This window comes from Lissotriton helveticus, chromosome 6, assembly GCF_964261635.1.
Source record: "Lissotriton helveticus chromosome 6, aLisHel1.1, whole genome shotgun sequence".
NCBI lineage: Eukaryota > Metazoa > Chordata > Amphibia > Caudata > Salamandridae > Lissotriton > Lissotriton helveticus.
Genome location: NC_136067.1, coordinates 1,340,486,416 through 1,340,558,504, shown reverse-complemented (window position 1 = coordinate 1,340,558,504; position 72,089 = coordinate 1,340,486,416). Strand labels below are relative to the sequence as shown.

At 43.1% G+C, this 72,089-nt stretch overlaps 1 protein-coding gene across 1 annotated transcript; it reads left to right on the top strand.

Moving 5' to 3' along the window:
- The first annotated feature begins 39,966 nt into the window (after window positions 1-39,966).
- VSX1 (visual system homeobox 1) lies at window positions 39,967-53,481 on the top strand. Its single transcript, XM_078646983.1, has 5 exons — window positions 39,967-40,345; window positions 43,621-43,699; window positions 43,908-44,031; window positions 50,931-51,111; window positions 53,216-53,481. Exons 1-5 carry the CDS (start codon window positions 39,967-39,969, stop codon window positions 53,476-53,478), a joined length of 1,026 nt encoding a protein of 341 aa, XP_078503109.1. The 3' UTR covers window positions 53,479-53,481.
- Window positions 53,482-72,089: the final 18,608 nt, after the last annotated feature.

The following is a 72,089-nucleotide window of genomic DNA, read 5'->3' as shown; positions in this document are numbered from 1 at the left end:
ACACCTCTAAAGGGTTAAACCAAGGGTGTGTCTTAGCACCCTTTCTCTTTAATCTCTTGATGGCAGACCTACCGGGGGAGTTGGACAAAAGTATATCACATGCCCCGAAACTAGGAAAAATTCCCCTTTCCAACCTTTTGTACATGGACGACCTGGTCTTAATAACCAGTACACCAATCAATTTGCAGCACCTCCTGGACACCACTAACAACTTTTTGCAAGTCAACGCACTATGCATTAACATAACCAAAACAAAAACTATAGCGATAAATCATTCCAGGAATAAAAAGCTGAATTGGTATTTGGATGGGCAATGCCTAGAACTGGCTACTGAATATAAATATCTAGGAGTCTGACTGGACAGCAGAGGTTCATAAAAACCTCCGCTTGAGGCCCTGCGCCGGAAAGGCACCACAACTGCCTTAGCAATGAGACCTCTAGAGAAAGCCCTACCAGATTTTACCCTAGACCCCCTACTACAGATCATCCGGGCGAAGCTACAAGCAATGCTAACATATGGAGGTGAATCAATGCGAGGGAGAGATTAAATTGCCTTGGACATAATTATCACCAGCGCTTATAGAGTGATCTTTCATCTCCCGACCTACGTGTCTCCATCACAAATTCACCTAGGATTTGGCTTACAGAAGTAGTCAGTGGAAAGGAGGGGTACATACTTAAAAAGCAGACGTAAGATTAGATGAGCCGAGCTTGGATCATTAAATTCACACATCTGGACCGAACAGACACAACATGGACTCGCTATCAAAACTATAGCTAACTAGCCAGTGGGCCACATCTACAACCTATCAGAGCTTCGAGAAGGAAGTGACAAATGCAATAAAATTTGTATCCATAATCGAAGACAAAGAAACCCTGGCAAAAAGGACACATGGCTGGTCTGTGCTCAATGACTACAAAGTTCCTAAACCACAAACTTATTTAAGCAGAGGCTTCAAAATGAAGACAGAAGAAAAAATTTAAGACAAGGCCTAGGTATCTTGCCAATCCTCCCGCACCTACCACCCTGGAAAAGGATATCAGGAGAGCAAACCTGTCGCCTCTGTGGAACAGGAAAAGAGGACCTTGTGCATGTTATCTGTATTTGCCCAAGCCTAATAGATATTAGACACACTGAACTGTATTCAACCTTCAAAACAGTGCAGCATTAGGACCTGCAGGCAGGCAGTGAAGCTATGCTTCAACCCTACTGCCGCCTCACAAAGTTTTTAGTATAGCGGAAAAGAGATGTACTCAAACAATGCCCCATCACAAAGGCACAAGAGCAAATAAACAATCTACACAGGAGGCTACTGATTGCTAAATAGGAACAATCAGGATACTACAATAACACACAGTGGAGGAACTCTATGCCATTTTTAGATGAGCGCATTTCGACCCATCATAATATTGCGGGACGAGGAAAAGCTGGGAATTAACAAAAATATTATAAGATAAAAAATAGGGAAATCCAAGCACATGGAACTTCGAATATCCCTTCCCTCAAGGAAAGCATGACACATGAGAACTCACCAGAACAGAATTAGATTTATCGAAATTCCACCTCAGAAAGGAAGGAATTCGCTTGTGTGAACAGGTCACAATGTGCGTTCAAGGAGAAGATCTACTTAGACGAAAATTCTTGAAATTTACAACACTAGTAGAAAGAAAACTGACTATACACAAAACTGCAGTAACAGGACACAGACTTTACACATTTTGATACCCCCTTGAGCATTTTAACTTTCTGTGCTATTTAGTCTATAATTCAATTGGTTATCTAGCACAGCATCTGTTTTAGCTCCTGAGGCTAGACACTAGACTCAAGATAACATCACAATAGAACAGCCTGGAGTGGTTCACCAGAAACCGGACAATGGGCATGTTTTATGTTGATTTGCCCTACTCCGTGGCCATAACCGATGAGGGGATATAGTTGTTCAGCACTTTGTAATCTGTTTACTTACTGAGCACTTTAATTTAGCAAATCTTAAAGTGCGTATTAATTTGGCTAATTTGCACCAGTCATGTTTTCTCGCTAAGTGCTTTAATTAAGAAAGTCTTAAAGTATATATTGATTTGGAAAATTTGTACTGGTCATGTTTACATCTTGATGCACTGACACTTTAACTTGGCATATTTTTATGCTTTTAACAATGCCAAGCTAGGATCGTGACCTGGGTATGGTCTCCTTCCCACACCGCATTATTAGTGAACTCCCTGTTAGCCTACTGTACATTATGGTGCAAAAATCAAAAAACAGATGGATTTTATGTGGTTTTAATATAATGTTATAATCTTCAATTATGAGTTTTAATTAACTGAAAAATAAACGTAGTTACTTACACTCATGACATGGTCAGTGACATCACTGATGACATCTCAAATTAAATCACCGATGGCATCACTGATAACATCATCTGATCACTGTGAGTGTTTCTAAAAAAGTTTATCAGTGTTACATATGTACACACCAAGGTGTATTAATGAATCTGTGGGTGTATCAGTGCCTGTATGGATGATTTAGTGGCTGCGTGACTGACTGTATAAGTCAGTGATAACACGTGTCTCAGTGAATGTATGGCTGTGTGACTAATTTGGTGAATGTCTGTATCAGTCTGTCAGTTGGTGTGGAAGTGGCTGCAAGGGTTGGTGAGTACTAAAGTAGGTACATGAGTGGCTGTATGGGTTATTGATAGGTTGTCTGATTACCTGTATGGGTGTATGAGTGTCTGTGTGGGTTGGTGAGGGGGTGTGTGATTCTCTGCATGGATGAGTGAGTGGGTATATCACTGGCTGCATGAGTTCATGAGTGTATCTGAGAGGGGATGTATGGGTGAGCGAGTGTGTTTATGGCTGTCAGTGAGTGAATGGGTGTGTCAGTGGTATATGGGTGAGTAACTGCCTATGTGAAAGGTAGTATAGGTGAGTGTTGGATTATATAAGTGACTGTATGTGTGAGTGAGTGATTGTGACAGTGGCTGCATGGGTGAGTGTGTGCTTGTGTCAGTAACTGTATAGGTGAGTAAGTAGGTGTTAGTATCTGTATGAATAAGTGAGTTGGTGTATGTATAACTGTATAGGTGAATAAGTGGCTGTGTGATTGTGTAGGTGTGTTAGTAACTCTATGAGTGACAGAGTGTGTGAGTGGCAGAATGAGTAGACATATCAGTGGTTTATTAGTGAGTGAGTTTGTGTATGAGAGGCTGTATGGGTGACAGAGTGACTGTGTGTGTAGACCTATGAATCAGTGAGTGGCTATGTAAGTGCTGGAATTGGTGTGTCAATGGTTTTGAGAAAGGTAGTCTGAAAGTTGGAGTGGGTGTATGAAAGGTTATATGGTGATGTGAGTGGGTGTGTCAGAGACTCTATGGATGATGTCATCAGTAATGTCATTTGAGATGTCATCAGTGATGTCACTGGCCATGTCATGCATGAAGCAATATGTGAGGTCACAAGCAGTGCATTGCCGGGGCATTAGTTATAGTTACCTCAGCTAACTATAACTGCTGAATTTCTCTGGTTTTGTACGAGTGAAATCTGACCCTAACTGTAACGTCCCAGGAACCTTTGTTTTTTTCAGTGAATTTCTAAGTTTTTTTTAATGCTTATTCAGAACTATAATGTCCCTGTAAGCGTTGTTTTGTCAGTGAATATACATATGTATATGTATATGTATATATATATATATATATATATATGTATATATATATATTGTTGTTGTTGGAAATCTCCTTGGCAAACCATAACAACTTGCCCTTTTTGTACGAATAGTGATGAATCTATTTTCCATTTAATGTTTGTATGCCCCGCATATGCTAGTCCTCGTCGCAGATGGCTGAAACCGCTTTGCCTGAGGCTGGGCACCCGGTCATATCTGGAGGCCCTACATCTGCTAAGATCAGACCCCCACCCCTTGTTTGCTTGTGGCTTGGCGAAATACTTGGGGTGGGCTTGGAGGATAAGATCCGCGAGGATGATGATCCTCCAGTAAGGGCTCCAATTCACATTCCATCGGCCCCCTTACCTATTGTTGTGTCCCATTCCTTCCCCTAAGGATGATTAATTATGTGTCCGCATGAATGTTCCAAGATGGACGTTTTTTAGCATTGTTGTATATTTTATCCTTTTTAATGACTTTTTGTCTTGATGCCTAAATTGTATAACTGTTTTTATTCTTGTATCTGTTTTTACTGCAATGCTTTTATGAAATAAGCAAACTTAATTAAAAACAGAATGATAATAGAAAAAGGACTAGTTCACAGTCTTTTGAATAAATTAAAAATTGTCAATTCTTTAAAAATTAAGAAGCTCAAGACGCCCTCAAGTGGAAACAACTATGGACGTTAAGTACTATACTTTTGTAAACAGAACACACTAGTCCTTTTTCTATTATCATTCTGTTTTTAATTAAGTTTGCTTTGAAAAACTACATATCCCACAATGCCACTTTAAGGCTCATGTGGGCCAGTATAAAGAGAGAAAGCAAAAAGGGACTTGCTGACCGTGAGAAAAGCCGTGAGGCTGAAACGCGTCGGTGGAGTGTTGGTGTAATAAATAACTTTCAATAAGTATCCGGTTGTGCCGCCTTTATTGTACTCTAAAATTGAATTGGGGCTTTGATCCAGCCCTTGGGTCGAGCACACACTGCTGAGCGCGCTCATGCTTGGAAGGATCGTTTTGTTTCAAATATATATATATATATAGATATTCAACTTGAAATGCACACAAATCCGCGTGCTATCAGGAATACCAAACTCTGCAATTATATAAGTTCACCTCCGTGTTTATTCACAATGCGTTTCACTTCCCGAAGAAGCTTGATCACGTGATCAAGCTTCTTCGGGAAGTAAAACGCGCTGTGAATGAACACGGAGGTGAACTTATACAATTGCAGAGTTTCGTATTCCTGAAAGCGCGCGGATTTATGTGCATTTCAAGTGGAATTTCTACAGCCGGCGTGCTCTCCATGGGTCTATGAAGGAGTGGCTCTTTGTTTGGATATATATATATATATAGGCGCTGTACATGAAGCGGACTGCTGAGGATACACGTGATTGGTACTTACCTTTAGGGGCGGAGTAGCGCTTTACTAATCAGGATTGGGCTGGACACTGTGTCTTTGATATCCGCCCGTTACCTGGTGCACATACACCGCTGGCGCTGAGGAAGGCTAAAGAAACGCCGAAATGCATTCGCCGAAAGCGGGTGTTGGAGAATCTCTGTTACCTTTTGCTTCGGAATAAAGGTGTTCCCACTGTGCTCCCCTGTGTGGCCTCTTCACTTTCTTCCTTGGAGGAGGTGTTTCTTGGATATATATATATATATATATATATATATATTTTTTTTTTTTGTTTTTTTTTTTTTTCCAGTCTGTACACTTCCATCAGGCATGAGGATGGTTTACTGGCAATGAGGAGTTTTTTGGACAATAGACCGATCAAATTTCGAAGCCACAATAATATGCTGATTGAATTTACGAACTTCTGCTTACGTAACAATATTTTTTTGTTCGCAGGTAAATTGTATCTACAATTGCAGGGGACCGCGATGGGCACGTGCTTCGCCCCCAGCTACGCGAATTTATTCGTGGGGTGGTGGGAGAAGCACGTGGCCTGGGCGGGGGAAAATGAAAAGTGGATGAATAACATCGTTCTGTGGACCCGCTACATCGATGATCTCTTTTTGGTGTGGCGTGGTCCACAGTCGGAAGCTGAGAAATATATTGCTGACTTGAATAAGAACAGTTTAAACTTACAATTTACCAGCAATATTAGCAAGAGTGAGGTTTTCTACCTGGACCTTCGGGTCTATGTGGAGAATGAATCTATTCAGACAGCGGTATATAGAAAACCCACTGCGGGTAATTCTATATTACACTCACAGAGCTATCATCCGCGCAGTGTCATTAACAATATTCCCCTGGGGGAGTTCTTGCGTTTGAAACGCAACTGCTCCACTAAACAGGAGTTCGGGGCAGCAAAGGAACAGGCACGAGAGAGATTTACACAGAGAGGCTATGGGCAAGGGATCCTAGATAGAGCTGAAATGAAAAGCGACCAAATTGAGAGGAGCGACCTATTAAGAGACACGGTCAAACCCACAGATTCTAAGATCCGATTAATCACGGATTTCTCAGATAAATCCCCAGAAATTTTTAATATACTAAGGAAGAACTGGAGGATTCTGAAAGCAGACCCTGTAATTGGTAAATTGGTATCTGATTATCCCCTTGTCACCTATAGGAAGGGAAATTCCTTTAAAGATTTCCGGGTGAGTAGCCACTATGACAAAAAGAGGAAGAGAAAAAGTGCTGTTTCTGGCTTCTATCCCTGTATGAAGTGCAAGGCCTGTAAAAATTCTCAGAAAGTCAAGGAATATCACATCCCAGGCAAGAAAACTAAGAGTAAGATCACCAAACTACTCAACTGTAACTCTGACTACACAGTGTACTGCTTGATCTGTCCCTGCGGACTGAAATATATAGGCAGCACTATAAAAGCTACGAAATTGAGGGTCCTGGAACATATGAGGGCAATTACAACAAAAGACCCCAATTACCCTGTAGCACGTCACTTCGAGCAGAAACACAATAGCAACAGTAATCTACTGACATATTTCATACTGGATCAGTTGGTCAGAACAGAGAGAGGGGGCAATTGGGTGAAAAAATTGAGAACCTTGGAATCAAGATTCATTATTCAGCTTCAGACCAAGGCCCCGGGTGGGATGAATAATGAGGAAGAGATGTGGACACACATCTAATCACCCCACCCTACTCTAGGTGTTGTTTTCTTGAAATTTTGAATCCTGGATGTGGTATATATTAACTGAGGAATGCTTACGTCTCTCCATTACACTGTAAATGTATTTTTGTGAATGAATTCATTATGATTGCCCATTCAGGGCATGATAACGGTGCAGGGTACGCACGGAAAAACCTTATGTGTGAACCTTTCCTGAGTATACCGATGTATGTTCTTATATGAGTTGAGAAGGCACTTAAGGTGTAATCAGAATCTACTTATGTGATACACATAGTATAACTTATATTATGAGTTGAAATGTATCCAAAGAGAATGAATGAGTTTATAATACTTCTCGAATTGATTTGCAAATAGGTTGAATTTAACATATGAATAATTTGAATGTTATCTTTCATACAGGGTTATCTAAGGTATTATGGACATTGCCCTTTAATTTGGTTGCATACATTGCTTTGCGTTACCATTATAAGATGGCCGCCGTGAAAATTCCGGCGAACTTTGTGTGCCTTCTTTTGTGTTGTTGATTAATTAACACGTGATAGATGATCACTGCGGTGGTGTTTAAAAATGGTGGAATACCAAACGCGCGCTCACACTGACGAAGGCGGAAACGCCGAAACGCGTTTGTGAGCTTATTGTTTTTTGCAGAGAAATCCTAATAAATCTGGCTCAACCACGAGATACTGGCTCCGTGTGCTCTCGTTGAAGGTGTATCCCGAGGACTGAGGGATTCCGGTGTTCACAATATATCACGCACGCCACTGTGCGTTGAGAGGCACCCGTGGACGTGTGGAGCGGTGGTTGGTGGAACCTGTGTGCCATAAAATTGGATTACCGCTGGCCCCGCCGGGAAGGCGTGCAAGGAGCACAACTTGGAATGAGCGTCATTTCGCAACTCTACTCAGTGAAAGGCGACCGACCGTGAGGGAACCTGACGGCTGGGAAGCTTAGTAACGGGTGAGTGAGCGACGCTTTACTTTCTATGATTTACAGCCCGGCAGACCACGAGCAGCCACTTCGAAGGTATATGCCAAGTAGGAATTGCAATTATTATCTCTGCAACAGGAAATGTTCAGTGACAGTGAACGGGAGAAGGCGGCAGATACTCTGTTCATCCGTCAAACCGGAGCAAGGAAAAAAGACATTCCCTCACAGAGAGCGGAGACACCCGATACCATCACGAAACTTTTCTCGACATTAGAAAAAACGTACGAACGAGAAATTCGTAAGTGGTGGGAGGCCACCAGTCTTCAAAAATATTTGGATGTTGGGAGAGTCCCAAGGGGACTCAGGATCCTATTGGTCCCATCATATGAAAAGCCCAACAAAGAGCTACTACGTGAGTGGTCAGAATTTATGACTGATGTCATGCAGGGGATGTTAAAGCTCTTAGTGAAACATGCGTGGAATGATAGATTGAAATTACAAGAGGAGATCAAAGAATTAGAGGACAAGATCGGCAATGAGAAAGACACTAAGAAATGTGAGGAATTACGCGATCTGATGAGGAAACGATTGATCGATTATGAGAATACAATTAAATTGAGGAAGCAATCGAAATTTATTCGCGACGAGAAAGATTACTTGAATGGGAGAATCCTGACATTTGCGCGAAAATATGATGCCCCTAGGGGGGCTCAGGCAACGACCCGCGGCCACCACTCACCCACCAAGAACCCCAAAAGGAAAACGAGGAGGGGTAAGCGGGGGAGTACAAGGCAGATCTACCCCCGTAGTGACAAGGAGTGCCCGAGGCAAGAATTGGAAATGAACTCGATGCTTCCAAAAACCAATACCATCATTAACCTGTCAGATCGCAGATTAACGCCAAAGGAGGAGGATTTATTGCAATTGGGATTATCTTTTTGCCCGACCCCAATGTATGATTATACTCAGACACGGATTGACTTATTCAGGTTTATCAGGAAGATGAAGTTACAGAAGATACATACTTTAAACCCTAAGACTGACACCAGAGATGCAGTAGGTGCAGTTGGTGATAGTGACCCACTCGCAACAATAACTGGCAGAGATTTACAAGCCATAGCTGTGGCTCAAACTCTGATTGAAACTAGTCATTCCCAGGATTGGGAGATACAACCCACACAAACATTGCAAGAATGTGGAATAATTCAACAGGGTTGTAAGAGTGAGATGTTGATTAAATCGAAGATAAATCCAAGAACACCCCATGATGGAATAGATACTTTCCAAGAAATAGTTATTGAAGAACTAAAAGGTCTACAGTCTGAACCATTCAATTGGAAAAGGAGGAACCTGAGCAAGGAGGATTGGGCCACCATTCAGAATTTAAGGGAAGATGACAATATCATCTTCAAACCTAGTGACAAAGGTGGGAACATTGTTATTTTGAATCGCAACCAATATGAGGATGAGGCACTCTCCCAATTGAAAAAGAAAGAGCATTACATTGAGATCAAAAGAGAGAAATATACTGAGAGTATCAAGACCTTTCATGATATGATTGGAAAATGGAAAGATGAAGGAATCTTGGATTTAAAGGACTGGGAAAACCTTAAATGTGAACATCCACAGATTGCAACATTTTATCACCTACCGAAGGTTCACAAGAGCAAGATATGGCCTCCTGGTAGACCGATAGTGTCTGCGAAAGAGAGTTTGTTAGAAAAAACCTCTAGTTACATCGATACTTTCATTGCCCCATTTGTAAAAGATCTTAGCTCGTATCTGAAAGATACGAAAGACTTTTTAAGAATTATACAGGGTGTTGAATGGGAAGAGGACATGGTCTTAATAACATTGGACATTGCCAGTCTGTACACTTCCATCAGGCATGAGGATGGTTTACTGGCAATGAGGAGTTTTTTGGACAATAGACCGATCAAATTTCGAAGCCACAATAATATGCTGATTGAATTTACGAACTTCTGCTTACGTAACAATATTTTTTTGTTCGCAGGTAAATTGTATCTACAATTGCAGGGGACCGCGATGGGCACGTGCTTCGCCCCCAGCTACGCGAATTTATTCGTGGGGTGGTGGGAGAAGCACGTGGCCTGGGCGGGGGAAAATGAAAAGTGGATGAATAACATCGTTCTGTGGACCCGCTACATCGATGATCTCTTTTTGGTGTGGCGTGGTCCACAGTCGGAAGCTGAGAAATATATTGCTGACTTGAATAAGAACAGTTTAAACTTACAATTTACCAGCAATATTAGCAAGAGTGAGGTTTTCTACCTGGACCTTCGGGTCTATGTGGAGAATGAATCTATTCAGACAGCGGTATATAGAAAACCCACTGCGGGTAATTCTATATTACACTCACAGAGCTATCATCCGCGCAGTGTCATTAACAATATTCCCCTGGGGGAGTTCTTGCGTTTGAAACGCAACTGCTCCACTAAACAGGAGTTCGGGGCAGCAAAGGAACAGGCACAAGAGAGATTTACACAGAGAGGCTATGGGCAAGGGATCCTAGATAGAGCTGAAATGAAAAGCGACCAAATTGAGAGGAGCGACCTATTAAGAGACACGGTCAAACCCACAGATTCTAAGATCCGATTAATCACGGATTTCTCAGATAAATCCCCAGAAATTTTTAATATACTAAGGAAGAACTGGAGGATTCTGAAAGCAGACCCTGTAATTGGTAAATTGGTATCTGATTATCCCCTTGTCACCTATAGGAAGGGAAATTCCTTTAAAGATTTCCTGGTGAGTAGCCACTATGACAAAAAGAGGAAGAGAAAAAGTGCTGTTTCTGGCTTCTATCCCTGTATGAAGTGCAAGGCCTGTAAAAATTCTCAGAAAGTCAAGGAATATCACATCCCAGGCAAGAAAACTAAGAGTAAGATCACCAAACTACTCAACTGTAACTCTGACTACACAGTGTACTGCTTGATCTGTCCCTGCGGACTGAAATATATAGGCAGCACTATAAAAGCTACGAAATTGAGGGTCCTGGAACATATGAGGGCAATTACAACAAAAGACCCCAATTACCCTGTAGCACGTCACTTCGAGCAGAAACACAATAGCAACAGTAATCTACTGACATATTTCATACTGGATCAGTTGGTCAGAACAGAGAGAGGGGGCAATTGGGTGAAAAAATTGAGAACCTTGGAATCAAGATTCATTATTCAGCTTCAGACCAAGGCCCCGGGTGGGATGAATAATGAGGAAGAGATGTGGACACACATCTAATCACCCCACCCTACTCTAGGTGTTGTTTTCTTGAAATTTTGAATCCTGGATGTGGTATATATTAACTGAGGAATGCTTACGTCTCTCCATTACACTGTAAATGTATTTTTGTGAATGAATTCATTATGATTGCCCATTCAGGGCATGATAACGGTGCAGGGTACGCACGGAAAAACCTTATGTGTGAACCTTTCCTGAGTATACCGATGTATGTTCTTATATGAGTTGAGAAGGCACTTAAGGTGTAATCAGAATCTACTTATGTGATACACATAGTATAACTTATATTATGAGTTGAAATGTATCCAAAGAGAATGAATGAGTTTATAATACTTCTCGAATTGATTTGCAAATAGGTTGAATTTAACATATGAATAATTTGAATGTTATCTTTCATACAGGGTTATCTAAGGTATTATGGACATTGCCCTTTAATTTGGTTGCATACATTGCTTTGCGTTACCATTATAAGATGGCCGCCGTGAAAATTCCGGCGAACTTTGTGTGCCTTCTTTTGTGTTGTTGATTAATTAACACGTGATAGATGATCACTGCGGTGGTGTTTAAAAATGGTGGAATACCAAACGCGCGCTCACACTGACGAAGGCGGAAACGCCGAAACGTGTTTGTGAGCTTATTGTTTTTTGCAGAGAAATCCTAATAAATCTGGCTCAACCACGAGATACTGGCTCCGTGTGCTCTCGTTGAAGGTGTATCCCGAGGACTGAGGGATTCCGGTGTTCACAATATATATATATATATATATATATATATATATATATATTCCCTACTGGCGGTCGCTATTAGGTAGTTATAGTTAGGACCTTGTTTCTATTCAAAAGCGTTTTTTCTTTTGCCAATATCTTTGGCACCGTTGGCCAACTCCACCTGAAATTTTCAACAACTTAGCTCCCCTCCGGTCAGCTCTTATCTTGGAAGTTCGAGGTGATTCGTCAAGCGGGAGCCAAGAAAAAAGGGGGTCCCAAAACGTGTTTTCCCTATGTTCATTTCCATAGGAAACTTTAGACAAAGCTACTGCCCGAACTGCTGAACGTAATTACACCAATTTTGGCAAAAAGGTAGCACTTGGTTCAGAAAGCGATCTTTCTTTAAATGGTGTAAATCCGTTCAGTAGTTCCTGAGAAATTTAAAAAACCAGAAAACTTTGTATATCCGAGCACCGAGGAGGAGTCGTGACTCCTCCCGGGCATGAGCTGACTTCTGATTGGCTGCCAACACTCCAAACCAGGAAGTGTTGGCAGCCATCTTGTGACTCGGTAACCGAGTCACAAGACAACAGTGAAAACAACATTAAAAAACAAGAAAAGGTGGCAGGGTAGAAACATCCTGACCCCCTAGGCCTGCTCAGGGAGCCCCACAGGGACCCCCAGGACCGAAAAAGCATTTTTCTTTTTTAAAAACAGGACCTGATGTGACAAGTGTGCAATGCTAGCTTGCTTCACCTATAATAGGTACAGTCTAGCAGTAGCAGTGCAAGCTTCCTGCATCTAGAACAGGTACAGCCTGGCAGGAGCAGTGTAAGCTTCCTTCACCTAAAACACTGTTCTAGAACTACCTGACTGGATTCAGATAACAGGGCACTTTACACTTTGATAGCCAAGTACACCTGTTGTGGGTATTGGCACCAGCATGTGACATTTTATAGAATACCCTTAGAATCTGACCTCTTGCATCCATAACATGCTAGAAATGTCCATTCGCTTTTTATTACTTGTTTTGGATGCCTTTTCTTTTAACAGTAGGTTCACAAATGCAGTGTTTGCTTGTTATAACGATCTTTGCATCTGTGCATGATATCTTAGTGGAGTTTTGTTTCAATATAGAGGACTTCAGCATTTGCCTCCCAGGAGGACATTTTATGAAGTGAGGCACCAATAATCTGTTAAACAACAACAAACAACGGTAACAGTTACAAAGGAGCGCACAGCGTGTATAAGTAAGTCACTAATAAGAGTCCAGTTGGTGCTCAAAGTGGGCAAGAGCCAGTTACCACGACTCTCATGTGAAGCCAACAGGTGGCTTAAAACGTTACCAATAATTCCACCAAGCACTCAAAATGTTACATCAAAAGTCCACAATAGTAAAGTCAGTTTCTTCAAATTTTCTTCTCTTTATTCCTTCATCCAACGTAAATGTAATTCTCAAACACAGCCAACACGTGTTTCGTCCTGTCAGTCTTTGACAATAGACTTCTTCAGGGCTGTAAACAATTACAATATCCATTGTTTAGACCTTAATTCTATATTGAATGTGTACATCAACAGCATTATCACCAAATACAATAAAATTCAAAATAATCAAGAGTCACCGAATTTCCAATATGAAAAGGGAAAAGTAAATCGAAAGAAAGTACCTGTCACCAAGAGTAAACCTAAATCACCCAAGTGTGACAGAATAAAATTGCCAAGTAGGCAGAACCACAGTTTGAATCCCAGAATCAAGCAAAGTAGTCAATTTTAAACGGAGTAACAAACATACCCCTATAACTTCCAGTTCTTCTTAATAGCCACAGTCAAAGTAAATAATTCTCCAAGTATTTCTAAAAAGTAAAAACACCCCGATCACAAGCCACTCCTTCGAGATTGAATATATGCAAAGTCTCATATGTTAAATGAAACTCAGCTACATAAAAAGTCTATGAATCACATAGCACAAATCAAAGGGTTCCTTCGTCACTAAACCCACGTACCACTTCAAACACTCGGGATCACGTAATTATAGGCGAGTTGCAATTCACTCTGTAAATATAAAGTATTTCACTCTTAAGTACGAACAGTTCGCTAAAGTGACCAAGTTATCTTGACAATCTGCTGTACTCATAATCACAACCACTGTCTTACCTGCCAGTTTCAATAAGTGTATTTGCCCATATTCAGGTTATCAATTTTAAATCTTGGCCCGTTTGCTGAAAAATAGAAGAATAAATACATCTCAGTATTCGTATTCACTCTCTAGCTAACTCCGCTCCCATCTAATGCAAAGCTTACGCGTATCCAGCTTGGACCTGTCCTTAGTCATTCCGGGTGCTACGCGGGCGCCATCTTGTAATGGCATTATATAGTATTATTTCGGTGCGCCATCTTTAAATGACTAAATTTGTACCTTAAATATCGTACATTCTTAAGTGAATTTTAATATTATGGCCACTATTAGCAATAGCAGTGCCAAAGCAAACAATATCGATAAATTCGGAGCACAAGTACCTCGCCGGGTTTCAACAGTACACTAACGATTACGCCATATGTGTTCGGCTCATATCATAACTCTACTGCTGTTTACTGCTGCAGTAAAAGAACAACTTTTAACTTCTAATTATCTCCTATATGTCGACAAATAGTAAACATTATGTTTACCACATAAAATAATAATCTACACTACGTACTCAAAATTAAACAATACATCGAATTCTCCGTGAATTGCCCAATAAATCTGAAAGCGCGGACAGGCATCAGGGTGATTAACATCATTAATAGAAACAATTTACATCCTTAATAATAGTATCAGCAAGGCCAGGATAAGGGAAAAAGATAGGCAGAAGGATACAGGGTGAGGGAGAGAATAAAGGTATATCAGGCGAGGATTACATCTCTCATAAAAAAAAACACTTTCTTCTTACAGACTCATGTATCTCGTCTAAGGCAGATTACCTAACCACAGATGCAATAACAATATTTGTGATTTAATCATGTCCTAAATAAAATTCAAATTCATGGTCAATATTTAAACTTAGTTCAACAGCTTTCAATTTCAGCAACCACATTACCTCTCTGCGTCGCAATTGTAACAGTCTATTTCCACCTCTGGGATCACGTTTAACATGATCAATCCCGTGGTAACTGAACACATGTTTCTCTTTCTCTTCATGATTCTTGACAATGTGAGAGGGTATAGGATAGCGGGTATCTCCTGTTTTCAAAGCCCTAAAGTGCTCCACCATCCTTTTTTTTAATTTCCTGATAGTGCTGCCAACATATATCTGTTTACAAGAACACACTATAACATAAACTACAAAAGTAGTATCACAGTTAATAAACATGTCAATGCAATGATCTCCAGTATCATTGTAGTTAAAAGTCTTTGCTTTTGTTTTAGCCCACCTACATGAACTGCATTTACCACATTTGTAAAATCCTTTTGATCTGTCAGTAAACCAATTGGACTCTGTCTTTTTCACAGGGTAACTGGGACTAATAAAATTAGATAACGTGCAACCCTTCCTGAAGGTCAGTCCTGGTTTGTTTCCAATAAAGGGCAGTAAATCTTTATCCATGCTCAATAGATGCCAATGTCTCTTCATTATGTTATATAGTTTGGCACTATCAGTACTAAAGTTAGTAATTAACCGTATCGTCATGTCTCTAGTTGCATTCCCACGTGGTCTTTTGTCTAAAGTTTTACATCTCTTAAGTTTCTTTGCCCTTACCACGGCATTCTCAACCACTTTACTATGGTAACCACGCTTAATGAACCTCCGTGACAGGTCTGTAAGGTTGTATTCAAAGTCTCTGTCATTTGAACAATTGCGTCTCGCCCTCACCATTTCGCCATATGGTATTGCATTAATTTGACTCGTAGGATGACAGCTTTGGGCGTGTAGTACAGCATTACAACTGGTAGGCTTACGGTACATACGACTACGCAGTTTACCATCCTCAATAAACAGCTCAATATCCAAAAAAGTAATGCTATTGGTATCATAATGAGTTGTAAATTCTAGGTTCAGTCTATTATCATTCAAATAGTCGAAGAAACCTTTAGGTTCATCAACTGAACCAGTCCAAATTAGCAGGCAATCGTCTATGTACTGCCCCCAATAATAAATATGTTGCATCCATTTTTTACCCGACGGGCCCCAGATTCTCTTCGCCTCGAACCACCCCATAAAGAGGTTCGCAAAGGACGGAGCGAATCTGGAACCCATCGCAGTCCCAAGGCGTTGCCTGAACCATTGTCCATCAAAAAGAAACACATTGTTTTGGAGAACCATTTCTGTCATCTTTAGAATCATCTGGGTATGATCATAGAATTCTGCTGATCTATTATTCAGAAAAAGGTCTAGTGCACAGATTCCTAACTTGTGATCAATATTAGTATACAATGATACCACGTCTAACATTACTAATATCATCCTGTCATCCCATGCTAGGTCACACATCAGGTTAAGCACATGTTTCATATCCTCAATGAACGAAGGAAAATTCTTGACATACATCTGTAAAAACGTATCAACATACTGAGAGAGGCGTTCAGTAGGCCCTCCAATTCCTGCAATTATAGGTCTACCCGGTGGGTTGACTCTAGAGTTGTGAATTTTTGGCAGTGTATACATTCACGGTGCCTTTGGTGTCACAACCTGTAAATACAAATACTCATCATGATCTAAAAGCGTTAAGTCATACCAAATCTTAAGTTGGTCATTAATGGTCTTGGTCAAAGACAGCATGGGATTACTATGTAATTTTTCATAATACTTGATATCATTCAGTTGTGAATAAACCTCTTCATTGTATTCAGCAGTGTTAAGAATCGCTACATTTCCACCTTTGTCTGCTTTACGTATGGTTAGCTCCGAATTACTCATCAGTTCCTTCAGTGCCAACCTTTCTCCAGATGTTAAATTGTCCTTGTATCTCCTGGGCTTATCAGAGCATCTTGCGTCAATGATTCTATCTATATCTAGATTTACTGCTTTATAAAAGGCTTCAATAGTACTACCAGTTGAGATTTTTGGCGTCCACTTAGATCTTTCCTTCAAACCACTCCCCTCGCTCAAAAATCTATCAACCTCAAGATCATCCAACAACTTGTATAGAGTTATTGGGTCATCTTCTTTTTCAGTCAGGGAGAGCTATAATTGAGTCTCTTTAAGTTCCTGTATAGTAATATTGCTCAGTGGTTTTATTCTTTCGTGTTTACTTTTTTCAGGTACATTCACAAAGAATTTTTTCAATGTAAGTTTCCTGACAAATTTAAATAAATCAATTTTGGTCAAGTACCAATCAGACACAGTCACAGGACAAAATCCCATCCCTCTACTGAGTAAACTCCTCATATCATCAGACAATTCAATTGAAGACAGATTCACAATTTCAGTATCTTCAGTTTCTATAGCATCACTTTCAGCTAAGGTTTCCAGGATCTCAGTTTCATCCCTACCCTTCCTGCCTGTCCTCCTCCTACCTCTCCCCCCTCGCCTGGTTTTTTACATTTGTCTCCCGATTCCTTTCTATGTCCCTGTTCCCACGGCGCAGTCTGCGCACTTCCTCTAAAAAATTATTCTCAGGTGTAGGGAGGGCCAGTGACTCGGGAGTGTCTTCGTTTTCACTGCTAGATACGTTACTAGAGCCTGGATCACTATCGCTGGCGGATGGGGTGCCGCTCTTCTGCTTATTAGTGGAGGTCTTTTCAAGGTTCAGTCTATTATCATTCAAATAGTCGAAGAAATCTTTAAGTTCATCAACTGAACCAGTCCAAATTAGCAGGCAATTTGCTTGATTCTGGGATTCAAACGGTGGTTCTGCCTACTTGGCAATTGTATTCTGTCATACTTGGGTGATTTAGGTTTACTCTTGGTGACAGGTACTTTCTTTCGATTTACTTTTCCCTTTTCATATTGGAAATTCGGTGACTCTTGATTATTTTGAATTTTATTGTATTTGGTGATAATGCTGTTGATGTACACATTCAATATGGAATTAAGGTCTAAACAATGGATATTGTAATTGTTTACAGCCCGGAAGAAGTCTATTGTCAAAGACTGACAGGACGAAACACGTGTTGGCTGTGTTCCCTCAAACGTCCAGAACTTAATAAGTGGTGGGATGCGGCAACTTTGAAACAATACTTGAAACTTAACAGAATTCCGCGTGGGCTTAGATCCCAAATCATACCCACATATGAAGATCTCGAGCCTGATCTTTACCTAACTTGGGACAAGGAACTGAACACAAGTTCCAGGAATCTCATTAACATTCTGATTAAAAACGCTGAAAGGAAAATAGCGAAGTTACTGGCTGATATTCAAAAGGTAGAAGATGAGATGAAGGAAATGAACCTACCTGAGGCAACCATTAAAAACTATACTATTTTAGATGAGATACTAATTGATTTGCAAACAGACATAAGACAAAGGTAGGCTAGAAAGCTTAAGCGCGAGGAAAGGGATTATCGTTCAGACCGCGTATATACGTTTGCAAGAAAATTTGATTATTTGATTGAAAAGACCTCCACTAATAAGCAGAAGAGCGGCACCCCATCCGCCAGCGATAGTGATCCAGGCTCTAGTAACGTATCTAGCAGTGAAAACGAAGACACTCCCGAGTCACTGGCCCTCCCTACACCTGAGAATAATTTTTTTAGAGGAAGTGCGCAGACTGCGCCGTGGGAACAGGGACATAGAAAGGAATCGGGAGACAAATGTAAAAAAAACAGGAGAGGGGGAGAGGTAGGAGGAGGACAGGCAGGAAGGGTAGGGATGAAACTGAGATCCTGGAAACCGTAGCTGAAAGTGATGCTATAGGAACTGAAGATATTGAAATTGTGAATCTGTCTTCAATTGAATTGTCTGATGATATGAGGAGTTTACTAAGTAGAGGGATGGGATTTTGTCCTGTGACTGTGTCTTATTGGTACTTGACCAAAATTGATTTATTTAAATTTGTCAGGAAACTTAAATTGAAAAAATTCTTTGTGAATGTACCTGAAAAAAGTAAACACGAAAGAATAAAACCACTGAGCAATATTACTATACAGGAACTTAAAAAAACTCAATTATTGCTCTCCCTGACTGAAAAAGAAGATGACCCAATAACTCTATACAAGTTGTTGGATGATCTTGAGGTTGATAGATTTTTGAGCGAGGGGAGTGGTTTGAAGGAAAGATCTAAGTGGACGCCAAAAATCTCATCTGGTAGTACTATTGAAGCCTTTTACAAAGCAGTAAATCTAGATATAGATAGAATCATTGACGCAAGATGCTCTGATAAGCTCAGGAGATACAAGGACAATTTAACATCTGGAGAAAGGTTGGCACTGAAGGAACTAAAGAGTAATTCGGAGCTAACCATACGTAAAGCAGACAAAGGTGGAAATGTAGTGATTCTTAACACTGCTGAATACAATGAAGAGGTTTATTCACAATTGAATGATATCAAGTATTATGAAAAATTACATAGTAATCCCATGCTGTCTTTGACCAAGACCATTAATTACCAACTTAAGATTTGGTATGACTTAACGCTTTTAGATCATGATGAGTATTTGTATTTACAGGTTTTAGACACCAAAGGCACCGTGCATGTATACACTGCCAAAAGTTCAGAAGTCTAGAGTCAACCCACCGGGTAGACCTATAATTGCAGGAATTGGAGGGCCTACTGAACGCCTCTCTCAGTATGTTGATACGTTTTTACAGATGTATGCCAAGAATTTACCTTCGTTCATTGAGGATACGAAACATGTGCTTAACCTGATGTGTGACCTAGCATGGGATGACAGGATGATATTAGTAACGCTAGACGTGGTATCATTGTATACTAATATTGATCACAAGTTAGGAATCTGTGCACTAGACTTTTTTCTGAGTAATAGATCCGCAGAATTCTATGATCATACCCAGATGATTCTAAAGATGACAGAAATGGTTCTTCAAAACAATGTGTTTCTTTTTGATGGACAATGGTTCAGGCAACGCCTTGGGACTGCGATGGGTTCCAGATTCGCTCCGTTCTTTGCGAACCTCTTTATGAGGTGGTTCGAGGCGGAGAGAATCTGGGGCCCGTCGGGTAAAAAATGGATGCAACATATTTATTATTGGGGGCGGTACATAGACGATTGCCTGCTAATTTGGACTGGTTCAGTTGATGAACTTAAAGGTTTCTTCGACTATTTGAATGATAATAGACTGAACCTAGAATTTACAACTCATTATGATACCAATAGCATTACTTTTTTGGATATTGAGCTGTTTATTGAGGATGGTAAACTGCGTAGTCGTATGTACCGTAAGCCTACCAGTTGTAATGCTGTACTACACGCCCAAAGCTGTCATCCTACGAGTCAAATTAATGCAATACCATATGGCGAAATGGTGAGGGCGAGACGCAATTGTTCAAATGACAGAGACTTTGAATACAACCTTACAGACCTGTCACGGAGGTTCATTAAGCGTGGTTACCATAGTAAAGTGGTTGAGAATGCCGTGGTATCGTATCGTATCGTAAGGGGTGCTTATAAAGCGCACTGACACCATGGGTTTCCTGGCGCTGGTCAGAAGTGAGGGGGGACAGAAAGACTAACCAGGTTGGGGGAAGAGCCAAGTTCTTAAAGATTTACGAAAAAGAGTCAAAGAATTAGAAATTTTAAGAGAGAGAGGGAAAGAGTTCCAGAGCTTGGGGGCCAGGTAGGCAAATCTCCGGCCTCCAGATCTGCAGAGCTTATAAGAGGGGACAGTCAAGAAGTGGAGGTGAGAAGATCTCAAGTTGCGGGATGGACAGTAGGGTCTGATGAGGGATTTCACAAAGGCAGGGCAGGGGCCAGCTAATGACTTAAAGGTAAGGCAGCCGATCTTGAAGGCTGCCCTAGAGATGACAGGGAGCCAGTGGAGTTTGACAAGGAGGGGCCTGGCGGATTGCCACTTCGGAATCCCTAAGGCCAATCTCGCCGCCTGATTTTGGACCACTTGCAGTCTAGCCAACGATGTTTTAGGCAGACCATGGTAGATCGCATTGGAAAAATCTAGGCGGGAGAGGACGAGGGCCATGATAACCTGCAGGAGGGCATCAGGTGTAAGAAGATATGTCACTTTCCTGATCCTGCGCAGTTGGTAGATACAGGACGAGACCACGGTCCCCACCTGCGGCCCTAGGCATAAGGCGGAATCAATGGTGACCCCCAGACTCTTCACTGAAGCTACCGGGGTGGGAGAAGGGCCCAATTCCGCCGGCCAGAATTGTGGCCCCCAGAAGGTGGCGCTCCTACCGGGAAGGAGGAGCTCCGTCTTACCGGGGTTCAACTTTAACTGGTTGTGGCCCATCCACTGAAGAATGTGGGACATGACTGCCTGAAAGTTGGGGATAGCAGAGGGGGAGTTGAGAGAAAAGATGAGTTGCAGGTCGTCCGCGTAATTAAATACGGTAACGTCCCACTGCCTCAAAGAAAAGAGAAGGGGGCGAAGATAGAGGTTAAAGAGAAGAGGGGACAAAGAAGAACCCTGGGGGACCCCACAGAGCGAGTGCTCTCTAGGAGCCCTGAAGGCGCCCAGACTGAGGGCAAAGAAACTTAAGAGATGTAAAACTTTAGACAAAACACCATGTGGGAATGCAACTAGAGACATGACGATACGGTTAATTACTAACTTTAGTACTGATAGTGCCAAACTATATAACATAATGAAAAGACATTGGCATCTATTGAGCATGGATAAAGATTTACTGCCCTTTATTGGAAACAAACCAGGACTGACCTTCAGGAAGGGTCGCACGTTATCTAATTTTATTAGTTCCAGTTACCCTGTGAAAAAGACAGAGTCCAATTGGTTTACTGACAGATCAAAAGGATTTTACAAATGTGGTAAATGCAGTTCATGTAGGTGGGCTAAAACAAAAGCAAAGACTTTTAACTACAATGATACTGGAGATCATTGCATTGACATGTTTATTAACTGTGATGCTACTTTTGTAGTTTATGTTATAGTGTGTTCTTGTAAACAGATATATGTTGGGAGCACTATCAGGAAATTAAAAGAAAGGATGGTGGAGCACTTTAGGGCTTTGAAAACAGGAGATACCCGCTATCCTATAGCCTCTCACATTGTCAAGAATCATGAAGAGAAAGAGAAACATGTGTTCAGTTACCACGGGATTGATCATGTTAAACGTGATCCCAGAGGTGGAAATAGACTGTTACAATTGCGACGCAGAGAGGTAATGTGGTTGCTGAAATTGAAAGCTGTTGAACTAGGTTTAAATATTGACCATGAATTTGAATTTTATTTAGGACATGAATAAATCACAAATATTGTTATTGCATCTGTGGTTAGGTAATCTGCCTTAGACGTAATGTTATTATAGATACATGAGTCTGTAAGAAGAAAATGTTTTTTTTAATGAGAGATGTAATCCTCGCCTGATATACCTTTATTCTCTCCCTCACCCTGTATCCTTCTGCCTATCTTTTTCCCTTATCCTGGCCTTGCTGATACTATTATTAAGGATGTAAATCGTTTCTATTAATGATGTTAATCACCCTGATGCCTGTCCGCGCTTTCAGATTTATTGGGCAATTTACGGAGAATTCGATGTATTGTTTAATTTTGAGTACGTAGTGTAGATTATTATTTTATGTGGTAAACATAATGTTTACTATTTGTCGACATATAGGAGATAATTAGAAGTTAAAAGTTGTTCTTTTACTGCAGCAGTAAACAGCAGTAGAGTTATGATATGAGCCAAACACATATGGCGTAATCGTTAGTGTACTGTTGAAACCTGACGAGGTACTTGTGCCCTGAATTTATCGATATTGTTTGCTTTGGCACTGCTATTGCTAATAGTGGCCATAATATTGAAATTCACTTAAGAATTTACGATATTTAAGGTACGAATTTAGTCATTTAAAGATGGCGCGCCGAAATAATACTATATATTGCCATTACAAGATGGCGCCCGCGTAGCACGCGGAATGACTAAGGACAGGTCCAAGCTGGATACGCGGTAAGCTTTGCATTAGACGTGAGTGGAGTTAGCTAGAGAGTGAATACGAATACTGAGATGTATTTATTCTTCTATTTTTCAGCAAACGGACCAAGATTTAAAATTGATACCCTGAATATGGGCAAATACACTTATTGAAACTGGCAGGTAAGACAGTGGTTGTGATTTTGAGTACAGCGGATTGTCGAGATAACTTGGTCACTTTAGCGAACTGTTCGTACTTAAGAGTGAAATACTTTATATTTACAGAGTGAATTGCAACTCGCCTATAATTACGTGATCCCGAGTGTTTGAAGTGGTACGTGGGTTTAGTGACGAAGGAACCCTTAGATTCGTGCTACGTGATTCATAGACTTTTTATGTAGGTGAGTTTCATTTAACATATGAGACTTTGCATATATTCAATCTCGAAGGAGTGGCTTGTGATCGGGGTGTTTTTACTTTTTAGAAATAATTGTAGAATTATTTACTTTGACTGTGGCTATTAAGAAGAACTTGAAGTTATAGGGGTATGTTTGTTACTCCGCTTAAAATTGACTACTTTGCTTGATTCTGGGATTCAAACTGTGGTTCTGCCTACTTGGCAATTTTATTCTGTCACACTTGGGTGATTTAGGTTTACTCTTGGTGACAGGTACTTTCTTTCGATTTACTTTTCCCTTTTCATATTGGAAATTCGGTGACTTGATTATTTTGAATTTTATTGTATTTGGTGATAATGCTGTTGATGTACACATTCAATATAGAATTACGGTCTAAACAATGGATATTGTAATTGTTTACAGCCCTGAAGAAGTCTATTGTCAAAGACTGACAGGACGAAACACGTGTTGGCTGTGTTTGAGAATTACATTTACGTTGGATGAAGGAATAAAGAGAAGAAAATTTGAAGAAACTGACTTTACTATTGTGGACTTTTGATGTAACATTTTGAGTGCTTGGTGAAATTATTGGTACCAATAATCTGTTGATCTGTAGAATTCCAGTTCGGGGTATGCAAGACTGGCATCTGTGAAAATTCCAATTTCCAAAAGAACAAGTTACTTACCTTCGGTAATGCATTATCTGGTAGAGACAGGATCTAGCCGCAGATTCTTTACTTTAGAATCCTCCCCAGTGTGCAATATAAGAACTATTTTTTTCAAAACCATTCTTATAGTACATCATATCATAAATTGCTTCAATAAAAGTCTGAAGCACATGCTTCCTAAATGATTGCCATTTGTGGCTGTGCTCCGTTATCATTTTAATGTGCCTTGGACCAGCTTAGACACAAGTATGTTTGGAGTCCCAGTCTGCTGTCTCAGTGGACTAATGCATCCATTGCAGGGGCTTGTGTTCGACCTCATGGTCACAGGTTCTAATCTCCGTGGGTCCACTCAGCCTTTCATCCATCTGAGGTCGATAAAATGAGTACCATTGAGTTGGGTAACAATGAACATCTGTTATTCAGCGCCAAGAGACCTATGGGTGAACGTGCGCTGTACAAATACACATGTTATGTTATGTTATGTTATAGTGCTGAGGACATTTCTAGCAACAAAGCTATCATGGGCCAATATGACCCCCCTTATTGTTATTTGTGGGAGTACCATAAGACAGCTACCTGCAGCATACATGGTGTTACACTGGTGATGAAAGGAAGGGTGATAGCCGCCTACAATCATCCTGAAATTAATTAATTTCTTGTAAGACATAGGCTCTTCTTTCCATCAGGCATGGGGCGCAAACGCCTGACCACCTCAAGGACACTGACAAGGCAAGCACTTTCCTAACATAGCGTGCAATGTATATTGCAGCGTTTGAACCCCTTTGTCAGGTATTTCATCCTCCCCAGGCACCAATCGTACAACCTGCAATTTTAAATTTCAGCCCCAACTCTTCTTGAATATGCAATAAATTTGGGATTACAAACATATAAATAAGTCTCCAGAATCTGACATGAACCCCTGCGGATGTCTGCAACATTGTTACATGGCGAATAGCCTTGGACCGGGAAGGAGCATTTATTCACCTTAAAAAAAGTCTCTGCTCAAGGAACAAAAATCATGTTGAGCGTGTGTTGTATCTGAATGAACAAACATTGTGAAATCCACAATCAAGACCAAATAGGGGAAGAATAAGGCGGGAGAAGAAATCTCATAAATTGAAACAAGTTCCTCAGTATGGTTTTATAAGTATGTGTGAACTACTCCTTTAATGTAATTTTTGGGGACAGGGGATCCTATAATTAATTTATTTTCTGTTTAAGAACCTGATAGATCAAAGAAACATATAATTATTATTATGTTTAATTATATGTAGTTCTATATTTTTATATTGATATTTTTTATAACGAGATGCTGGCAAAATATATAAAAGCAACTCAAATACGTGCACCCAACAAAAGGTGATAACAAAATATCATATATATATATATATATATATATATATATATATATATCCATCAAACCAGGAAAGCACAGGGCAGGTGTGATAAATGTATGGAAATCAAAGCGATGCTTTCACGTTCTGCTAACCGCCACTGATGAAGGAATGCTGAATTCCAGAAACGCGTCTGGCTGAAGAAACTACAATAGATGCCTGCCTTGAGGAATAAAGACTGCTGGCAAGTGTTCGATTTGATGAATAAAACTCAAAGACAAGCTGACTGCGGTCTTCCTTATTTGTGCTTTCCTGGTTTGATGGATTTTTGGGGCTTGCACGCCTAACAAGGAAGACTCACCGCCATCATGCGGGTCTGACACGGCTCCGTGTGAAGCCATGAACTTTCAGAGACAGCACGCACATTGCAATTCAGGACTGCGATGTGCGCTGAGTTTGGTATCGAGCACTGTAAAGCGGGGTGGTCTTGGCCTCAGTTGCAGTAGCATCATTCCACTGGGATTAGAATACTTTTTGCCGAATGGAAAGAGGTTACATCGCCCCCACTCGGGGTTATGACACTACAAGCACCAGAAGGCACTGGGAGTGCCACGCCCACAAGGGCAGGTGTGATAAATGTATGGAAATCAAAGCGATGCTTTCACGTTCTGCTAACCGCCACTGATGAAGGAATGCTGAATTCCAGAAACGCGTCTGGCTGAAGAAACTACAATAGATGCCTGCCTTGAGGAATAAAGACTGCTGGCAAGTGTTCGATTTGATGAATAAAACTCAAAGACAAGCTGACTGCGGTCTTCCTTATTTGTGCTTTCCTGGTTTGATGGATTTTTGGGGCTTGCACGCCTAACAAGGAAGACTCACCGCCATCATGCGGGTCTGACACGGCTCCGTGTGAAGCCATGAACTTTCAGAGACAGCACGCACATTGCAATTCAGGACTGCGATGTGCGCTGAGTTTGGTATCGAGCACTGTAAAGCGGGGTGGTCTTGGCCTCAGTTGCAGTAGCATCATTCCACTGGGATTAGAATACTTTTTGCCGAATGGAAAGAGGTTACATCGCCCCCACTCGGGGTTATGACACTACAAGCACCAGAAGGCACTGGGAGTGCCACGCCCACAAGGGCAGGTGTGATAAATGTATGGAAATCAAAGCGATGCTTTCACGTTCTGCTAACCGCCACTGATGAAGGAATGCTGAATTCCAGAAACGCGTCTGGCTGAAGAAACTACAATAGATGCCTGCCTTGAGGAATAAAGACTGCTGGCAAGTGTTCGATTTGATGAATAAAACTCAAAGACAAGCTGACTGCGGTCTTCCTTATTTGTGCTTTCCTGGTTTGATGGATTTTTGGGGCTTGCACGCCTAACAAGGAAGACTCACCGCCATCATGCGGGTCTGACACGGCTCCGTGTGAAGCCATGAACTTTCAGAGACAGCACGCACATTGCAATTCAGGACTGCGATGTGCGCTGAGTTTGGTATCGAGCACTGTAAAGCGGGGTGGTCTTGGCCTCAGTTGCAGTAGCATCATTCCACTGGGATTAGAATACTTTTTGCCGAATGGAAAGAGGTTACATCGCCCCCACTCGGGGTTATGACACTACAAGCACCAGAAGGCACTGGGAGTGCCACGCCCACAAGGGCAGGTGTGATAAATGTATGGAAATCAAAGCGATGCTTTCACGTTCTGCTAACCGCCACTGATGAAGGAATGCTGAATTCCAGAAACGCGTCTGGCTGAAGAAACTACAATAGATGCCTGCCTTGAGGAATAAAGACTGCTGGCAAGTGTTCGATTTGATGAATAAAACTCAAAGACAAGCTGACTGCGGTCTTCCTTATTTGTGCTTTCCTGGTTTGATGGATTTTTGGGGCTTGCACGCCTAACAAGGAAGACTCACCGCCATCATGCGGGTCTGACACGGCTCCGTGTGAAGCCATGAACTTTCAGAGACAGCACGCACATTGCAATTCAGGACTGCGATGTGCGCTGAGTTTGGTATCGAGCACTGTAAAGCGGGGTGGTCTTGGCCTCAGTTGCAGTAGCATCATTCCACTGGGATTAGAATACTTTTTGCCGAATGGAAAGAGGTTACATCGCCCCCACTCGGGGTTATGACACTACAAGCACCAGAAGGCACTGGGAGTGCCACGCCCACAAGGGCAGGTGTGATAAATGTATGGAAATCAAAGCGATGCTTTCACGTTCTGCTAACCGCCACTGATGAAGGAATGCTGAATTCCAGAAACGCGTCTGGCTGAAGAAACTACAATAGATGCCTGCCTTGAGGAATAAAGACTGCTGGCAAGTGTTCGATTTGATGAATAAAACTCAAAGACAAGCTGACTGCGGTCTTCCTTATTTGTGCTTTCCTGGTTTGATGGATTTTTGGGGCTTGCACGCCTAACAAGGAAGACTCACCGCCATCATGCGGGTCTGACACGGCTCCGTGTGAAGCCATGAACTTTCAGAGACAGCACGCACATTGCAATTCAGGACTGCGATGTGCGCTGAGTTTGGTATCGAGCACTGTAAAGCGGGGTGGTCTTGGCCTCAGTTGCAGTAGCATCATTCCACTGGGATTAGAATACTTTTTGCCGAATGGAAAGAGGTTACATCGCCCCCACTCGGGGTTATGACACTACAAGCACCAGAAGGCACTGGGAGTGCCACGCCCACAAGGGCAGGTGTGATAAATGTATGGAAATCAAAGCGATGCTTTCACGTTCTGCTAACCGCCACTGATGAAGGAATGCTGAATTCCAGAAACGCGTCTGGCTGAAGAAACTACAATAGATGCCTGCCTTGAGGAATAAAGACTGCTGGCAAGTGTTCGATTTGATGAATAAAACTCAAAGACAAGCTGACTGCGGTCTTCCTTATTTGTGCTTTCCTGGTTTGATGGATTTTTGGGGCTTGCACGCCTAACAAGGAAGACTCACCGCCATCATGCGGGTCTGACACGGCTCCGTGTGAAGCCATGAACTTTCAGAGACAGCACGCACATTGCAATTCAGGACTGCGATGTGCGCTGAGTTTGGTATCGAGCACTGTAAAGCGGGGTGGTCTTGGCCTCAGTTGCAGTAGCATCATTCCACTGGGATTAGAATACTTTTTGCCGAATGGAAAGAGGTTACATCGCCCCCACTCGGGGTTATGACACTACAAGCACCAGAAGGCACTGGGAGTGCCACGCCCACAAGGGCAGGTGTGATAAATGTATGGAAATCAAAGCGATGCTTTCACGTTCTGCTAACCGCCACTGATGAAGGAATGCTGAATTCCAGAAACGCGTCTGGCTGAAGAAACTACAATAGATGCCTGCCTTGAGGAATAAAGACTGCTGGCAAGTGTTCGATTTGATGAATAAAACTCAAAGACAAGCTGACTGCGGTCTTCCTTATTTGTGCTTTCCTGGTTTGATGGATTTTTGGGGCTTGCACGCCTAACAAGGAAGACTCACCGCCATCATGCGGGTCTGACACGGCTCCGTGTGAAGCCATGAACTTTCAGAGACAGCACGCACATTGCAATTCAGGACTGCGATGTGCGCTGAGTTTGGTATCGAGCACTGTAAAGCGGGGTGGTCTTGGCCTCAGTTGCAGTAGCATCATTCCACTGGGATTAGAATACTTTTTGCCGAATGGAAAGAGGTTACATCGCCCCCACTCGGGGTTATGACACTACAAGCACCAGAAGGCACTGGGAGTGCCACGCCCACAAGGGCAGGTGTGATAAATGTATGGAAATCAAAGCGATGCTTTCACGTTCTGCTAACCGCCACTGATGAAGGAATGCTGAATTCCAGAAACGCGTCTGGCTGAAGAAACTACAATAGATGCCTGCCTTGAGGAATAAAGACTGCTGGCAAGTGTTCGATTTGATGAATAAAACTCAAAGACAAACTGACTGCGGTCTTCCTTATTTGTGCTTTCCTGGTTTGATGGATATATATATATATATATATATATTCACTGAAAAAACCATAGGTTATAGACCATATATAGTTAGGAAATAGCATTTAGAAAACCTTATTTTACTCACACAAAACCATTGAAATTCCATATATAGTTAGTTGCACTAACTATATATCGCGCACCTGCAATCCACTGCTGATGATGTCACATATTACATCATTCATGACATGGTCAGTGACATCACTGATGACATCACTGATGACATCTCAAATGACATCACTGATGACATCACTGATGACATCTCATTTGACATTACTGATCACATCACTGATGACATCATTCATGTGATGATACAATGAACCTCTTCAGACTCTAATATAACCTTAGATACACTCAGTGTAAACAGACACTCACAGACTGTCACTCATCCATGGAGTTACTCACACACCTAGTCAGTCTTGCAAAGAATCAATCACACCTCGATTTCCTCAACTATATAGTTATACACACCTTACTTATTGGAACATATAATAACACATATTTACTCTGTTATACAATCCCTGATACAAGTTCACAATAATCCATACAGCCACTCACACATTCACTGGCTCTTATGCACAGTTATTTATATATGTCAACTATCACATGTACTGTGTTTTACATATGTACTTACTTTGACATGTAGCACTGAGATATCCATTCACTCACCAATACACTCATGCACACAGTCAACCGCCCATACAGATGTTTCCACATGCACTTTTGAACCCATACATCTAGTGAATCAACTGCTCACACATCTATGCACAGAGTCATACACCTCCCAGACACCCACACACACACTCAGTCTCCCATACAAATACTTGGGCAACTAATCAATAACCCATATAGTTAGTCATATAGCTAATGATCAACACATGCATCAGATTACAAAACAACAGACACAATGATGCACAATTTAAAACAGTTTAGTCACTAACCCATGCACTCAGTGAGACACATTTAATCACTCACTTATACAGTCAGTCATGCACCTACTAAATCCTTCATCCAGACACTTATACATCCACTCATTCTTCAATATGTAAGACATATTTTAACTTTACAGAAGCATACAGTCACTGGATGTTGTCATCAGTGATGTCATCAGTGATGTCATTTGAGATGTCATCAGTGATGTCATCAGTGATGTCACTGACCATGTCATGAATGATGTAATATGTGACATCATCAGCAGTGGATTGCAGGTGCGCGATATATAGTTAGTGCAACTAACTATATATGGAATTTCAATGGTTTTGTGTGAGTAAAATAAGGTTTTCTAAATGCTATTTCCTAACTATATATGGTCTATAACCTATGGTTTTTTCAGTGAATTTTCAAGGTTTTGTAAATGCTAATTCCTAACTATATATGGTCTATAACCTATGGTTTTTTCTGTGAATTTCATTGGTTTTTTAACAGCTAATATCTGTAGCTGTAAAATGTATTCTTCTTTAAATCCAAAAATATATTTTATATGTTTATGAATAATTTTTTTTTAAAATATTTTTTTTTCTTCGTTCCCGCTTCGCGAATCGGGAAGCTTCCCGTTAGCTGACCTTGATGCCGCGAAATAGACCGCGAGCCGGTAAACGTTTCTTTACCGCAAGTGCCGCGTTAGAAAACAACATCGTGACGCCTCCCGTCCGCATGACGTTCCACGTTGTCGCTTGATACGTCATATGACGTGCTACGTTAGCGAACTGGTACGCGAAGCGAGTGCCAAAGCGCAGGTTTCTGGAAGCAAACCGGGAGGCCCTGCAAAGCGCTTAACGTAAACACAGCAAGTCATGTGACTTGGTAATAACACTTTTCATTGGTTCATTTCACTTTTGGTTTCCTAATGATGTAAGACTAGGTCATATAATCTAAAATGAACACTTTTGATTGGTTGAGAACTCTTGTTTTTCCCAAATGATGAAAATCCCTCCTTCTTTCCTCACTCTGACTTTCATCATTGTGAGAGAAAGACCCTTTGTGATCACTGAGCAATGGCTTCTTTAGTAGCTTCAGCTGGTGCTTCCCCACCACCTCCACCACATCCAAGGAAGAGTGGACCACCTGCTCAAGTTGTAATTCAACAAGAAGAAGAAGAAGAGGAACAGGAGGACGAGCACGAAGAGAGGCAGTTTTTGCCTGAGCAGCCCAAGACGTCTCACCGGAAAGAAAACTTCATTTGGCAATTTTTTAAAATTCCCAAAGGTCAGAAAAAAGTAAATGCAAGATACGTAACTTGCCTTATATGTCAAGATAGACTGTCCAGAGGGACCGACAAAAAATACAGTTTCGGAAACTACACAATGCATCGCCATATGACTAGGTGGCATCCTAACAACTACAGTGCTGCACAGTTTCGGAACGACCTAGATAATCTCCCTATTATGGCCAGAAGATCTGTTGTACCGGAAGTAACGGGACCAGAGGGCAGGGAGATGGTGCCAAATATACAAATGAGATTTGGTGAAGTAAAACACACCTGCGTATTTTGCGATGGATTCATTTCCTACGGAGAAAGAAGCATCACTCTGATCAACAGAGCTATTGACTATCATATGCAAGTTTGTCCGAAACGCCCAAAATAATAAATACTTCTTTTTTTTGTTTTGTTGCTCCTGTTGAGCCCTTTACAATGAATCGTTTTCATTGCCCCCTCCAAGAAAAACCCAAAAAAATATAAAACTGTTCCGAAAAATTCAAAAACAGTAAAAAAATGTTCAGAAAAATAAAAAAAAAAGTTCTTTTCAGAACTACCTCCCCGTTATTAAAAAATTGGTACAATATTTGGAACTGTGCCAACCTCTATTTCTCTTTGTTCGCTTCCTAGTTCGCTCGCTGGTACGCGAACTGGAAGCGAACTAAAAACAGTAAGTATAAGGGAAGGAAACACACACTTATGTTAAAAGAAAGACAGCTATAGGGGAGTAAACTAGAGATACTATTACCCATAATCCACTACTGATGATGTCACATATTACATCATTCATGACATGCTCAGTGACATCATCAGCAGAGGATTGCGGGTTTTTTGGCAACATGCCTTATCCACGGTTTAATAACGCTGCCTTTTGCTTTATATAAGTTTTCAAATTGTATGAAATATATACCAATAGGTCTTTATGAACCTTTAGGTAGTGCTTTTGTTCATGAGGTCTGGTCGCTTCCATACACATACAGATGTTTCAAAGATGATCAAGAAGTTTATCTGAATGGAGAGGAATGCACTGAGACGCCAGATCATTCACTAATGTGTAGGCACATACAGTTACACGATTCATGCAACAAACACCGACCAAATATGGCTTGCGTGTTGCAAGGCACGCCAGTTCCTGCTATCATCCCCACGTTCAAGTTGTTGGAAAATGGTAGTTATTTGATGCTCAATAATGAAGATTGTTCTGAGTTAATTAAAAAGTATTCCTTTTATCGTAACAGTAAGTGAACGGGTTATTTGCTGCAGAAATGTTCTATTTCCTCCCACACATGAACATAGGGAGTTTTCAATCTGGCCACAAATACCAACCTTGGGACACGTTTCAACGGCATGACAAGAATAAGAGCTCTTTTGTCTCAGAGAGAGGTGGCCTTGAGTTCGGCCCGTGAAACTTTCGTACTTCACATAGCGAACACCCGTACACAGGTTTGCCTTTCAATTTCAGCAACATGTTTCCGACTATCTTTAACGCATCCTCCACAAAATCCCTGGCACACTTTTTTAAAGTTGTTACCAGTGGTCTCGTGACTTCATTTGAGAAAATCTTTGGAGTCATCCCTGCTCCCTTTCATTCCATTTTCTCCACTCTGCTTCGTGGATTGCATTTTTACTTGCATTACCAGCGGACGCTCTTGTGCTTTTTTACATTTTTAAATATGGATGTCCCTCCTATGCAACCTCCGACCCTGCAGCTGCTGACACTGTTCCGCAATCGCATGCTAGAATATTATGGCACAATGCCGTTGGCGATATTAAGCACGGCATATGGATTATCTTTTCGGTTCTCCTACTTCACCTGTGTCCAGCCTGTATTTCACTGCCTGACCTGTGATTTCGATTGGGCCATTGATTTGTGTCTCTGCGGACCGGTTTCTCCTGACGTCGACTTTAATCAGCTGATGACTCCTATCATTACTCACGAGTTGATTTGTCCTGGCGAAAGGATTATGGCTGTGGCATTGATGCATGGACTACTTGGTCCCTGGAATTTACTGGCGGCAGCACAGTCTTTCTTGGAACACAGCTTTCTTGAAAACCCACCGAGCTGTCCTCTGATGGTGATAGAGGATCCGGTGCTGGGAGAGCACGTATGTTCTTTTCCGCTTTTAAATTGGATGGCTGAACTGTTTTCGGATGAAGACGGTGACTTCCTATTGGAGGCTGTTGCAGCTTATTTTGCATACACAGTTATGTCATAGACCTTTTTCATGTTTCATATGCTGAGTACTAGCATTTCATTGACAATTCATTGACTTATTTGTCAAGTTTGTATTATTTACCTTGCCTATTGGCTTAAGACTCGATAAAGTACTTGGCTGTTTTATTTTTCTTTAGCATTGAATTTTCCTAGTTTTTAATGCTTTACCTTGCGGACCGTCCACATATAAACTTGCAATCTGCTCTCATGAGATGGCACTTCTATTATCTTATTCAGTTCGTTTCCGGATCATGAGGAGGTGTCATCTAGGTCCTGGATATCTTTACACCGTGTTAAGTTAGCATGGGCTCATTACCGGTTTAAACGCCATTTTTCCTTTTTTGCAACTTCTGCACACGACACTTAGTTGTTGCTTTAGCTTTCCACCTAGTAGTTCATCGTGGTTTACATGAGAATAATATGTTATTGGTCTACTATCTGCTTTACTTGTTAAACTATATCTGTACAGCGAGTGCTAAAGTTTCAAGAACAACACGATACAGAATTGTTATGAGGTCTGATCTCCACGACTTCATACTCATAACATAAGTGCAACTTCTGCCAATTCTGGGCATGAGGCGGGTTTTATATTGCTTTGCCGAACACACATACACAACAGTTGATGCGGTTCACATGAAGAGAGAGCTGGTGTATGCTGATGTGATTCCTTCAAATGTAAGACACTAAAGTATGGACACGCCCTAAACCAACACAAAGAGACCTTCTTAGCAAATAATATAATATGTGTATTAGGGAGGGTGAGATATAAGCAGCCGCGGGCCGTGGAGGGAGTTACGATGGGGCAGGGAGGCGGGGAGGGGGAGAAGCAGGGTGGAGCCCTCTCTACCTTGCCCCTCCCCCTCCCCGCCTCCCTGCCCCACCGTAACTCCCTCCACGGCCCGCGGCTGCTTATAAGTGTTGCTAACTCTTATTCATTTACAGCATGTTAACATACTGTCACCATTCGCTTTTTATGTACTAGTAACTATGCTGGTAATTTTGCTACTGATAATATGTGTACTTGTATTCTCCACCCTGCTTCTCCCCCTCCCCGCCTCCCTGCCTCACCGTAACTCCCTCCACGGCCCGCGGCTGCTTATAAGTGTTGCTAACTCTTATTCATTTACAGCATGTTAACATACTATCACCATTCACTTTTTATGTACTAGTAACTATGCTGGTAATTTTGCTACTGATAATATGTGTACTTTTATTATCTAAGGTACTACGCCTGAGAAGACGGCATTAGTAAATAAACATTTCAAATACACATGTGTTCTTCTTAACTCCATGTTCTGGTTTCTAAGAAATATATAACGACCGACTGTTCATGAGTTCCACGTATCCTGAGGTACTATAAGTTCATATTCTGGATTGTCTAAACATTGAGAGTTTGTTATATCCAATGTGACACTGTACCTAGCTTGCTAAATAGTTTTTGATTACTAACGTGAGTTTTGGGACACCCTAATTCGCCGAGGTTCCAATCCTCTGTCCACAGTTCTGTGTGAGAACAGAAACCCTGCGACAAGGGCACCCCCGACCCTTGCTGGAGCTTCATCACACTTGCGATACAACTCCAGCAATGCGCCACCTTTACGGCACAGATACATCACGCATCTGTGCTGTTTTTGCCCCATGATGCGCCGCATTGTAAATGCAGCACACCATGGGTGACGGAACAGCGGCACAGAATGACTAACACATCCCTGGTGATGCGCCAGTCATCATAAATCTATCCCTATGCTTCTTATCTTGTTAGAGATGAACCGCCATATGTATCATAAAAGTTATTTGCATTTCCTAAATAGCGAACTTTAAGGAATAAATAGCGATTCTTTACCATTCCTAGTTTGCGATGAGCTATTTGCTAATTAGCCGAATGTAGCCCAATGAAGCCCAATGTAGCCCAATGTAGCCCAAAGATGGCCGCCAGACACACAAAAAAACAAATGTAGCCCAAATATCAGCCAGATGTAGCCCAACTATAGCCCAGTGACAGAATGACCAATCAGCTTCGCAAACCTCCGTTACGCGAAGCGGAGCGCTGTTACAGATATATATCTTTTTTTGAACGTTAATTTCTCAAAATCCACTGGAGCACATATATTGAGACCTAGCAAAGGCACATCGGGCTACCAGTCCCTAATATTTTGCCAAGTTTCGTGCAAATCCATTCAGCCGTTCAATTATTATTTTTATTATTTTTTTTTGCCCCGCGGGGCCCTTTTAAAACCTCCACATCAAACCTAGGGGGTCAGCGAGGATCTACTATGCCCCCTTATAGTTATTTCCCCCTTTGTTTTGACCTCCTCTTGTCTCTCGATCCTACCGAGAGACAAGATGGCGGCCGCTACGGACTGTTTGGAATGTTGACAGACGCCGGAGAACCAATCAGCTTCGCTTCACAAAGCTCCGTTGCGCGAAAAGTCCGCGAACCAGAGCGCTAACCGGTCCGCTGTTACAGATATATATCTTTTTTTAAACGTTAATTTCTCAAAATCCACTGGAGCACATATATTGAGACCTACAAAAGGCACATCGGGCTACCAGTCCCTACAATTTTGCCAAGTTTCGTGCAAATCCATTCAGCCGTTCGGGCTAAAAGTGAGGCCAACCGCCCTATGGAAAACTCAATGTTAAAAACACGTTTTGGGACCCCCCTTTTTTCTCGGCCCCCACTGGACGAACCCCCCCCAAATTTTCAAGGGCTGCTCAGAAACAAAATGTGCCATTTTCCTGAAAATTTCAGCCGATTCCGTCCACAAACGCCAAAGTTATTAGACATAGAATTTTCAAAAAACCCATAGAGAAAAAATCCTAACTATATATACCTACTGGCGACCGCCAGTAGGTATATATATATATATATATATATATATATATATATATATATATATGACAGGTGCAGAATCCACACAGGTCTTCTATATCAACACTACTCAAATTAAATGACCATATTAATCAAATTAGGGCAGAGCTCATCGACAAGCAAGTTTTAAAGTCGAATGACCAACGAATATGCTAATAATCTTTTTTGATGTTCCTCATATGGAAATGAGAACTATGTTTGCTCTTTGTAGATATCCCGAACACCTGTTCGGATTGCACCATTCCGTAAGTGGGAGCACGAGCGACAAATTAAATATGGCGCCTCGCGTGACGTCGCAGCTCAGTTACCTGCTGGGGCGCCGGAGAGCAGGCCTCGTCGGAAAGATGCTGGCTCCACTTGAGCCAAGAACAACCCGCGACAAACACAGGCAAAAACCACAAAGCCCAAGCAATTCGAATGACAATTATCCTAAATGAAAGTTATTATTTTGCTAATCCCGGGAACAGCTTGCAAAGGGAGATTTGGGTCTTCCTTTAATAATGCAAAGTTAATACGTGGTCCCCTTGTAATTATCTTTATCAGGAGGCCCCTGGTTTAATCTGCATGTTTAGCAGAAAAGGACGAAATCAAAAAGAGATCTGCTTTAAAGCAGGGGGCGGACAGTAAGCTGTTTGTAAATCGTTTGCATAAACAGATGAAGGGGGAATTGCAATCCAGGTGCAAGAAATGGAGTCAGGCAAGACATTGGCCGGGTCTACCCCGGGATGAAGGGAGGCTTATGCAAGACGCTCCTTCTGCGTCTGAGCCTTGTGTGAACGCCTGGCAAACGCGGGGCCTTCCAGGGTTCTTGTCTAAATGATTGGTTCTCGTAAGGCGCCATATTGGACGACCTGGGACAGCAGCTTAGTGGGCAGTGCCGCTTTCAGACCGAGGTGGAGCTGTTTTTTAAATGGATAGCAACTAACATACATTTAAACTTTAGGCTTTAACAGAACAGAAAAGTGTTTGCTGCGGAAAATTCCCCTATGTTTAAAGTATATTAGCGCCAAGACACCTTTTGGGTATACATGCGCTATACAAATCGCATTATCATAACATATATTTGCAATTAAACTTGTGGAAGGAACCAGTGGCATAACATAAGCCCCCGCTGTGCTGGGGGGGGGGGGGCTCGGGCCCCCTCTGGCTCTATGCATGGTTGGAAGCCTCTGGCCTGAGAGAGCTCCTGAAGGGGTCCTGAGGAAGCTAGGGGGGGGGGGGGGGCCTCCGTGTATTTCGCAGTGGGAGGGGCCTTCAAGTTTTGTTAGGGCCGTGGAAGGAACACGTTAAACCCAGATTAGTACTTGTAGTATTATCGTGTCAATTACGAATGCCGGACTTCAAGTACCATGAGGCAGGGCGAGAACAGGAATGTTTGAATGCTCATGCCTGATAAAACATGAGGTATTGAGGTAGAATGTTAAATGTTTTTTTAAGGGGTGAATTGTGTTTTATTTACAAGACTTTGAAAAATAACACACTGCAACCAAGTGGGACACCGGGGTGTCTGAGCCCCCTTAACCAGTCCTGAACAGCTAACCAAAAGGACTTTGCATTCTGAAGCGTGCAGGTCTATGCTTATACAGGGAAATCTAAACAAAATCTACGCAATATGCAATATGTTTCTGGATAAAAAGACACATTTCAATTGTGTTCTCAGAAGTTATGATAGGGTGACACGTCATCCTGTAAAATAAATGGCAAGGCAGCATTTTACAGTCCTTGCTTGAAATGTGGTATCCCCCTCACCACACCCCCTCACAGGCCTTCCACAGAGACTACAAACTTTAGCATATTTTATCTATAATGCACATCAGTGCCATAAACCCAGCTGCAATGTGCAAAAGACACACAACAAGTTATCTGGGCAAAAGATAATAAATCATATGAAAGTATCAGAAGTAAGACAAACAACCTTACCCACACCATATGCCAACTAATATAATATGATATAATATAATATAATATAATATAATATAATATAATAATTCTGCAATCCCTGTATAAAAGCCTGCTTCTCATTTCTTTATAATCGGCAAGAAATGCCACCCAGTCACCAATTTTAAAGAAATTATGACAGAACTCAGCTGTTATAATTTATTACAGTTGAGTTATGACATCACAGCGCCTACTGCTGAGCCAGCAGCCGAGGGGGAAAGCAAATCTGGTCCTGGAGCATAATTGAAGCAGAAGTTTATAGAACAAAAAGGGAACATGACTTTTCTTTCTTCTGCTCTGTTTTTCTAGCTGTGCAGTGACAACCAGAAGTGAAACATTTATACCAAAAAGTTTATTTTTTTGACAATCCTTAGGTAATTATAGAAAAGTTAGAATCTTTCTACACATTCGAAGCTACTACGGATTTTTTTTTAAACTGACTTGTATTAAACTTACTTTAATACCTTAGTGCAACAAATATTGCACAGGTTTGGATGTTTTTAATTTTGCTCTAGAGATTCAATTTTTACTCTTCAAGCTTGCAAACATGCTTGCTCTATTGCATAAAAGGGCTACATACCAAGGATGTAAATGGTTTGTGAGAAAGGGGATGGTGTGACCATGTATTATAAGGAATAAAGTACCCCCATAGTGCACAATAAGTATATTGTAAATTGCCTGGAGTTCCATAACCTTATAAATGAACTTGGCCTTATGAATTAATCCTCTATATGGTCATAGAACCAGGGCCGGGCTGGCCATTGCGGCACTGGGCATTTCCTTGGTGGGCCGCCAGGGTGGGGTCCAGTTTTGGACACCTGGGGGACCGTTTTTGTTACTGCGGGCTGGTATTCCCCCATAGCTGCAATATTGCCCCCATGGCTGGCTGGTCCCATTCAGTTGCCAGGGCTTGATTGCGTTCCCAGTCCGGCCATACAACATACTCTGCTTTCTGTCTTCCTTTGGATAAGAGGGGAGCAGTTCCTGCTGGATTCCCTTTTCAAGTGAGACCTGAAAGTGATGCCCTGTGGTAATCTTCCCAGGGCCTGCGCTGCCAGCAAGGATTGCCCGCTTGTGTTAAAAAGCCCGCCTTAGTTGCCTGCTAATGAGGTCCGGCGCGCGCCTGCAGCTGCCCTGCGATTAGAGCGGAGGCTCCTGTCCCCGGTCCAAGTTGGATCAAGCCCCATGAGCGCTGCTCGGGCCCCTTCAAGCCTCCCTCGGTCCCCTCAGAGGGCGGGCTGGCTCAGCCTGCTGCACGCGGCCTGGCTGCTCATTGTCGGGGACAGTTTAGGCGGGAAGGGCTTTAACTCGGCGAGTCAGAAGTGGGTCGCGCCGTGGTCCTCGCCAGGACAAAAGGGGGCCTCTTCAACAGATGTAAAGTTAAGTGAAATCTGTCATGTGTGCAGAAAATGACCGTCCTAGAGGAGAACAGAGGAGGGGGAGGGTCGAAGGGGAGGCGGGAAAGGTTATTGGATTGTAGCGGGAAATTGGTGGCAATTAATCCTCCGGAATTGGGGACAAGTGGGCGCACACTGCCCCCTCATGCACGCGCGGGGGGTGTGGACGGTGTCACTGAAGTGGGCGGCCACTTGTTGGAGCTTTGGACTTCCCAGGGGATGAGGGAGGAGATAAAAAGCCCAGAGGAGTCCTGGCCCCTTCCATCCTCCGGAGCAGCAGCAAAAAAAAAAGGGAAAGTAGTGGCCAGCCGTCAGCATGACAGGAAGAGACGAGCTCTGCGATGGGAGCTCCAAGGGGAAGGTGTTGGTGCCCAACGCGGGCAATGAGAGGCCCGCGCGCTGCAGCGGCTTCCGGTCCAAGGGCTTCGCTATTACCGACCTGCTGGGCCTAGAGGCCGACTTCCCGTCCCCTGTGGCGCCGGGCCATGGCTGCGAGGGGCCCGGGCCGGGCATGGGCGGGGTGTCCATGAGCGGCGGCTCCTTGCCCCTGGGGCTGGGATTCCTGTGCGGCTTCGCTGCCCAACAGCACAGCGGCACCCACTGCCTGCTGCCCACACACATGCCATTCCTGCAGCCCCGAGCCGAGCATCATCAGTACATGCACCCGTCGGAGCGGCACAAGGAGAACATCTCTGGTAACAGCTTATACATTTGTGTATTTATCTTTTTAAAATTGTTATGACTTTCTGACTCTGAAAGTTAACGACATTTAATTAGTTGTCTAATTGTTATTTCGATAAGCCAATGTGTTGTTCCTTTTCTAATTATTATCACCATTATAAGAAAAATATGAATAATGAGAGAAATAATATATTTCAAATTATTCGTTTTACTAATATTGTTGCTACAGTTTTTCTTGTTGTTATTATGATTTGTATTTTTATTATGATTATAGTGGTAATGATGTGAATTGATAACACCAACACAATTATTTTAACTTTTTTTTGTTAGTATGTTGTTTTTTCCTGTAAGGTCGCTAGTTTTCAGAATTTTATCCATTTATAAAAAGAATATATTTTTATGTTATCACGGTTTAAAGATATATTGATTGAGATTTCCTTTATGCATTTCTTCAGCTCTGTGCCAAATGGTTTCTAAAATTATATAAAAATAAAGAGTATAGTGGTTCCCCACTTTCATTTCCCCGGATCACACATTTCTTGACACTGCTTCCTTGGTTTGGCCCGCCCAGTCCACCCGGTGGCTACGTCCTCTCGCCTTTTATCAGCACGTACCGTTCGGACACTGTTGTTTTCGGCTGTAACTTTCGTACGTTGCAGCCAGCAGAACCGATACATTCGGGAGATATTTCTGATATGAACGTCTGATTGGGCCAGTAAGTTTGCCTCTGCCTAAACTGACTTTTGCGAACATGGCTACATCGCCATTGCCGACCTGCTGGGGCTATAGACGGACTGTGGCAAGTTATCACTGAGGCGCCCGGAGAGACGATTTGAACGTGTGTGGAGCGCAGCTAGCAACTCAGCGCCTCGAGCCAGACTGTTATTGTTTTAGCCGGATAAAGTTGGAAACTCCTACACTTTGAGTGCTCGACTTTGCACAGGCACGCGAGAATTCCAATGCAATATAAAATCTAATATTTAAAGCGTCTAATACATATGCGCCAGCCAGGTTTTGTCTCGTCGCCTTTTATAGAGAGTTAGAGACGAGGTAGCGCGCCCAGTAAGGTAGCCACGTTCCTCGCGTTAAAGACGCTTGTCCGTGCGCCTTCGGAGTCTCATCGTGCCCTAGGATCGAGTGACACACATTCACGGATACTAGCTGGGGAGAAGTAAGCGAGAGACGGGTGTTGGTGAGGGGCGTGCGTTCGGTTCTCTAGTCGTCCCTGGCAAGGGTTCCTCTGCAGCTTCCCAGCCCCAGCCTAGGGAGCTGTCCGAGGCCCTTTGGTGCTGAAATCAAACGGGAGCGGCTGTCCGCTCCCCCACTCCATAGAAGTTTAGCCCCTCTCAAAAGAGGCGAAACGCAAAATGATGACACCTCCGCCAGCTGTAACATGTGTTGAGGGGTCCCTGAGACTCAAAGAACTCACGGATGTTCATTGGCCTTGGGCTCAATGGGGGTTTAGGACCCCCTCGGTTTCGGCTGAACTGGGGCTGCAGGGCCCTCTGTGCTGCAGGGCCCTTTTCACCCGGGTGTCTGCCGCACTGACTGCAACAGGGACCTGACCGAACACTGTGATAAGTCCTTAAGTCTAAGATAGATGCTCTACATGGCACTCCAGCCTGCCCCATGCTTGGTGCTTATTTTGTTTTTAAAAAAATGAATTGGAGGGGCCCAAAGTTTTCTTGGGAGCCCCCCACTACAGAACATGTAACGTAACTGGTGCTATGTAAAGCGCTCTGATACCCGATTCGGGTCAAGTTCGCGCTATATAAAACTCTGCAGAAAAAAAGAACGCCGAGGTTGTGGAGTCTTTATTGTATTTTATATCCTTCTCTCCCTCCTCTGGCCACTCCCTGTCGAATTCGCTCTCTGTTGGAAACTGTATTTCATCCTCCTTGGTCAGTATTTTGCTACCCCCGCCCCTTTTCTCCCCTTTCTTCATTTCTGATTCTTGCTCCGGGTTGAAGTCTGTACCTGAAAACCATGCCCCATTTAAACACCACCCATGCCTTCTGGTGCCTCACAAGCCAGCACAAGCACTAGTGCAGGCTATCTTTCCATAAAACTTGTTCTCCCGATATATGTAGCCTTTTTGAGAGGGTTTGAAGTTAAGCACAGTTTGTCCAGGTTTGTTAAAGCCGAGGGATTGGACTGCCTTTTTTGAAAACCATGTAGTTGTTTCATGTGTTTCATGTGAAAAACTCAGATTGCCTAAATCACGATTCGCAAAAACAGACTCCAAAATGTAGACAGTCAAAATCTCGTCCTTGGATACCACCATAAAAAAGTGCTCTGTATTTAATTTCTCAATACAGGTTCACTTCCCAGCATGCTTGGACTGGGTTCATTTACTATTCTAACTCGATTCTTGGCGTAGGGGTTGGCAAGTGCTTAATAGGGGCATTAGATGCAAGGCGAAAGTTTGCTAGGGAGATATTACCTATTTTATATAGCGTCTTCTACCCCTGATGAGGGGCTTATAGCGAGATTTAGATTTTGGCAGTCTTTGTTTTGGAGCCTGGCCTTACAAAAGTCATTTTACATTATTTTTTTCAATCATGTCAGCAGCACCGGGTGGGAATTGTTGCGAGCGGTTTCAGGTGGTTTCTGCTGGATCCAATTGTCCTCGGGGTGGATTTTGTGCACCAGCGGATGTGACGAGAACACATTTCCCGTTGCTTCCAGCTGCATCTTAACGTTGGTTATTGGTGGAGAATTGTGTCTGTTGGTTTCAGTTGGCACTGCCATTTACCAGAAGAATGCCGATTGTATTTTGTCCTTTTATACAAATAGTCCAGTGTACAAAATTAAGTCATGTGCAAATACTGGGTCCAGGAGAAACCTCCTGTACCTGAACAAGTGTGAATTCAAGCCAGGTGTTTCTGAAGTTTCAGCTGTGCGTTGGTTCCCCGTTCCAGATGAAATAATGTTTGCACTATTCTTCTCCGGGTCCAGCGGCGCTTATTGGACCACACAGGAAACATACTCGTGGTTTTAGACAGAGCTGATGGTACATCATGGTATTTGTGTGTTGCAGCCGTTCACAAAAAGTAGAATAACTCGTGTTCACAGCTTTCCAGCGACACTTGCTTTCCACATAACATCAGCAAAGGAAGTTCACTCATAAAGAAACCTGCACACGCCCTAAGTTAGCTCCCGTTCAGAATATAATTGTATCTTCTTAAACATATCTAAAAAATATATGTTTAACGTCTCGCCTTCAATGATCAAGTATTTAGGCTGCTACTATTTTTTAACTGATAAACGCGTGTGTTTTTGTACACAGATGACGATAGCTTGTCTGGGGATAAGAGTGACCTGAAAACACCCTCTTCACAAATAAAGCGAAAGAAGCGACGGCACAGGTGAGTGGCGCTGGGATATCAACTGCCCCCTCTGGAATATGTCACCTCGCTCATATTTTCGTGATTAAATATCTCGTCCATGATAATCACCATTGTTTCCCTTTTAAAGCCAACTGGTTTCTAATGCACGTTTTCCCTCCCAAAGGGTGGTACTTTTTGTTTTGCTATATCCAATACTCATGTTGCTCGTTTTTTTGTCTCTCGGTAGGACCGTGTTTACTGCTCACCAGCTGGAAGAATTAGAAAAGGCTTTCAGTGACGCTCATTACCCGGATGTGTATGCCAGGGAAATGCTGGCCATGAAAACGGAACTTCCGGAAGACAGGATACAGGTGAGTTCAGAGCATTTTGTTAGACACTCTTGTTACATGCACACAGATACACACACTTTCAGACACGCAGTCACACACACTTAACACAGGCCGTCATTTACAACTGAACACCACGTCACACGATTGGAGATGCGCCCACACATCACACAATGGGTCAAACTGACGCACAAAAACGCAAACTCAACTTGCACATGCAAAACATTCATACTTACAAACACACATCAGAAGGCACATTCATTTGCATACGCACAATCAGACACATACTCCAATATGCAAACACACGAGCAGACACCGACAGACACCAGCAGCTGAGATAGCACAGTCAGCCATGTTAGAGACATCCAGTGTTATTATGAGCACCCCATCTCCGGCTCAAATTAAGCACTGCCAATGAACTACACTCACAGCTACTAACCATAACACTCTTAAAAGTGTGACAATTCAAACTATTCCAGGCTTCAAAGTTGTAAGAATTGCTTGGGGGGAGCTATTAGCCATTTTCAATCTATATTGAATTAATAAACAACTGGCATTCTGCTCATCTCTAAATTAGATAAACAGCGCCACCACCTGGCATACTGTCATAAGTACTGGTGTTGAAAGTGCCAGCGAGTGCCATCATATAGTAAAAAAAACGTGGGACGTAGCTTGTTCAGTAAAATGAGCAGGTTGGGAGTGGGGGGTCAGACTTTCTGATAAACACGCTGCCATATAATATTAAAATACATTATGCGTCACAAAGCTCCCACAGAGGGGGTTAAGGGACAGCGGAAAGGGAGAAGAATGCAGATTGGTGTGAGAACTAAATGAGAGAAACAGTATCTTGTAAAATAATCAACATTTTTTAAAACGACTTTCAAAACAGAGATGAGAGAGTGCGTTTGTTTTTGTCAGGGTGCCCGTGCAAAAATCCAAAGTGAAATCCAATAAACACCTCACCATACCAGACTGAAGGCACCTATACCCAACTAGTTTTCAGAAAATACATTAATTAGGGGGGTGTAGCGCCCAAAATGCCTCCCTGAAGCTATACTCCTGGCCGTAGTATTTCAATGCTTGCCAGGGCATGCATAGTTATGTTACGATGGGTCTCTGCCCAGCAAGGATGCCACTGCAATGCCTACATTGGCGGGAGATGACTGAGGAGCAGCAGTTTCACCTAACCTTTTGAGGTGTAACTTCTTTTGGACAGTGTGCCTGCGTGAGCACCCTGCCAGACGCCCAGAAGACGATAACACTGTAAACAGGCTGCAAAGCGAAGTATTTTAACTGTGGAATAGAGGGAGAAGTGGGCTTGTAAACCATGCAAGAAAAAGTACCCTAGAGCATACTTTTGCCCACGAGGTGGGTGAATCAGGACCCTACACTGAGCAGTGTTACCCCAACACCTTTATATTACAGAGGAACAAGAGCAACACACATGTCCTTGCAAACTGGGTATTAAGTGTAAACTTATAACAAGTGTTCACATGAAATTTATTTCCATGAAGATACTTTAATTCTTTTATGACAGATGTGTCCTGTTTTATTATTAGTTTTTCTTTCTTTGATTAAATCTACACAGAATTATTCTGTGATAATCAGAAATTGTTTTCAGAAATAAGTTCCATGTGAACACTTGAAATTAGTTTACCCAAAGGCTTTTGGCATGTGTCCAAATTAGGAATCATGCAATCCTTGATAAGACTCCTTCTCTTTGGGGACATTCTGTGCTCCCCAACAGCTTAGCTGGCTTGCCAAGTCTGTACACTTTTTGCTTATTCTCTAAATATGAAATTAATTCAAAACCACCACTAGTCCGTTATGTGTGTTGCATAAACGCAAGGAGTTAAATAGGCAGGTACACAATATGTTACAGAACATGCATTAGATAATAGCAGGTTCATTGGTTTGCTCAGAGCAAGCCGACCAATCACCTACCACAGAATGTTGTCCATAACAGATGCTATAGGGCTTCTCCGAATATCTGGTAGACTTCAGCTCAATTTAGGCTTTGGCAATGAGCAGAGATGTAAAGAGAACAGGAAAGAAGCAAACGCTTAGCTCTCAATCGTGCAGCAGGTGCAGTGGTACTGTGGCCCAGAGCCTGAGAGGCCCCTGATTATTATAGTGTTTCAGTACTCAAACAGAGGCAGGGCTGGACTGGCCATAGCTGGCACCAGGCATTTCCCTGATGGGCCGCCAGAGTGGGGCCGCTTTTGAACCCCTGGGGGTCCTTTTGTGTTACTGGGGGCTGGTTTTGCAGCATAACTGCAATATCGGCCCCCTGCAGCTGTGAGACGGGAGTGGTGCTTCCAACTAGCACCCCCCACCCCCACCCCCCCCCCCAGGGAGCCAGCCGAGTTGTTTGCCAGGGCCGGTTTCGGTTCCCAGTCTGGCTGTGAACAGAGTTCCTGGGTATACATTTTCCTTCCTTGCACTAGGGGCCATGCCACCCTTCATTGGTCACGTCAGAGAGGCACAGTAGGCCAGCTCTGTCACATGCTTGTGCTGCTAATACCAGCTCTGAGGCCAGTGAGTGCTATTAATACTTGAAGCTCACCCGCTGAGCTTCGTCGGCCTCCACAGTGGCCACATTAAGATCAGCAAAGGCTAATAATGAGCAAACTGGACTGAATGCATAGTCAGTAATATTACAACACTCTCTTGCATGGACTATGTACTCATTAACATAGGCGAGGGCCGTGTTGATATGACCATGCGCCTGGTGAGTCAATAGCAACTGATGGCCGGGAGGGGGCGCCCGTCCCTAATATATACTACATTCTATGCATAGATGACCTACCAATGTCTATTAAAAACAAGTTAATTGAATATATAAAAGAACTTTGTTAGCTAAGTACTGCTAGTAACAATTAGGATCTTAAAATTCAGAGTACAGTATGACTAATATCACCCTGAAGAGACCGCCTCGGCACCCTGTTTTCAAGGAGATTTAACTACACTCTGAGGATAAGATCACAATTTATATTTCTAAAAATCCCTTCAATTTCATGTTACTGTTTCAGACATAGATACCGGACCGAAACAAAAAGCAGAAATAACTGGGTATATTTACTATGTGTGGTATCAGAATATTGGGCTTTCAATATCGTTCTACCAATATATTGTATCAAAAATACTGATGATCGAAGTATCAACAGCGCTACAATTTACAGGAAATTATAGGTTTACTATACTTAACGCCACATATATATACCTAAAAAATATACATACCTTTCACTTACGTAGATGTGGAGTTAAGGATTGTAAATCTGTGCTTACCAATATATACTTACCGCCAATACATTTTGGGTATTGATATTGTTGTTATGATATTGTTGCAGCACAATATTTCTAGAGTCGATATCCTGCATACAAGCATGAATGCCCATATTAAAAGCACTGCATGGTGAGGCCAACTCTTGTGTGTGTCCTCGGGGGTCCTCAAATCACATGATCACAACTTTGCTGTTTCTTTGGTGTCTGTGGCCTGGCTGGATGGAAGGAACAGTGAACTAACACTCTCTGACTTCTCTTTTCCAGAGAAGTCAGAGTGAGGGGTTGAAGCAGGAGGATACAGCCATTCTGTTGAAAGTTTGTGGTTACCTTTCGATAACCCATCTACAAATTAAAAGCCCTCATGGTGTTGTTGAGTGTTATAGTCTTGGAGAATTGAACACTCAACAACACGAGAATTCACATATGAAGAGGCGTTGGCCCATCCCCTAAGGAGTGCCAAAAGAGTTGTCCGCAAAAATACAACAAAAAGACATTAAACAAACCAGGCATTACAGGTTGGATGAGGTGCGGATCGGGCCAGTAACCCAGTCGCGGCCGGCACAGGTAAGAGCGGTGAGGTGGGTGGCGCAGAAGGTACGGGAAGTCGACATACGACAGGATAAGTTTAATTAAATTAAAAAAAAAACCACTTACCTTGCACTTGCTGCATTGCCGACTCGGCAATGCGGCAAGCGCAAGGGAAGTGGTTTTATTAACCCCTTCACCATGGCGCAAATTAGGCCGCGGCGCGGGCAGGGCTAGGGGGTGTGCGTGGAGCTGCCTTACTCATGATGGCTCCACGCCGTCATGAGTCACGGGCGGCGTGTGCTCATGACGGCGTGGAGCGGTCATGACCCTGCCCATTCACTAATTTGCCCGTACAGGCGGCGAATTAGTGCCGCGCAGGCAGAGCGTGGGCGGAGCGGCAGTTGATGACGGCTCCACGCCGTCATGAGCACACGCCGTCCGTGCTTCATGACGGCGTGGAGCCGTCATGAGCATGGAAAGAGTTAAAAATCAACTTATTCCGTCGTATGTAGACTGCCTCGAACCCCACACCACGCTCTTACCTCTGCCAGCCGCCACTGCAGCAACCTACACCAACTTAAGAGTTCTTAACTCGAAGAGGTGTTCAGGTAATATGTTACAGAGTGCAAGATCTTACTGTGTAAGCTTCCATCACTTTGTACCTCTAAGATCTGTTAAAAGGAACTTACTAGATCACGCAGGTCCCAGAACACAGCCGGCCTGCTGCCCCAGCAGCGAGAATGCAACCCTGCAGACACGAAGGGTGTATGACACATTGGTTTGCCCATTGGTGTGTTATTAAGCACCAACTTGCTGTCCAAACAGCTACAATGCATTGAGTTTGTAATGTCAAAAAACATACAATAGAATGGGACAAAATAATTACAGGCAACTGTATGGAGTCAAAGAATAAACCAATACAATGACATCCAAACTACATATCTGCATACAGCTCACTCAGAAAACATGATATTGAGCAATAGTGGTTTATGTGGTGTAAATCTTGACTATCGACTACAGACTACCGTGGGGCATTAATATCGTAGACAAAATATTGCGGAACAAAATATCGAATGGTAAGTATGTACTGATTTTCTTTACCTTACACCATAACTATGTCCCTTGATGATGTATAAATATTGTCAAGGTGCATAGCTGCAGAGTTAAGAATATTAAATCCTTCCTTCCTTCTGTGCACTTACTTTTCGATATTTTGTCTCTCTATATTTTGTCCTCCATATTAGAATAACAGAATATTCTTGTACGCGATATTCCAGAGCACAGTCAGTTTATGTGACGTTTTCTGCAGTCACCAATAACTACTTTCAGGCTGGAAGAAAGGCCTTATCATTGCTAGGTGGCAGATTGTATACAGGTCCTCTGCTGCGACATAAAGTTGTCCTCAATCAGGGTCACTAAACTAAATTTAGTGGGAGCCTGTACCAGTTTAGCTCAGTACTGTTTTGTTGGGAAGTAATGCTGTTTTATATGATTTTTGTACTGCCATTTTGTAAACAGTGTGGGATTTCGGGCACATCATGCAGATATCGCTAGAGTATCGAAGAAGAACAGTGAGGAACAATATGCTGCCATAGGCCAGCTGCATTTTAAACATGTGTTCGCATGCTACTTTGTGACGCAGCCCCAGATTTCACCTTGAAGTTCATCGTTCTATATATTATGTGTTGACAATGTCCATGATAATACCATAGAACTGGTTCCAGTCTACCCATATTTTAAAATGCTTCTGGTGGCAGCCTCTGGACTTGTGCACCTGAATCTCAAGGGTCATACGGTGATCCTAGCCTTGCATCCATGCTCAAGCTACGGGCATTCTGCAGTTAGCGGTTCTATGGTGTATCCCTCTTACCAATGACAAAGCCAACCCACAGCACCTCCATTTTATGTCTACTGCTGTATAAATGAGATTGTATATGCAGGAGGGCCAGCAGGGGGTCCTCTCTCAGCTTCTCCCTCAGTATCTCGTCCAGGGTATGATATACTCTCTCACAAATGGTTTGATCGCTGGACATAGCCATGCGGGATGGATGTAGCCCCTTGGCTGCTTCTCGCATTGTAAGCATTTCAGGCATCTTATTTGGCCAAAATGCCACACCCTCTGCTGGTGGGCTTTAATGCTTGCAGGCAATGAAGGACCGCACCCCTGTGGTCTCTGCTAGGGATGCTGTCAGATTGATGCCTTACCAAGGATGCAAATGACTTTGAAGATTTTATAGTCACACATTGAGCACCAAACCAAATGGGTTCATATCAGTAGGGGCTGCTATCGATTGGGAGTGGTGTGGGTGGGAAGGAAATAAAACAAAACACTTACCTGGGCTGGCCGGCCCTCCTCTGTCCTCTTCTTCCTATATCTGCCTGCAGCAGGAAGACCCTGGGCTCCCCATAGCCAATCACAATGCTGCAATGCAGCATTGTGATTGATCTGAGCACTGTGGTTCATCGCTCAGATGGGGACTGGGAGGCTTTGCACGTTCCTCACAAGGCTGTGTACAGCACGCCTGGTGGGGAAGATGCAAACCGGGCAGGACTGTTTGCAGCCATGTGCACTTTAGGAGTGAAAACCAGTCCTCTCCCTGCTCTGGCCAGCCCAGCCCCTCCCTCCCTGAGAGCCACTGACTTAACTATGAAAAATAAAATAATAATAACAATAGGTTGTAATCATTTTATTTTTGCTTTTGAGCAGTGGGGCGACGCTCCTCCACCTTAGCAGAGAAGCCCCCACTGGTTCATATTCTATAAGTAAGGTGCTGTGTCACCTTTCTTCAAGTGTGAGAGAAAGGATGTCATGTTTTGGCGAGCACACTAGGATCCTTCAGCATGAAAGCCTCCTAGGTTCACAGCAAGGACACTGGACACCTCTTCCTGTGGCAGAAAGTGAGGGATGTTATTGCCAAGTTTATAGCCAAGACCCAACTTTCTGGGGAGATTAAAGAAGCCTCACTTTCAAATGTTGGTTTTGTGTAGGATCAATCATTCCAGTCTTGGAGGATGCAGACTGTATATACCAGGATGAATCTGTGTGTAGAAATCAATGGCTTCCTTTGAATGAAGAGCGTGCCATGACTGTCTATTTCTTCTGTCCACAGGTGTGGTTTCAGAACAGAAGAGCGAAGTGGAGGAAGCGCGAGAAGTGCTGGGGCCGGAGCAGTGTCATGGCGGAGTATGGACTGTACGGGGCCATGGTCAGGCACTCCATCCCTCTGCCAGAATCCATCATCAATTCCGCCAAGAGTGGGCTGGTGGGATCCTGCGCCCCCTGGCTGCTTGGTAAGTGAGCAGAGCTGGCCTCCTATGATGCATTCATGGCAATGAGAAGAGGTGTAGTGTAAAGTAGACATCCGCAAAGAAAGGCATCATTAAATGTAGAGCTCCCACCTTCTGTGTAAAGCTGTGCCTTTTCAAAACAGTTTCAGACTTACCTTACCTTAGTTTTAGAAGAGCCACACCTACTAGAGCACTCAGATCATCCTCCGCCGATCTCGCCTGCATCCCCAAAACACATCTGGTGTGTAGAGGTGGTAGGTCCTTCAGCTTCCTAGGAGCCCAAGCTTGGAACAAAGTGCTGGTTGCTCTGAGAGCATCAAGAGATCTTTCCCACTTCAAGAAACAGTTGAAAACATTGCTTTTTAAGAGCAACGCCTTTTAGTAGGGCAGCCATGTGTTAGATGTGAGAGCCAGGACACTCCAGCCGGAGTAGCTGTGCACTTTATAAGTACTGCTCATCCATCCATTCATTCATTCATTCATACATTAATTCAATGTCAAAAAGCAACGACCAACATCATTTTGTTGTGTGTGCAGATGTTGTGACAGAGTATGTTCTCTGATAAATAGGGCTTTCCTCTATGCACACGTGTAGGCAGAACTGTTGGTAAACACAGTCTTAGTAGGTTAGCGCCTACGGGTCCAGAGACTAGGGCAGTCATTGTATCCGGCAAGACATGGGGCATCCAAACCTGATATGGTTTGCTTTCCCATCTTTTCAAAACCCGCCCCTTCCTTTGTATAAGTAAGCATGCGCAAAACTCAGGGACTCACATCTTTTAAAAATCTTGTGTATTAAAAGAAAATAAGCGGCATTAAACAGTAAATATAAAACTTCACAGATGTTAGCCCACACTATGAACAGAGGGGTTAAAATGAGCAACAAAGCAGCAATGTAAAAAATGAACGAAACAATGGGTATAGGCGATAACAAACATTAAAAAAGTGTGTAGAATTAAAAAATACAAAGAAGTCAAGGCTGCTTGCACTACTCCAGAGATCCCTGCACTTTAGCACTGTCTAACATGATGATCACTGTTTGACCATTTACAATGCTGAGATCTGAAGTCATTTATAGATGAAAATTGGACTGTGGGTTGTCCTTACTCAGCAGCAGTAGCGGCCCATGGTGGGAGTGCTGCTGGGCGCTGACGTGTGGCAGGGTGGGGGCATGGTGGGGGGTAGTAAACTATGGATTACGGCTGATTAGAGGTAAGTAAACATCTAAATAAAGTAAACACATTTTGGTGCGCGCGCTGCATCGCATTTGGCGATGCAGCCCGCGCATCGAAATTCACTTTAGTTATTTATATGTTTACTTACCTATAATCTGCCGTAATTTGTAGTTTACTAACCCTCACCCTGCCCCTCCCCCGCCCCACGTCAATGCTCAGCAGACAAACATGCAACAACTATTGAATTTAAAAAAAGAGAGAGGACGGTCAGTTTTTGAGGGATGGGACAAATCTTGGTTCTAAAATGAAGTGGCCTTCAGACAAGTGTTATTGTAGGTCAGGAGACTTAATGTATATGGGAGCTTTGGACCACGCAGTTGGCCTGCGTCTCTTCAAGGGCTTCGCTCTTCTTTTAGCAGGTACTGATCCAGAGGGCCAGTATGGTTCCTGTAGTGACTGTCACCTCAGGAAAATCATTTCCACCAGTCTTTGAACAATTGTTCATTGATAAAGCTTAGAAGGAGTATTTAACCAACATAAGTGATTGCATAAACCCCATATGCAGACTCCTCCCGCGGGGCGACTCTGCATTCTAGCTGCTAGCACCAAGCCAAGGAACTTCCTATTCTATCTGCGTGTAAGTTCAGGAAAGCCATTAAAACTCATATTTTCTTCTAATTGTTGCTAATTAATAGTAGGCTCTGCTCCATCCTAGCAATAACAATCTTTTTTTGATGGCTATGCACTTTAAGAAATGTCCATGCATTCATAAAATATCAAAATTGTTTGAATTGTAAATGAACTTTCTAAATTCAGTAGAAGCACTTATTTCACAACCATTCCCTGTAGCAAACTGTTAGATGTCATTATCAGATGCCCCTTATCTGCCTGGCTTCAGAGCTCTTTAAACTCTGTTCCTCTTCTGTTTCAAGGAATGCATAAAAAATCCATGGATGTCTCAAGAAAACCTGAAAACGAGGACTCAGCGACATCCAGGCTGAAGAGTGAAGAGGAGGACTATAAAATCATCCAAGTGGACTCGCCAAGGAACTCTCAAGAGAGAGAAGTCATAGTGGACAGTGCGGAAGACACCGCCATGGACCTCTCGAGCACGGCCAAGCACGACAGCCGGGGCACTTTCAGGCAAGGTCTCGGCTGCGACGGGCCACTGGAAGTGAATGACAATGGAATCTGAAGTCAATAGGGAGACAAGGGGCGGGGGGAGAGGGGGAGAGGTAAATGAAATGCCAGCATTTGTAAACCACACAGCTACCTCCAGAGAGGTGTCCCGGCGTTCAGGGGCGTAACACAGGCCCCTGCAGCCCCCGCGGTGCGGGGGGCCTCAAGCTCCAAGGGGCCCCCTCGGCACTGCACTCTGGCCGGAGAGCTCCTGATTGAGCTCAGAGGGGGCCCCTCTACATACCATGCAGGGAGGCCCCCTCACTTTCATTATGCTGGGGGCCCTTGGGAAGATTGAGCGAGCTATTGCTCAGAGTCACATGGTGCTGGTCTAACCTGCCGCCGGCGCCGGGGACCGAGCCGTGAACCCAGTGGTCCGGAGTCAGGCACCCTGGCCGCTGCACCACACCTCTCAGAAACCACTCAGGTAGAAAGGAGTAAAAACGAGTTTTAAAGAGCGTAAGGAGAGTATAACGGTGGCTCGGCTGCAGACTGTCATACAAAATGCCCATATTTTGAATTTCCGACATCTTTAAAAAAAAAAAAGTATGACATTTTCTAAATTTTTACTTGCAAGGTGTTTTTACACCATCAGACCGATAAGAAAATAGACCCATGTTAGGTTTCCACGAGAAAAGGCATTATTTCTTTTTAAAGAAGCACAAGTAACCCAAGTTAGGCAACTAGTATTTTATTTTGTTGTGGACTTGAAAGCAGTAATTAATGCCAATTCAGCCTGAAAAGTATAGGCAACAACCCCCTAACGAATGCTATTTTAAATCTACATCATCCTGAAGTCCTCCCTCGTTCTGAAATGGTGTGACAAATGCCTACCCCCCCCCATCTCTGCTGCCGCTCCTTCGCCCTATGTCTCTATGATTCTCTGGTTATTGTGCCCCCTCAGTCTACCTCTTTCACTCTTTTGAGCTAGCTTTGTCTCTCTCGCACTGTCTCTCATGCCGTCTCATGCTCTCTCATGCTCTCTCTCTCTGTTTCTCCATCTCTCACTCTTTCTCTCTCACTTCCTCCCAAAGCTAGGTTACAAAGAAGTGGTTTTGCACTTATAGCCCTTACTTAAGAAGGTGCTCATCTAATATTGTACAATAGTTTCACAGACTCCCCGCTGTACTTTAAAAAACCCTCCATTCAATGGGTTTCTACCCTGAGAAAGTTTAAGAAACTCAACTCACTCTACATATCCAAGAGAAGAAAACAGCCTGCTAATTGTACTCAAATGGTCCCACCTCTAAAACATGGTTTGTTTCAACATCCAATACTTCAATGGCCTCCTTCTCCCATCTCCACTTGGGAGGTGTTGTCCATTTTGAAGATGCACAGCACTTGTTACTTTGCTGGCTGGAAAAAGTTGCAATTTGCGACCCAGCTTTTTGCTACCAATAACTTGTATTGCAAACAGCCCTCTGTACAAATAGGTTGGTTTGCAAAATAAGGATTCGGAGGGGGTGGCAGAACAAACTTCTTTAATAATATTCATTAGGCAGGTCTCAAATTGCGACTCCCTTGCAATGGCTGCCTTCACAGAGATGGTGGCCAGCAAGGGACAGCAGACCGCTTTCCCGGTAAAGGTTTTCAAAATGCATTTTTTTTATTAAAGCAGCTTTTCATATTTTGAAATGAGTTTAGTACATGAGAAAAAGGCAATTTCTCTGGTTTAGCAAATCTGAGCGCTTGTGACCGGTAAAAAGGATTGCTCTGTATCTCAGGCCTGTGTTTTCTATTGCAGCTCTTTTCATACATGCATTTTAGAGTGTGGAACCTTCTTAAATCCGCCCCGATGAGAACTAAAGCCCACGATGAAACTGTTGCTTCTGGTTCTCATGTGGAAGTAGAGATGCTTTTTATCTGCACTGGGTTCTGTATTGCCTCGTGGACTAGTTACACTGCAAATCCGAGGTACCAATCTATGGTTCCTGTATACTACCGAATGATCCTTGTCGTAATATGCGGCAAAAAAATGAACAATATAACACATGTACATATTGAGCCAGGATGAAATGTTTATAATATTTTGGGAAACCTCATGGTGGAATATTTTGTAAATAATGATTGTTTGTCAAGCAGTGTTCCGATGTCAGGATTGTCTCCTGGCCGATTTTAAAAAAAGTTATATCTATATAAATATATATTTATGTCCCTAAAGCACTTTAGTCATCCGAATTCTGTTTTTCTGTTTTGTCTGTCGATTATTTATTGTGAAGCCAAGAATAAAAAAAAAATCCATATTTTTGACTATGGTGATTTGTTTCATACTTATTGTGTTCTGCTCTGTTTTGTCTCAGACATTGTTCACACCTTTACTTTTAAAATATTCAGAATTTTTCACCTGTTTCCTTCCAATCAGTGCTTAATTTGAGCCGGTGGTTTCCGGTGCTCAGCACCAGCACTTAACCATGAACACGGGCGCTTTTAATGAGCACAAGTTAATGGCACATTAATTTAGGTAGATATCAAGTGATTTGACCAGAATTACAGGATGTTTAGCCGGCGCCGAAGACTGCAGCTCGGGCCATTAGGGCACACACTCTCTCCATTTTCACGGTTAACAGTTGCTTCTGTTTTAGGCGGCACTAACAGCGGAAATGGGCTGGTGCAAGCTGCCTCCTGACGAGAGCCCTGGCACTTATATTTCTACAAATTAACCACTGCATCCATTACATTGTGTACTGCTACTTTTCAGGCTTATGGGGCAGATTTACTAAGGGCTTGCAAGCCCTTAACTGGGATTTACGAGGCCACGCAAAGCCACCTTGCATAGCTTAGTAAATCTAAAGTAACACCTGACAGCACATTTTGCTGTCTGTGTAACTTTGCGGCAGGGAGGTGTTCCATGGGTGGAGTGTGGGCGTTCCCATGCATCCACCTATGGTTTTTGATAGAATCCCAGATTTACAAAGTTCTGCAAACCTGAGATTGCGCCAAAATGGTTCACCTCCCCAATTATTTCTCCTTGTTATTTCCTCTTTGTATGCATGCTGCATTCAGCGGCATACATACAAAGAGGAAATTGCCATTCAGGATCGTTTTTGTGCAGGAATGTGTTCTGTTCTACACAAAATAATCCTGCTCTTAAAGCAGTCACCCAGGGTCGGCTTTATCACTGGTGGCACCCAGTGTGACAATGTTTGTTGGCGCCCCCCCAAGGACCACCTCTTCCACTGATTCCCTCACTAACACCCTTTTAATGGTGCCCGTCAAGTCTCCATAACGGCTCTGTCTCAGATGAATTAAATTAGTTTAATAGCACCGCCGCCACTCGTACCAATGTAGGGTGTCAAAGCACTTTACATCACACACTAAACAGAGGCAATCAATCAGAGGTGTGTAAATCAGTGTATAGGAAATGCTATATAAGACAGAAGACTACAAGTTGTAGGAGTCACATGTCATCCATACTGGTAGACAGTATAGTTGAAGAGTGCTTGGTCTGGAGAAGCACACACTAAGAATTTAAAATGTAGCACCAAGGTTGGGGGTTCTCTTTATTAATAAGTTTAGATTTCTATCCAAATGAACCCTTTTTCAAACATTAGGCTAATGAAAGACTGGGAAAAAAATCTTATAAGGGTCTCCAACCTTTTCTATACCGAGAGCTACTTATGTTCAATGAAATGCATTGAGAGCTACCGATATTATTAGTGTTGTTTAATATACATTTTTGTATATGCATATTTATTCAACCATGCAAAAACTTTCTAATTTAATAAGCTGGCCTGCACACAGGTGAGCTACTCAGGGGTAGCTGGAGAGCTACAGTAGCCCACTAGCTACTGGTTTGAGATGCAATCTAATCTATACCTTGCAGTTTGCATACAGCTCTCTAATGACAATTAAAAGCTAACAGTTCTATGTTAGGATTGTAAGTTATGAACTGCAAGTAACAAAGGATCTCTCAGACAAAATCAGCAACCCACTGACCTATTTACATTATATGCACTTTGTGATCTTAATGGTTCACGTTCTTTGCAGCAGGCCTATTATTCCTCTGGGCTAGCTTACATTGAGTCAAAACTTCCACCAGATAAACCTCCGATCTCTCTAGGAAGAACATTAATCACCGGTGTTATCTTGAAATTATATTTTCATTGTTGCCTGAAAATTGCTAGAGGCCAGAAACGAGCTGCAGGTGCTTTTAAAACCATAATATACTTCAAACACGACAGAATCAGCCGAAGTCAGCGCATGGTGAGGTGGCACCATTCGCACCATCCTAGAGTTGGTTCTGCAGGCACCCTTGCACAATGGCGCAAGTGTGCGTGCATTGGCGCTAGGCTGCAATAAGTGCAACAGCACCTGCAGACAGAAAATATGCACCATATCCTAGTAAATATGGCACATTTCTGCTCTTTCCCTTTCACATAACGCAGCGCAGCAAGTTGTCTTGCTGCATTTAGTGAAATATTGGGAAATCTTCCCCTGCTGGTTCTAGTTTGCATATGATTGGTTACTTTCTGTCATGGCATAAAATTGGTGAAATTATGACAAGGACAAAAATTAGTAAATGTCCTAGGGCCATATGTATCAAGCCTTTTTCCCATTTCCAAACGGGCAGATTCTCAGAATCGGCCCGTTTGCGAATTGGAAAAAGCCTTTTGGGATGTATCATCCCAAAAGGCCACCGCAAAATAGAGAATTGCAAAATGTGCGATTCTCTATTTTGCGAATGCAATTAAGGAATTGCAAATTGCGATTCCTTAAATGCAATTCTGGAAGCACTAGAACATTGCTATTTGGCCTTAAGGAATTGCAAATTACCACAAACTTCAAGTTGGTGGTAAATTGAGATTTTCTTTAAAAAAGCACTTTTTACATTTTTTAAAAGTGCCATATGTCGCACATACATATCCTTAGGGCATGTATGTGAGCAAAATGTGCACACATGCATATTTCAGGGGTGAAACAGGGTGTCCTTTTGGCACTCTTGTACATTGAAATTGCATTCTCAATTTGTGATTCTCTAATTGGTAATAGCAAATTGAGAATGTCTTCCCATTCATTCCGAAGGGCCTCTTAGCCCATAGGAATGAATGGGAAGGTATTCCTTATTTGCGAATCTCAATTTGTGATTCGCAAATAAGGAGTATGTAGGATTTGCAAATTTTTTTGTAAATCCTACATACATTGCATTTTGCGATTTTCTAATTGCAATTCGCTAAAAATCGCAATTTGAGAATCGCAAAACTCTTTTTTGATACATATGGCCCCTAGTTCTTTAGATCAGTTAGAACAAGTATTTTGAGCTCCTTTCCTAGTGCTTTACAGTAAATCAGCTATGTCGATTATTACGATAACTTCAGGATTTGTGTAATGTGACACCACTTCCTGGGGACATTTAGGGTCAAATGTCATATGACGTCACTTTCTGTGGTGTCAGTAAGGTCAAAGGGTGTGTGATATCACGTCCGCTACCACTGGCAGTTTGGTGAATTGACGTGCAAACTTCCCCTCAGTATAACAATATAAATTTGCAAACGGTCTGCAATATGAATAGATAAAAGGGGGAGAATAAAGTCAAAAGGCAACAGGATAAACAACACAAAGCATGTTTACAATATCAGATGAAATGGGGAGAATAGTGATTGGAGTGGCTTCACCAGTTTTCCTTCACCCTGCTACAGGGAAACCCTAATTTTCAGCCAGTATTGGTTGGAGTGTCTTTTCATTCATGGCAAACAATCAGATGTCTTAGAATGCATTTGTTTACTAATGTTTAGATTTAGGGCCTAGTTTGTGGTTTGGTGTGTGGTCTGCCATCCGTATGGCATTACATATTTTTGCACTCTGCCCCTCACTTATCATAGTTTTGGTGCCCTCTCTGTAAAACACCTCCGCTCATCTTCTAGCCAGGAAGAGTTGTAGCCCACACCAGGGACCTTGCAGCCCTGGTGTGAGGAGGGTACCCTATGCTGAAGCATGTCACCCTCGGGTGAGTAAGGGTTCTTGTCCTAAGAAAGGTCTGTCCCCGCCACAAATAGAGCACACATCAGTTTGGCCCTGGCATTGTTACATTACACTTGGAGACCTCCCCCTGAGGCCCCCCCCTTTTTTACGATTAGAATGCATTTTGAGAACGTACTTCCAGTGAGTTTACTTACATCTGCGACCCTCATGGATTACCACTTGGGCCATAGTTAGAGATCACTGCCGCATAGCAGTGATCACTGGGCCTTCAGAGCAGCTGCCTATACAGCATGTCTTCTGAAGGTATTGGAAGTTTTGGGAATCTTTTAGGCTGCTGTGCACTAAAGTTTTCGGTTTTCCAAAATAAACTTCCAAAATGAGAGATCGTTTATGACAAACAAAAAACTACCCCACACCCTTGGCATTTTCTATTAGGGTGTAGGGATAATTTTTCCTTTTTTTTCCTTTCTAGTACTGACTGTTTTTTGCCTGGTGTGATGGACAGAAAAAAACATCAGATCATCCACACTATATAGATTGGGAGGACTGATGTCTTTACTCCGAGGGGGCATACTCCTTCAGTCTGTCGGAGTAATCTTTCTGATGGCAGAGCCAGAGATGGCCCTGCCATCGTAAAGATGACCTGCTGACCAACTTAAAAAAGACCTGGTAGACTAAAAGCTTTGCAGACAAGGAAATCTGCCATGTTTGTGTCAGAATACACTGTTGAGCAAATTCGAAAACAGTCCCTATGTCTTTTGAACAAGTAAAAGAAGATTTTGGACTACCCAAGCTGGAAAGGGTTTGGAAACATAGGTAAGGGCTTGGGTACTACACTCATCAGTGAAGATGGATACAACTAGACAATTAACCCCCTTTGAAAATCTGAAAAAAAAGTTATAGAAGAATCATATCTCATATATAAAAAAATATAAATTATTGTTTAAAGGGATATAATGGCAAGGGGTGACCATAATTAATGTGAGAGAAAGAATTTAACACTTTGAGGAACTTTGAGTGAAAAGCGTATGAATTACATGTAGGGAAATAACACTTGCAGGAGTAAAATAGACATGAGTTAAGTTACAATAGTGACACATTACACCCATAGGACTACAATATAAAATTGCTGGAGCACAGAGAGCTCATCACTCATGTCTTGTGGGAGTGTGGGAAATATGAGTAGATATTGATAGGAGGTCTACCAGCCATACAAAAAGTAACAGGCATTCCAATTGCAGCTGAACATATGATTGTACTGCTGGGATGCCATATATCCAGTACTGCCAGTTGGAGATCACGATTGTTGGAAAATGATCCTCAATGAAGAGTCAACCCAAACGGTTTGCCTTCTTCCTCCTCTTTTTCTGACTTCATTGTTGTTGGCTTTAGGACTCTGACCACTTTACCACTGCTAACCAGTGTTAAAGTGCATGTGCTCTCTCCTCTAAACTTAGTAATATTGGCTCATACCCAATTTGACACATTTAATTTATGTATAAGTCCCTGGTACAGTGCACTACTTGTGCGAAGGCCTGTAAATTAAATGCTACTAGTGGGCCTTCAGCACTGATTGTGCCACCCACACAAGTAGCACTTGTCTCAGGCATGGCACTGCAGAGCCGAGGTGGGTAGTTTACACTGCCTTGATGACTTGGCATTTAAATCCCCATGCCAAGCCTTGAACTCCCATTTTATTTCATATAAGTCACCCGTGAGTTAAGCCCTAGGAGCACAAAAGGAAGGGTGCTCTGCAATCAGAAGGTAGGACATGTAGTGTTACGGTTTTGCTTGCTCTGGTAGCGAAAAACACCCAGACTCATTTTTCACTACTGTGAGACCTACCTTCTCATCAGTCAACATTGGCAATTCCTTATTACACTTATAAACTGTAATTCCTGATTAAGAAGAGTTCATCTGCCGTGCTTCGCATCACTGGAATTATAATGACGAATCCTCTTTACTGGTAAAGAAGAATTTATCACTACCCTTTTTAAAATGACACTTTAGAAAGATGGTATTTTTCTGCTCTTAGCCCTGTGTGCCTGCAGCCGGTTTCCAATACACGCCTTGGGAGGGTGACAGCTGGACTTTGTGCATTCCCTCTGGACAGTCACACACAAAGGGAGCTTAGGTATGACTGAGTGGCCATCCACCTCCTGATGGCCATCCTGGGCAGGGTGGTAGAGATGAGCTAACACTTGAACTTGAATAGGCTGTGCCCCGTCTCCACACAAAGGGCTGCATACCCATCCCCTCTGTAGTGAGACTGTAGCCAGAGGTGGAAGGTAGGACCTCTGTGCACTTCAAAACCTAACAAGATATACTTTCTGTGTCTCTAGCCCCACTAAATCAGGCAGTTTTGGACCTGTGATGAACTCTACCAAGAAGAAGGACTGCTGTGCTGCCACAAGCACTGCCACCCTGCTGAACGTCTGCTCTGCAAGAACTGCATATCTGCTGTGCTTCCCTGCTACCCTCTGCCCTGCTGAGGAAGGACAGGACCCATCTCACTTAAAACCAGAGTGACTCCAAGGGCCTGCTGGCATGCCCCCTGTTTTAAGTCTCAGGGACATCAAAGACTTCTCATCCACCTTCAATACGACCTGCACTTTTCTTGCTGCAAATCCTGCCCTGCTTAGTGGTGCCAATCCAGTCCCATGGGTATACAGTGCTGCAACTGTTAAGAAAACCATGCATCGACAATGTTGCACCAATCGGAACCGGTGCATCTCCCTCACTGCCAATGCATCGCCACTGCTGCATGGACCACAGACCTTGCATTGCCGACTGCACAATGCATTGCCTCCTGTTCCCGACACACTGCCTGCATCCTGCAGATCGATGACGATGCATCTGCGATTTGAGCAGCTCCACGACAACGCATTGCCTTCAATCTAGCGGTTCGACGCCAACGCATCTCCTCTTTGCTTCTCGCATCTCCACCCCGTCAACGACGCATCCCAGGTACTTTTCAGAGTGCCAGTGCTGGTCCCTGTATCCGATCTGCGCTCTATCATGGTCAGCCTGAACCTTTGGATTTATCTCGGTCAAGCGCAACCAGATTTCCCCGTTTGGAGCTTTAAGCTTTTAAATACTACATTTTCTTTTCTTCTTTAAAAACGCGTAACTCTGGGTATACGTATTGGATTTTTGTTGTTTTGGTCTTGTTTGTTCATATAAATATGAGCTATTTTTCTTAATTGATGTATAGTCTTTTTGTGGCGTTTTGACTGTATTACTGTTTGAAGTGTTGCAGAAATACTTTACAAATTGCCTCTTACGTTAAGCCTGCCTGCTCTGTGCCAAACTACCAGATGGTGAGTACAGGTTAATTTATGGTGTGTAACTGACTTATCCTGACTAGGATTGTGGTTCCTGCTTGGACAGGGTGCATACATCTGCCAACCAGAAACTCAATTTTTTACAGCAACGCATACCTAAAATATATCAATGGTACGAGAGACTACGATACATATTAGGTATGGAGAAGATTACTAACAGTCAGGGGTCATATTATGTAGAGAACACACTGCTCAATTCTGCGCCTCCATGCTCATTTAACGGAGTGTGCAGACATGATCACTGCACCCTATTGTAGTTAATTTGCTGCCCCAAGGCAGCCGCAAATTCGAGGCTGCCAAGGTAGCAGCAAATTAGTGAAGGGGAATATAGGGGGAATGTTAGGGTGATGTCTTCTGTGTCTGGGCACTTGAGTGGGGATTGTCATAGTACTAGAATGGGAGGGATTCCTGACTGGAGCCCAGCCCATGTAATTTTGAGCCTTATTCATGATACAGTGCTTGGAGAGGTAAGAACTGTTTTCTTCTAATGTATCTTTGCATTCAGAAAAATCAATACAAATCTATTGAACCGTGAAAAGGAAGTCATAACCCAAAGAGAAAAGGAAAGCATTAACGATGTATTATCCCCTAAATAATATTAAATTGGAATATAAGTCACTAAACTAATTCATACATTAAAAATTCCAAAGCTAGGGGTAATATGTAAAATACAACAGAGAGTAAACGCTAAAAAGAAACCAAAAACTATTTGGGACCTTCTTCAGCTCGTTTTGAATTTCAATCACATGTCACGAAAGGTTTGATGTCAGAGGAGGCCACACACATCTGCTTTGAAATTTTGATTTATAGAAGTCAAATAGCTAGATCAGTCTAATCACGTTGTAGCAAATATAATCCCACCACGCTCAAAAATATAATTTTTCATTTTTTTGCCAATTGGCTTTCATTTGTTTAAAAGCTATCCTGTCAAAAACACCACCAGTTACCTTTCACATGAATATGTAGGACACCACAGTGTAAGGCTATAGCAGAGAAAAACTTCAGTCAAGTAGTAAACAACCTAGAGCCTATAAGTAAGAGTTGGTTTCTGGGAGGAATCCCTATCATACCGGTGGTAGCTTGACAGCAAGTCTTTCAACAAACAATATTGAGAAAAGGATTCATCTACAATCATCAGACCTAAAAATCCGATGTTATTTAATAGGGTACATTTGACTGGGTCCTATGTGTGTCTTCTGTAGATCACCGGCAAAAGAGAGAGGTTAGACAATAGTGATTTTTATCTCATACAATAGCTTTAACTTTGTACTTAAAAAAGTTCTAGAGGTAAACCTTTATTGGTGGGGCAAGCTGGATGCTGCAGTCAAATAGGCCCCTATCAGGAAATACAGCTTTTGTTTGACATCCGTCGTTGGCAATGAACTTCTCTCTCAAGTGGTCACAATGTGAAAAACGTGGAAAATGTTGACACAGATTTTGCATCTTTTTCAAATATTCTTGGCATTTTGTTTCAAACCTCGAGAAGCGAAAGTGGCAACTTTTATCAAAATTTGTATTGTTTTCCTTGGTCCTTGAGAGGTCCCCATATAATTCCAAAGACTGCTTTTTGAACAGCAATTAGGTTTAAAAGACAACATCACTTTTCCTAACTTCCAGCCGTGACTGCAGCCAAAAGTCCAGTTACCATTCATTTTTCTGGGTTTCTTGCAGATACAACTGTTGTTGTAATCTGCTATTCATACTGCAAAGTCTCATGGTTCTATTTATTCATAGTGTTGAAATTCGCACCTGTGCTCCCAACCAGGACTGTACCACTTCCCTCCTGCATTTCATCCACCCATTCTTCTAACCTGCCTCTTTACATGTTGGAACGTTCCACCTGTCAACTGTCTTGAGAGGACATTGAAGACTTTCTCCTGATTGTATCACTGGCGATGAGGATGGGATACAGCAATGATCGTATCCCATCCTCGTCGCTAGTAATAGAACCCTAGGGGTTATAATGGGGACTTTATACCTCTAGAAGGCATGGTACGGATGAACATCAACTTTAGTGGTAGATCTACAGTAGGGGGATCTACATTACAAACCAGCATTGGCATAGCCAATAGGTCTCGCCTTTGGGACCTTATAAGTGTTTAGCTATGTAGCACAAAAGAGACTACAGTGGCATGGTGGGTAAAACACAAAAGATGGACTAGAATGCACCCGAAGGAGAAGCACGCTAAGATTAATTCAGGTACTTCACCCATCACTGTTCCCCATAATTTGCTAGTGGCACAGCCTACCCACAGTACTATGCACCACAGTCATTTTCATACAGAGGGTAATACTACACTTTACACAGTCCATGCTCGGTCACTTAGTACACTTTTTTCATCTAGGTAGGCCAGTGCTTCGAATGCATGCAATGAGATTTTCTCCAAAGTTCGTATCTTTGCAAGCCTTTTCAAACTATGAAACCTGCCCTTACTTATTTTTTAATACCAGCCCAACTAAGATGATACCTTTGCATGATGTAAGAGTTCTGCACAAAGCAACTTTTGGGTGGCGTTGGGCAATATTAACAGAGGTGCATGCGAGTAGGCAGTGATATCAGTGATTAAAGTTAGGCCATGCGATTATTAACATATATAAAGAATGTTTAGGCCAGTCTTGCAACCATGTTAATTTTATATGCTGTAGGTGAATCATATGTGGATTTGGCTCTCATGTCAATAAGGTGAAGGAAACCCAAATAAAGTATAATTATGTGGCATGCACAGACAAAAAGGAAGACAACAAAAGTGCTATATACAACGAGAACTGATGCTGAGATGAAAGAATGCTGTTGCATGACTAGGGTTACCATCTGGGAATGGGCAACACAACCCGTTCCTGGAAAAGCATATAGTTGCTGCGCCTAATTTACACAAATAACCAAACATACTGTAATGCAGGCATTCACCAAACCAACAAAAAAAAAATCACACAACTAGCTTTGAACTACCATTCGGTTAACCGAGGGCAGACTCTTTTCTGGAAAATGGTGAAAAGGGGACCTTCGGCTGTAGGATTCTTAGCTTTCAACTACTGAACACATCCCTCTCATTGCACATGAGAGAAAGATGCACCTGCTGCTGCAATAATCAAACCTGCTGCCTCGGATATGCGATCTCAGGCCTGCGCCTTCGAAAGTGGCCCCCAAGCCAAGGACAGGCTCCACTAAAGAGCCAATAATGAACCTTTTCCATCCCTTTGAACACACACATCTCCCATCTCCACATCGCAGGGAGACTCGGCGGGGGAGGGGGGTGGGTCACATCCCAAGGACCCATGGGCCGAAACAAACATTTCTCCTATTTGTTTTAGAAGACCAGGCAAGAATCCTGAATAGCAGAACACGCATCTGTCATTTGAGAGCCTGAACTCACCACGCCACCTTCTGAACGTATTTCTGTACTTTCAGAAAGACAATCGCACACTTTGAACTGAACAGGGGGGGATTTCCTTCACTGCAATGACAATATGAAACCGATATTAAAAGTAACCATTTGAAGGAAAGGATTATAAAACGAGCCAAATTACCTCCTACCTCTCTTCACAACAGAACTCTGCTTAAGAAGCAAACGTGAGAGCCAGCAGGAACCATCTGTTAATTACAAATAGATGGTTTCAAAGCTCGCTCCCGCAAGGGAATCGCCAAATGTGCATGCGTTGCCATTGAAAGCAATGCAACGCGTGCACGTTTTTGGGCCAGAAACTGAATCGATTACAAGAGGTCCTCTTATACAGCGCATGCGCGCAGCATAGGTGAGACTTGAAAAGGGCACCAACCTACAGGGGTGGAGACACCAGAAATATTTGGGCATCAAACTTTACCCTAACAGAAAAGACCAAGTTCTACTAGTAGATCCAACACTTAGGCATAGATGCAGCAAGCGAAATTGCGATCGCAATCGTTGCGAAACAGCGATTGCAATTGCAATTCCCATTTCCGCAATGCATCAAGTACAAAAGCAGCAAATAGCGAATTCGCAACACAAAGAATCGCAAAACCATTTGGAAACCCCATTGCGATTCCTTACCAGCGATTACTTACACATTTAGCGAAATCAATAGCGAATTCACAGTTAAATTGCGAATTCGCTAATAAATCGCTATTCCCATTCATCATAAATCGCAAATTTCGAAAATTCCATAAATCACTAAATACGAGTCGCAATTTAAGGAGAAGCAAAACCAGGTGGTAACCATGAAGTCCAATTGGTGAAAAAAAAAAATTGGCAAACAAGAAACAGGTGGCGGGTAAATCAAACACACTTAAGGAGAGTCAGTAGGAGCATGAGGAAAGTCACAATGCCAGGTCTCTACATCTTGGCAAGGCGGCTGAGGCTCCAGGCTGCAGCCCAGAACCGACGCAGGATCCAGGAGTGCATCTTCCGGCTGCGGATTACACTCCTGGGCCAGACTGAAGAGGAGATCTACTCCAAATACAGGCTCAATGGGGCAATGATAAAGAAGCTCATCAGAGACCTTGACCCCCTGATGCAGCACCCAACATGGAGGACCAATTCCGTGCCCACCCATGTCCAGGTCCTGTGCTGCCTGCACCTCCTGGCCTCCGGCAGCTTCCAAGGGATAGTCGCATATGCAGGGGGTATATCACAGAGTAAACTGTCACGCTGCCTACAGAGTTTCCTGGACGCCATGCTGAGCCGGATACACCACTACATCACCTTCCCAACAACCCAACAGGACTTAATGCAAACAAAACTGGACTTCTATCACGCCGCCAATTTCCCCCATGTAATTGGCTGCATCGACTGCACCCACATTCACATCTGTCCAACCGCAGACACCGAATAGATGTACCTGTACCGCAAGTCATACCACTCCCTCAACATCCAGATGGTCTGCAATGCGAAGACCATCATCACAGACATTGTGGCACAATACCCGGGGAGCACGCATGATTCATTCATCTTCCGGCACAGCGGCATACACACCCGCTTGGTCAGGGGTGAATTTGACGAGGGACATCTCCTAGGTAAGTACACATGCCCACATACAGTATGTTAAGACCATGTTGCCGTGCATAACAGGCACTGACCCTCTGCTCCTCCCTTCAGGTGACAGCGCCTACGGCCTCCTTGAATACCTCCTCACCCCATACCTCAACCCTGCAACACCACAGGAACGGCGGTACAATGCTGCGCATATACACACCAGAAATGTGATAGAGCGGACATTTGGCATGTTAAAGAGTAGATTCCGCATCCTCCACAAGACTGGCGGGGCCCTCAAATACCGGCCTGAGATCTGCTGCCGCATCGTGGCCATACTCCACAATATTGCCACCAAGCGGAGGATACCTGTGGAGGTGTCTGTTAGGGAGTCGGAGGGGGACAACCTGCCACCTGCACATGTGCATCATGCACACGGGGAGAATACTGCTGAAGGTCACAGGCGGCACGCCAACATCACACAGAACTATTTCTAGTGCACCCATACCCCTCACACAAAAATGCACTCATGCAAGACACATGATTGATTGACATGAAGAAGATTTGTGCTCAAAATAAAGCTCTTGTTTATTTCACAAGCTCTCAATGTGCTTTAATCAGCAAACAATAGTGCTACTGTATTGAGACATACAGGCTCATGTATCCTGAGCAGGCGTGCGTGGTTACCTCACCATGCCACTGTCGGAAATGTCCAGTCACTGGCGCCTCCTGCCGGACGCACCCGGTCGCCTTTCACCCTCCACGTTGGGAGTGTTCTGCCGTGATGCAGCATTGGGCGGGGAACTGCGGCGCCTTTCAGATTACACCGGCACAGACAGGCTGCTGAGGCTAGATGTCCCTTCACTGGCATCATTCCACCCCCCTTGCATGGCCATGGACGGCCGCCTGTTGGTTCTCCACAGCGGCGGTGACCTGCTCCATGGCCCTTGCAACGTCTGCACAGCAATGGACCATCTGTATCTGTATGGCCAATGACCTGCGCAACAGCTGGGAAGTGGCGTTCCCAATCAGGTGGTTTGGGCGTGTGTAGGCTGATAGTCGTGTGGCGTCTGCGTGTGATGTCCTGCTGCGCCATCAGTTGGTTACTTTCCTTGACCGCTGTGGTCAGCTCCTGCACACTCTCAGTCAGTTGACTTATGTTGCGTGCAGTTTTGTAGAGAGGCAGCTGCATTGCTGCCATGTGCTGTGCCTGTTTGCGGTGCACAGCAAGCATCCGAGCCTCAATGCCAAGGCCAAAGTTGTGTGCCTGTTGCTCCATGTCTGCTGGGGTGGGCACAGAGCGCTACTGCCTCAACCTGCTGCTTGTGTGGGACCGCGCAGTTGCTGTGCGTCATGTCTGCCTCCTGGGTGAGGGTGGGATCGGCTCCACTGCCATGCATGCTGACTGGTGAGGTTGTGCTCCACCTATGGCTGCAGGGGTGGCCCTGTGTCTTTGTGCAGTTGCTAGTCCAGGTGCTGGGCCAGGTGTTGGCGCTGGCTGGCTCTCTCCCTCCGTCTCATCAGGTGTCTCCGCAATGTGGAGTGTCTCACTGTCAGACGTCTCAGCATCTGCAGCACCTGTGATGTAGATGAGTGCATGATTAATGATATGATTCAGGTACCTGGAATGTAGCAACATGCATGCAGGCTTGCATTCCCTGACTGGCTTTAGGGGTATGTTTCACCTGACTATTCTGACTGTGTGTGGCTTTCAGGGCACATTGTCACACTACAGGTCCCACAATGCATTTGGGCGTGTGGGAGGAGCAGGAAATGGATTACTGGGGTTACAAATATGGCTTGCTCTGGGGGCATGGGCATTGTTAGGGTACCGGGTCACAGTTGCATGGCTCTTACCTTGAGATTGGTGTGTGGCGCGGGAGGTGTCCAGTTGAGTGACCCCCACGCAGGCTGCAGGGTTGATGGTGTCCTCCACTAGGTCCTCCATTGGTGTGTTCTCAGGGACTGTGGAGTCTCCTCCTCCTGTAGCCAGTTTCTCCCCCAGTCGCTCTGCAATGCGCTCCTTGGCACGGCCTCTGAGGTCGTACCACCTCTTTTTTAGGTCATCGATGGACCGGTGCGTGACTCCCACCGCGTTTATTTATTTCTTTATTAAGAGTTTTGTATAGCGCGAACAAGACCCTTGGGTATCAGAGCGCTTCACATTACATGAGGTAGTTATAGTCTGTATTGTTGTAGTAGCTTTCACAACATTATGAGGTAGGTACATATATGGCACATAGAGTGAAAATATCAGTACAAATTTCTACAAAGAAAATCAACATAAAGTATGAATCACGGTTTAGTACATAGCAAAATATAATGTGTGACCGAATCCAACGATCCTAATTGTTTATTTTCTGAGTCTGATTCAGTTCCAGTCATTGAACATGCATTCTGACTTCCCATGTTTTGACTATGGAAGGAATTTACTCATTAGGAAGATCTTAGTTTCCCTCTTAAAGGATATAGTGTTTTCAATCTTTCTAATGTTTGAAGGAAGTGAATTCCAGATTCTAGGGGCTGCTCCTGAGAAAGCTCTGTCGTAAGTTTTCTTCTTACGGAAGATGGCTGGTCTCAACATTAGCTCTTTTGTGCTCCTGGCTGGTCTGTTCCCTCCAGATAGTTTAATTTTCTGAGCAAGGTAGCTGGGTGTATTGTGGTGGAGCACCTTGTGTGTTATGCATGCCATTTTTAGCTGCATTCTGGCTTCATACTGTAGCCAATTTAATGCCTTCAAGTGTGGCGAAATATGGTCAAATTTCCTTGATCCAGTGATCAGTCTTGCAGCTGCATTGAGACATGCCTTCAGAGGTGCTGTTGACATTTTTGGTAGCCCCGCTAGCGTCGTACATCCATATTCAATCCTCGCGATAACTAGAGACTGAACTGCCAGTTTGAGGTCTGCTTTGGATATGAATGGTTTCACTGTTCTGATGTAGTTCAGATGGTAGCGGGCGCTTTTTGCCATTGAGTTGATATGGGATTTCATGTTTAGTTTCTCATCTAGTGTGATTCCTAGTGATTTCGCTGAGCCCACTAGGGTAGGGGTGAAATTTAATGCTGTGATCATATTGGTCTATTCCTTCACTTCTGTGTGTTTCTTTGGTGGAGATATTAGTAAGAATTCCATTTTTTGTGTGTTTAGTTTTAGATGGTTGTCAGTTAGCCATCGTAATGCCAATTTTAAGGTCTCATTCATTCTCATGATGTCTTCCCTGGATGTGATCTTGATATATATCTGGGTATCATCCACGTACATGTGGTAGGAGATTTTCGACTTTCGAAGGATTTCAGTGAGAGGTTCGATGTAAAGGTTGAACAGTGATGGCGATAATGTAGAGCCTTGCGGGACTCCAAATGTATTAGGGCATGCAGGTGAGAGTGATTAGTTGACCAGGAATCTTTGCGTTCTATTCTGCAGGAATGATTCAAACCATTTTAGCACATTTCCAGCCATTCCCATCCTGTCATGAAGCCTGTTCAGTAGTTTTTCATGATTTACCGTGTCGAATGCTGATGATAGGTCCAGAAGGATAAGTAGACATGTTTGATTACGGTCCAGTGCCTGTAGTGCATCATCGACAATATGCAGGATCGCTGTTTCTGTGCTATGTCCTGTCCTGAATCCTGATTGGCAGTCGTCTAGTAGCGAGAAATTAGCTATGTGTTGGCTTAGTTGCTTTTGTACGCATTTCTCTATGAGTTTGGCAAGTATAGGGATGTTGGTCACTGGGCGAAAGTTATTTGGATCTGCTGGGTCCGCTGTCGGTTTCTTGATGATGGGGATGACTTGACCTGTTTTAAGGCAGTCTGGAAGGATCCCTTGTGATAGAGAGGCGTTTATTATTTTCGTCCAAATGGGAATCACAATGTGGTTTATTTCTCTGACGCATTTTGATGGTAGTGGATCACTATAGTGGTTGTTAGGTTTGATGTCTGATAGTGTTTTGGCTATGGTATTTTGATCCAGTAGTTTGAAGTTAACCCATTGTGCCTTGTTTTTTGTCCTATCAAGGGTGTTTTCTACGGTGATATTGGGATTCTGTCTGTCCGTATTGCCAATGTTGTCAGCCTCTTTCCTGAGCTCTCTTTCCAACTTGATTGCCTTCTCTGTGAAGAATGTTGAGAATTCTTCACAGCTTATTTGCGTTTTTGTGGTTTCTTGACTGGTTTTAGCTAATTTATTGGATTGTTGTTTTAGAATCTCGAATAATTTCCGAGGTCTGTTTTTGGTGTTATCTAGTTCAGATCTGATAAATTCTTTTTTGGAGTTTAGTATCTTTTTGTTGTATTCGCTTCTTATTCTTCTGAGTGATTTCAGTTCGGGCGATGATGGGTGTTGTCTCCATTTTCTTTCCCCTAGTCTTAGTTTCCTCCTTTCTTCATTCAGTGTTTCACTGAACCATGGGTTTTTC

What these genes read in the sequence shown, in the direction of transcription:
- VSX1 (XM_078646983.1), top strand. Translation starts at nt 39,967, where the DNA reads ATGACAGGAAGAGACGAGCTCTGCGATGGGAGCTCCAAGGGGAAGGTG. An exon ending in CGAAAGAAGCGACGGCACAG is followed by an intron (nt 43,700 to 43,907) that starts GTGAGTGGCGCT and finishes GTCTCTCGGTAG; the next exon opens with GACCGTGTTTACTGCTCACC. An exon ending in TTCCGGAAGACAGGATACAG is followed by an intron (nt 44,032 to 50,930) that starts GTGAGTTCAGAG and finishes TTCTGTCCACAG; the next exon opens with GTGTGGTTTCAGAACAGAAG.